The sequence below is a fragment of the Phyllopteryx taeniolatus genome, chromosome 11 (assembly GCF_024500385.1).
Source record: "Phyllopteryx taeniolatus isolate TA_2022b chromosome 11, UOR_Ptae_1.2, whole genome shotgun sequence".
In the NCBI taxonomy this organism is placed as follows: Eukaryota; Metazoa; Chordata; class Actinopteri; order Syngnathiformes; family Syngnathidae; genus Phyllopteryx; species Phyllopteryx taeniolatus.
The window spans coordinates 2,559,977-2,622,567 of NC_084512.1; the positions used below are offsets into that span (position 1 = coordinate 2,559,977).

General features: G+C 42.2%; 1 protein-coding gene and 5 non-coding genes across 6 annotated transcripts in view; all 6 read left to right on the plus strand.

Annotated features, from left to right (window-relative positions):
• kcnk18 (potassium channel, subfamily K, member 18) overlaps positions 1-2,917 on the plus strand; it is a 13,931-nt gene extending 11,014 nt beyond the window's left edge. The window contains exon 3 of the mRNA XM_061790293.1: positions 2,094-2,917. Within this exon, the coding sequence (XP_061646277.1) occupies positions 2,094-2,917 (824 nt within the window). The remainder of the gene's footprint in view (positions 1-2,093) is intronic.
• A 30,575-nt stretch (positions 2,918-33,492) lies between these two features.
• On the plus strand, positions 33,493-33,565 carry trnaa-ugc (transfer RNA alanine (anticodon UGC)). Its single transcript has one exon. It is a non-coding gene; the product is annotated as a tRNA-Ala (tRNA).
• A 400-nt stretch (positions 33,566-33,965) lies between these two features.
• On the plus strand, positions 33,966-34,038 carry trnaa-agc (transfer RNA alanine (anticodon AGC)). The gene has a single exon. It is a non-coding gene; the product is annotated as a tRNA-Ala (tRNA).
• A 1,716-nt stretch (positions 34,039-35,754) lies between these two features.
• trnaa-agc (transfer RNA alanine (anticodon AGC)) lies at positions 35,755-35,827 on the plus strand. The gene has a single exon. It is a non-coding gene; the product is annotated as a tRNA-Ala (tRNA).
• A 2,094-nt stretch (positions 35,828-37,921) lies between these two features.
• On the plus strand, positions 37,922-37,994 carry trnaa-agc (transfer RNA alanine (anticodon AGC)). Its single transcript has one exon. It is a non-coding gene; the product is annotated as a tRNA-Ala (tRNA).
• A 1,596-nt stretch (positions 37,995-39,590) lies between these two features.
• Positions 39,591-39,663, plus strand: trnaa-ugc (transfer RNA alanine (anticodon UGC)). Its single transcript has one exon. It is a non-coding gene; the product is annotated as a tRNA-Ala (tRNA).
• The last annotated feature ends 22,928 nt before the right edge of the window (positions 39,664-62,591 follow it).

The window sequence follows — 62,591 nt, forward strand, 5'->3', positions numbered from 1 at the left end:
AATAAGGAATGAGTACTCTGTGATATTACTTCACAACGAATTGCTAAATGATAGTTGTTTACACATCTGGTGTATGATAGAAAGAAGACAATGCTTTGCTATCAAGCTGTGATTAAAAAAAATGGAATACATTGTATACTTAGTATTGATTGTAAAAATTCACCTAAATTTGACAATACTTTTGTATTATTTGGATTGTACATTGCACTGGTATAGACCTACATAGCCTCATACAGAGAGCTGTTTCTAACATGTCTTATTTAGCAACGTGGGGGATATCATGTTAATAGTAAATTTAATAATAATAATAAGAAGAGAATGTTTTTTGATTCAAATCCCGGCCCCGCCTATGTGGAGTTTGCATGTTCTGCCCGAGCCTGCGTGGGTTTTCTCCGGGCACTCCGGTTTCCTCCCACATCCCAAAAACATGCATGCTAGGTTGATTGGAAACTCTAAATTGCCCATAGGTGTGAATGTGAGCGTGAATGATTGTTTGTTTCTATGTGCCCTGCGATTGGCTGGCGACCGGTTCGGGGTGTACACCGCCTCCCACCTGAAGATACCTGGGATAGGCTCCAGCAGCCCGCGATCCACGTGAGGAGAAGCGGTTAAGAAAATGGATGGATGGATGGATGTTTTGTGAAATAAAATAACTAAAACATTGTGAATAAAAATGTTTTAAAAAATCTTTGAAATGTTTTGGAACTACTGCTGAATTTTCGATGCAGCTCTTACATTGGGTCTTATTAGATTGAGCAGGTACACTTCCAGTTAGTTTATTTGTATAGCCCTTAATCACAACAGTCTCAAAGGGGTTCACAGGCCCAGAGTTGACAAAGATGGATGTCATCCTGTGATCTAAACCCCCCAATCGGTCAAGGAAAAACTCAAAACCCCATTTGGGGAGAAGTAAGAAACCCTGCGAAGGGACCACAGATGGAGTGATCCGCCTTTCAGAACGACCAGGCTGCAATGGATGTCGAGTGGGCAACTTTATTGCATAGTACCATGCTGTACGGTGTTGGCTAAAATGGCATAAGAGTCCATTTAAAGAGATGAAGTGTCGCATGTGGATGCCTCAGGAAAGTGGTTCTGCCTCAGGACCTGGCCCAGTCGGTTGGAGTATAACTCTCCAGTAGTCCTAGTACTTTGGATTTTTTGCGAAGTGGTATGTAGGGAACTTTAGTCTTCTCTTGTTTCAGTTTTACAATTCCTTCTTTTGGCATGAATGTATGGATTAAAAGTTGAAACGTTTCACAAGTCTGTTGGTAGTCAGTCGTAAAATGAGTGATTAAGTCAGCTAATGGCTAATGGCTGAAGCCTGCAATTCAAAGAGGGGAGCAGAATGCTTTTCCATCACCACAAAAAGCTTGTGGGGTTAAAAGCAAATTTTCCTCTGTGTGTTGTTCTGGATTTAGTCAGCAACATTATGTGGTCATAGCTACAACACACATTATTTGAGTATACTGTTTCAAGTAGATAATTGACTCCAGACGGGAAGTGGTTGCTTGAAATCAGTTTATTGGAATCTTTGAGAAGTCAGCATTTCTCAGTTGACAATTTACTTTGTCAGACTGCTCAAGCGGAATCATGTGGAAAGGAAGCTACTGGAGGCATTTTACACAGCATCCTCACGTACTGCATCTCAGTGTGGTATGCAGGCTGCACAACTGCATACCACACCCTACCCCCTCGCCCTTCTTGCATACCTCCCCATATCAGGCTAACTTCAGAGCATCGAACATAATTAAGGACCCCTTCCATCCAGGCGATCATCTTTTGAACTGTTATCCAAGGGGAGATACAGGGCTGCCAAATCACAAACTTCCAGAGACCAAAATAGTTTTATCCAACACCAATCGGCACATTAAACAAACAAGCAAACAAAAAAAATCAATCAGCATACGCTACCATATAAGGTGCACCAGTTACTCTTTAAATGCACATTAAAATGCCCAAGCTGTCTTATTATAGGAATATATTCTTTTTTTAAGATTGAAAGATTTTTTTTTACTACTGTACAGTATTTTTGTGTGTTCTTGTTGAGTGTTTCTAATGCTCAAAGTGTTAATTTTGTTTCATGTCCTTTGCAGGCTATGGGGCCATCTATCCAGTCACCCTGCCTGGTAAGGTGGCGTGTGTCTTGTATGCTATGGTGGGCATTCCGCTAATGCTTTTAATCATGCTTGATGTTGGTGACTTCCTGGCTACTATGATGACCAAAGCATATGTTCATATTCACGCCTTTTTCAAAGTCCTGCGCTCACACAGTTGGTCCCAATTAAGGACTCAGATGCAAGCGAGGGAGTCGAACCATCAGACCTTGGAAGATGGTACCATTGTTTTCAGCCATGACGTTGTGGTTCATGAAGTGCTGAACATCCGGGAAGTGTTGCAAAGTCAAGTGAATGTGAAATCCAATTCCATGCAGCTCCAAAAAAACAGAGAGATCTTTGACAAGATTATTGCCAAAGAGAATCTCCTACGAACCGGTCCCCTGCTCAGGAGCCTGTCCTGCCCAGAACTGAATCGTATGCTGCCATTGCCCAAAGGATTTGCCATATGGGACTTAACAGGAATAGGAGATACTATGGAAACCCTCAATGTACCATTTGTGCTTATTCTTTTCATAGTGTTTGCTTACATTTTTCTTGGAGGGTTGATTCTGCCAGTGTGGGAGACAGAAATGAAAGGATTTGACCCTTACTACTTCTGTTTTATCACAATCACAACAATTGGTTTTGGAGACATTGTGCCTCATCATCCCAAGTTTTTTATGCTCACCTCCCTCTTCATCATTTCGGGCATGGCCATCATGTCCATGGCATTTAAGCTGAGCCAGACACGGCTTGTAAACTGCTACCGCCACTGCATCAAGATCATAAGCAGGGAAAACAGAAATGAAGACAAGAAATAAGTCACCAGGGTTCTTTGATATTTGAAAAGCTCAACGTCTTTACCAACGTCTCCTTTGGGGTCCCATTTTACTTAGAAGCATGAGCAAAGTAAAAAAACAAATAAAAAATGTGTGCATTTGCCAAATGCTTATGCCCAAAGTGATATTCAACAATCTTCTGGGCATCTTGATACAGTATCTGTCGTGTTCTGTCTTTCTGCTATCTGGCGTTGTCATTCTCTGTTTTCACAGTCCTCTCGAGTTCGCTGGTGGGTGGGGCGTTCTTGCGTCACCTGGTAGCAATTGCCTCGCTTGGTATTTAGGTTCAGCTTAAGTGGAAGGAAGATGCCGGAGTATTACCTTAATTAGTGCTTTGCTTCTTGCCATAGCTTTTGGTTAGTCTCGCTTGTTACACGTTGGATCGCTGTCTAGTTGTTCCAGGAATTTGTTTTTTGTGTTAGTACTTCTGTGATTTTTCACAATCTGTATTCTTTCTTGTGTAGGTAATATTCAGTATTTCGTATCTAAACTTGTACCTTCCTTCTGCTGCAGCTCCGTCCACTTCCTTTTGTTTGGATTTGCAATCCACGTGCACTTGTTTTTCACAAAGATCTTATTGTTGTCTTTACTTAGATTGTTGTGCTTCACACTTGTGTGCTCTTTTGGTTAAATAAAACCTGTGTAATTGTTCATCCTCTGTGTGTCTGCATTGTGTTCCATCCATTCCTCAAATGCTCCACCATCATCCGAGTCTGCAAGAAACTTGCAATTTCAGGACTGAATGACTAGCGACCTATCGCTCTGACATCTGTGGACATCAAGTCCTTTGAACGCCTCGTGCTGGACCATCTCAAGAGCATCACAGGACTCCTACCAGACCCCCTGCAGTTTGCCTATTGAGCAAACAGGTCTATCTAGTGGATTTCAGCTCTGCGTTCAACACCATAATCCCCGAACCCCTCTCCTCCAAGCTTCTCCACCTCAATGTCACGCCTGCCATCTGTCAGTGGAGCTACAGCTTCCTGATGGGCAGGACACAGCAGGTGAGGTCACAGTCATCGACCTCATTAAAGACGGTGATGAGTCTGTGTATCGACAAAAAGTGGAGTGGCTGAAGCTTTGATGCAGCCAACACAAGCTGGAGCTGGACACGCTCAAGACAGTAGAGATGGTTGTGGACTTCAGGAAACCTCCTTCACCACAGTTGCCCCTGACACTGTCCAACTGCCCTGTGTCAACCGTCAAGACCTTCAAGTTCCCGGGAATGACAGTCTCTCAGGACCTTAAGTGGGGGACCAATATCAACTCCATCCTAAAAAAGGCCGAGCAGAGGATATACTTCCTGCGGGTCCTGAGGAAGCATGGCCTGTCGTAGGAGCTATTGAGGCATTTGGACTCTTGAGGACTTGGACGCTGCCTGGACTAAAATGCAAAATCTTCTTGGACCCTCCACATCCTGGTCACCAGCTATTCCAGCTCCTTCCCTCAGGCACTATCGAACAATGCAAACTAAAACCAGCAGACATTCCAACAGCTTCTTCCCTCTTGCCATTAACTTCTTAAACAGTTGACTTACAATTACAATTTCATTATAACATGCTGCCAATTTTGCAAATCTCTGTCGGGACACTTCTACATTGTTTGTACACTCACTGTTTTATCACACGGCACTGTTTGCATACTGTTGTTGATTACTACTACCCACTTACAGTATGTGTTTGAGAACTCTGCACAAATTTGTACAATCGTCACTGTACCAGATCATTGCATTATTAATCACATGCATCATTTGCACATGTGACATTATTATATCTGCATCACCACACTAGTGGTACACTTTCATTGCTCAATGATGCTCCATACTTGTGTTTTTTATGTCCTAAATCTATGGGTTGTCATAGTGGCTGTTTGTTGTCATACTCGACCAGCTCCAACTTGTAACATACTTGACCAATCAAGTTGATTCTGATTCCATTGTATCTGAGTGCTTCCAGTTACAGCGTGCCAATAACTGGTAGGGTTACGAACTTGTAAATGTGTCGACTGTTCCGACGTGGACAGCACCTTCACTGCCGGAAAGCACTCTTTGCACTGTGCTAATATGTCGGTCCTTATCTTTTTGTCTATATGTAGTATTTACTGTATTTCCAACCCATGAAAGTCTTGTGTATCAGTGGCACTGTTGCAAACTTGCTGACTGCCATAACAGCGTATCATTAAGACGCCGGTTAAGTAGCAGAGCAGAATGGTGCCTGACGAGCGAGCCAATCACAAAGCGGCAAAATGGCACATGACCAGAGAGAGCCAATCAAATGTCAGCTTTAGAAGGTGGAAGGAAACAACTATTTGATCAATCCGAGCTTTTGTGGCAATTTTTGAACTGTAACGAAAATTGTAATCATCAAAATTTCCAAAAGCAACTGTAATTTAATTACATACTTTTGCCCAGTAATATTAAAATTACTTAAATTTTGTAATTAAATTAAGTGATCCCGCTACATGTAATTTGTTACTCCCTAACACTGGCCGTCAGTAAATTGAATCAGTTTCCAGTGAGGGTTGGACTTCGCCCAAGGCTGCCCTTTGTCACCGATTACATAAGGTTCATAACCTTTATGGATGGATGTTCGAGGCACAACCGAGGCATTGAGGGGGACCGGTTTGACGATCTTAGTATCGTCTCTGCTTTTTGCAGATAATGTGGTTCTGTTGGCTTCATAAAGCCAGTTGGAAAAGGGTGTAGTGTCCTCTCTGGGTCGGGGATGAGATCCTCCCCCAAGTGGAGGAGTTCAAGTATCTCGAGGTCTTGTTGAGGACTGAGGGAAGAATGTAGTGGGAGATCGACAGGCAGATCAGTGCAAGGAGCTCCAGTAATACGGGCTCTGCATAAATCTGTCTTGGTGAAAAAAGAGCTGAGACGCAAGGCAAAGCTCTCAGTTGACCGGTCTATTTACGATCCCACCCTCACCTATGGTCAAAAGCTCTTGATCGTGACCGACAGAACAAGATCGCAAATACAAGTGGTCAAAATGGGTTTCTCCGTGTCCAGGCTCTCCCTTAGAGATTGGGTGAGAAGCTCGGTCATTCGGGAGTCGCTCAGAGTACAGCCGCTGCTCCTCCACATCGAGAGGAGTCAGTGAGGTGGCTCGGGCATCTAGTTAGGATGCCTCCCTGGTGAGGTGTTCTATACATGTCCAACCAGGAGGAAGCCCTGGGGAAGATCCAGGACACACTGGAAACACTACAGCAGGGGTGGCCAACTAGTCAGAGACTAAGAGCCACTTTTTTTTCTGTGTTACTGCAAAGAGCCACATACACGGGTACACATGAACATCATCTTTTAATCATGTATGCACGCATACACAGACCTCTGCTCAGCCAGATCCACACCAACATGATAATATCAGTAATTTTCAACAGTTAACATTGTGTGCACTGTCTCACACACACAAACTCTCAGTTCAAGCAAGTCCACAAACAATAATAGAATAATTTTCAATAAGCTCTTTCTCTTACTATGCTGCTTAGTGAGACTTCTGGCATTCCTTATCTTGAACAATCCTCTTCAAATCTGGCTTGTATTCTGTTGTTGCCACTCTAAGCAATTCTTTCAAATGAGTGTCAGTCAGAACAGATCGATGCTTTGATTTCACATGTTTCAGGGTAGAAAACACAGACTCGCAGACGTACGTTGACCCAAACATGGACAGTATCTTAAGCGCAGCTCGTTTGATGTTGGGGTATTTTTCAATTGGCACACTTTTCCAGAACTCAACGGTCCCTTCCCTTAAAACAGCTTTCAGTTGATCCTCCTCACAAAGGTCGATCATCTCCAACTCAGCCGCAGCCTCATCTGTGACGAGCGGGGCTTTCAAACAGTCTGGCTTCCAAGCCAGCTGATATGATGCAAGTGTTACGGTCTCCGAGTGTTTTGTAAATTTTTTGAAAAACTGCACCTGCTTTTCAAAGCGACCAACTTGTTCTTGCGAAGTTCAGTCCCTTTTGGAAATTCCTGTTCGATGTTAGGGTGGAGTGAGCTGAAGTGACGCTGAAGATTTGAAGCTTTGAAATGCGCTAATGCTGCGTGACATATAAGGCAGATCGGCTTGCCATTACGTTTAGCAAAAAAATATAAACTCTCCCACTCTGGCAAAAACGTCCTGTGTTCTTCTTCATATTTTCGTTTGGCTGTGCTTTTTCCCCCTGCCATTTCAAGAGGTAACTTGAAGGAAATTGTTTACAACACAAATGATGTCACACCAAAGAGTCTCTCGTCGCTCGTTTGACGTCACTCAAACAGGCTTACATGGTCAGTGTGCCATCTAGCTGTAGGGGGAGTGAATGACAGCGCCAGCCAAGCATTTTTGACGCATGTCATGTGACAGCTCCTGAAGAGCCGCATGAAACTAGTTAAAGAGCCGCATGAGGCTCGCGAGCCGCGGGTTGGCCAGGCCAGCACTACAGGATGGATGGATGGATGGATGGATATCTCTGTGTCATGGGTTTGAACCCCATAATGGATGCATTGCTATTTCTAATACTCAGAGGTATGGTTTTATAAACCTAGTCCGTAGCAGTCTTGTACTTACATCATTCCTCCTATTTATGCCAAATTGTCACTACCTACTGATAAAATAGCATTATTGCTGCTATAGCTTAGGGTGTTTTTGGTCTTGTCAATGTTGACTAACTATCTTGTTTCGTAAGTTTTAGCACCATAGTTATATTCAACTTCAATTCCTATACACACATTCCACACTTTATGTCCTTCTGTGTAGATTTTCAACTGCATTTTGTTGTCTCGGTGCTTGTAGTCTGTGGAATTACAATAAAATAGAATCTAATACAGGGACATCTCAATAAATGTTCAAAGCTCAATTTAATTGAATAGTTCAATTCAAAAAGTGAAACTCATATTATAGAGATGCACGACACACACTCAAAGCGAAATATTTCATTATTTTTTTTAAATATACTATATATGTATAATTTTGATGATCTCTGGAAACTAGAATATTTTATAACAAACAAGAAATAATGGAAATGATTTTTAATGTAGAAGTTAGGCATGAATTTGCCCTGTGAAAAGTATTGTCTCAAGTGTTCGATGAATCGATATAATTTGGTAGTACTGAAATGAATTGACTTTCTACCATATTTTAATATATTGAGATGCACCTGTATGGCATTGCCTGCGATATGTCCATTTGAACACCAGGTGGCAGTGTTCCGTGTTTCCATGAACGTTGAGTCTCTCCGGGACACAGCAGCCGGCATCCCTTTCCCCAGGCCCGTCACGATTACCTTCACAGGCCGTGAGAAAAAAGAAAAAGAAACAGTTTTAACTTTTTAAAATTATATATGCCGAACGGGGCGTCTGGCCTATAACTATTATAAAGGGGAGAGTTCTACCCTAGAATGCATGAGAATTTACTTGGAAAGCAGCCTGTGTGAAGTTATGCGTGAAAATCAAAAACGTGTATAGCAGGTGCTGGGAAGCATTTTTAAGCGATAAAAACTGCAAATGTATGTAAAAGTCCAACCAAAACTTTGGGATTCAAACCACTGCCTGTAACTAGTGTAAAGGAGATAGTTCTACTCTAGAATGCATGAGAATTTAATTGGAAAGCAGCCTGTGTGTAGTTATGAGTGAAAATAAAAAAAGTGTACGGCAGTCGCTGGGAAACATTTTTAAGCTATAAAAACTGCAAATGTGTGTAAATCCAACCAAAGCTTTGGGATTCAAACAATTGCCTGTAACTAGTGTAAGGGGGAGAGTTCTAGCCTAAAAAGCCTGAGAATTTACTTGGAAAGCAGCCTTTGTGAAATTCTGAGTGAAAAGAAAAAAGTGTACAGCAGGCGCTTGGGAAGCATTTTTAAGCGATAAATACTGCAAATGTGTGTAAAAGTAAAACCAAAGCTTTGGGATTCAAACCACTGCCTGTAATTAGTGTAAAGGGGAGAGTTTTAGCCTAGAAACTGAAGGAACCTGAATTTTATAATCACCTATTACTCTCCATGCAGGTTCCATGCGTGTTCGTTTTCGTGAAAGAACTACAATTATAATGACGTGTGAAAAGTCAACCAATTTATTCCTGAAAGAGGAGTCTATACATTTTACAGAGCTCAGGGTCAGCAACTACGCTTATCCTAGCCTCAGCAGAGACAGCGCAGACTGAACAAAGCTATCTGTTCCTGCCCCCGACTTATTCAATGTTTAATAGAGGAAGTATGGAATCGCTGCCATCCAATTGGTCCATGGTCCCATCATGACGTCATCATGGTCCCATCTGACGCCATCAATGATGGCCATTTGCCGCTGGCTGCAGGCGCGGTCTTCTCATGTTTACAGCATGTTTACTCCCACACCCTTATCTGAGTTCCATTTTATACTTTCTGCAATAAACACCCTTGTTTAACCACAGATCAGTTCACAATAAAAGCCTTTAATCCCCTTTTTGATCTCTGTTTTTCAGAGATCAACATCCTCTAAACATGCAGCCTAGTTCTCTACAATACTCAATAAAGCCCAAACTCATACCGCAAATATCCCCCAAAAACTTAAGAAGAGGATACAAAGGCGTCGTTCAACAGAGCGAGCACGCTCATGGTCTCCACGTCCTCTTTCAGTTGCAGCTGCAGATGTTGGCCGTGGGGGTCCTTCCCCTCAAAGGCCTTGAGAGCAATCCTGAGGACAAGACTCCTGAGAAAAGGAATAATACACGCCCCACACCAGTTACGCTCCCAGGTGAAATCCGCCATATGGTTGATTTCCTGCTCAGAGAGAGGCTTGATCACTGTCGGGGTTATCATAGAAACCAATGCACAAGTGCCTGTCCATCCACTGGGTAGCAAGACCCACAACAGACCATCACCACACATCCACCACAAATCGGACCTCATCTTACTCAATCGGGCCGCATCATAATAGTCAATAAAAAGTGTGAAATTACAAAACTGGGGGTCCGGGTGGCTAATTGATCAGGAAAGTTTGTTATTGGGGCTTATTTTGGAAGATGCAAAGTAGGGACGGGACCACTTCGACATCATAGAGGGGAGCGCCTTTTACCTTAGTTAGAGGATACACTTGGTCCCAGCGCTGGTATTCTCTTGTCAGTCACACTGTCCTTGGTAACTAAAGGTCTGTAGTCTCTTCCATGTGATCACATCCTTCATTACTTCTGTTAACCGGCTTCATTGGTGCTCCATTTGTGCTCCATTTCTGCTTTTAATTAATATGACACAAACATTAAACACAAAACAAACATTTAACACAAAACAAAAACAATTAACATGACATGACAAGCGAGACTTCTCAGACAATAACATTGACCTGGACCCAGGAGTGGATGTCCATTCCCACATACACCACACAGACAAAACTGACCACACAACACTTATTGGTTGAACCATAACTCCTAACCGTCCCATTTTGAAGCATGAGCATTCTTACCCAGTTTGCGGATCCACATCCATAATTTGAGAGTTATGAAACTTGTACAGCCATCTGAGGCTTCTGTAACGCAATTAATATCCAACTTCCCTCGTTCCTGTTTGGGCAAACAGTTAACTCATCCCCTGCAAACACGCAGCTTGATAGGTTTGAAACAAATATTACAATCCCTACACTAGGTCTTCCTCCTCAGTAAAGCGATATAACTGCTAGAGTGACGATTTAAAAATAGCTGAGGCTAATAATAATTCATTTTTATCACTATCCAGGTGTAAAAGAAGTGGCTTGGTTAGATGTCGCTCAACTAACCACACGTTACTGCGCATAATTTTCCCCAGGTACCTTTACAAGTCAACAGGTGTCCTTCATTGCTTTCGCTAATATGCCGTAACTAACTGTTTGCCTAAGTCCCCTAATTCCCAATATTACATCTGGCAAATTATCAAATCATGTCACCCTCTACTACTACAGCGCAGGCCTCTATTCATTGCATTAATTAAGCGACCCTATTGTAAATCTCTCCCTGGCCTTTGCAATACCACCCCCTTGTATAACAAAGTCAAGAAGGTGGACCCCAAAAAGGCACTAATACCACGCCTCTACATAAATCGACAACTTCTGTATTTTAGTTCTCCTAGTCAGCCAGCAACAGAGGTACAGTAGATGTTCTTGTTCCATCTATATTTACATGTGGGACTTCACACAGGCTGCTTTCCAAGTAAATTCTCATGGTTTTGTTAGGGACGCAATAAAATTGTCAATTGTTCAATGATAATGGAACCTTCAATCGTCCCTGTGCGTTAGTTTTCTTTTTCCAGCAAGAGAGGAATAAATAAAACACCAGAAGGCTGAGTCTCAGGGTTCATTCAATCAACTGTACAAGAGTGCAAGTCCACCGAGTGAGACATCTCGTTTATTGAGCTAACTCCACTTATACACATCAGAAGGTTTCGTTATGACTGTTTGGCAGAAGTTTTCTCTGGCCTTGGGTGTTATCACAACATGGGGAAGTCATATTGAAACCACCATTCCTCAGTAACCTAAACTCCTACATAATTTCATGGAGAGCAAAACTTAATCATGTATTACCCTAGTGTTTTGGAAAGTAAACTTATTTGTCAGATAATCAAACATCGCTTCATGAGTATGAAATATAACAATCCAACAATCCACCTGTTTACATAGTGAAACTATGTAACAGACCCTAAGCAGTACTATATGTTGATTCTGTCATGCTTTAAACAAGTGTAATTTCCTTCTGCATAATGGGCCATGACTGGTACTGTACTTTTAGGTAATTTTGGCCAAATATTCTCATACTTGGCACATCGAGAGCTAACATGGTTTATTTTGTATATTTCAGTAATGCAATTTCTTCTTTTCCTTTCGGCTTGTCCCGTTAGGGGTCGCGACAGCGCGTCACCCTTTTCCATGTAAGCCTATCTCCTGCATCCTCCTCTCGAACACCAACTGCCATCATGTCTTCCCTCACGACATCCATCAACCTTCTCTTTGGTCTTCCTCTAGCTCTCTTGCCTGGCAGCTCCATCCTCATCATCCTTCTACCAATATACTCACTATTTCTCCTCTGGACGTGTCCAAACCATCGAAGTCTGCTCTCTCTAACTTTGTCTCCAAAACATCGAACCAGAAATGAACCTCTGATGAGCTAATTTCTAATTTTATCCAACCTGGTCACTCCGAGAGCGAACCTCAACATCTTCATTTCCGCCACCTCCAACTCTGCTTCCTGTTGTCTCTTCAGTGCCACTGTCTCTAATTCGTACATCATGACTGGCCTCACCACTGTTTTATAAACTTTGCCCTTCAGCCTAGCAGCCTGTCACATAACACACCTGACACCTTCCTCCACCCGTTCCAACCTGCTTGGACCCGTTCCTTCACTTCCTGACCACACTCACCATTGCTCTGGACGGTTGGCCCCAAGTATTTAAAGTCCTCCACCCTTGCTATCTCTTCTCCCTGTAGCCTCACTCTTCCCCCACCACCCCTCTCATTCTTGCACATATATTCTGTTTTACTTCGGCTAATCTTCATTCCTCTGCTTTCCAGTGCATGCCTCCATCTTTCTAACTGTTCCTCTAGCTGCTCCCTGCTTTCACTGCAGATACAATGTCATCTGCAAACATCATGGTCCACGGGGATTCCAGTCTAACCTCATCTGTCAGCCAATCCATCACCACTGCAAAAAAGAAGGGGCTCAGGGCTGATACCTGATGCAGTCCCACCTCCACCTTAAATTTGTCTGTCACACCTACAGCACACCTCACCACTGTTCTGCTGCCCTCGTACATGTCCTGTATCATACTTCTCTGCCACTCCAGACTTCCGCATGCATTACCGCAGTTCCTCTCTGGGTACTCCGTCATAGGCTTTCTCTAGATCTACAAAGACACAATGTAGCTCCTTCTGACCTTCTCTGTACTTTTCCATCAACATCCTCAAGGCAAATAATGCATCTGTGGTATTTTTTCTAGGCATGAATCCATACTGTTGCTCGCAAATACTCACTTCTGTCCTGAGTCTAGCCTCCACTACTCTACTACTTAACAACATAATTTACTTCCTCATCCATTTGATAGCCTGCTACTTTTTTTTTTTTTTTTTTTTTTTTTTTATAGCCATGACATCAGCCGCACCATTAATAAATAGTAACACTCTGACCTTCAGATAACTCCAGTGCCCTGCACATGGTCAGCAGTTCTGCAGCTTGAGCGGAGGGTTTCACAAAATCATTTGTGGACCAAAGCACTACTCTACTCTCCCCATTTGTCCAACCTGCCATATATGTCATCATATGCCTCTTGTTTGGCCTTTGCCCCTGTGTCGCATCTCAATGTATTCCTTTCGCCTCTCCTCGGTCCTCTCAGTGTCCCACTTAGCTAACCTTTTTCCTTGTATGATTTCCCGTACTGTGAGGTTCCACCACCAAGTCTCCTTCTCTCCTTTCCTGCCAGAAGATACACCAAGTACTCTCCTTCCTGCCTCTGTGATCACCTTGGCTGCAGTGGTCCAGTCTTCTGGAAGCTCCTCCCGTCCACCGAGAGCCAGTCTCACCTCTTCCCGAAAAGCTGCACAACACTCGTCCTGTTTCAGCTTCCACCACATGGTTCTCTTCACTGCCTTTGTCTTCATAATCTTCCTCCCCACCACCAGAGTCATCTTACACACCAACATCCTATGCTGTCTAGCCACACTCTCCTCTAACACTACCTTACAGTTGGTAACCTCCTTCAGATGACATGGTCTGCACAAGATATAATCCACCTGCGTGCCTCTACCTCTGCTCTTGTAGGTCACCCTATGTTCCTGCCTCTTCTGTAAAAAAAAAAATCCTTTGCATCCTTGTTGCAAAGTCTACCACCATCTGTCCCACCAAGTTCCTTTCCTGGATGCCGCACTTACCCATAACTTCTTCATCACCCCTATTTCCTTCACCAACATGTCCATTACAATCTGCACCAATTACGACTCTCTTTCTGTCTGGGACGCTCAGAACTACTTCGTCGAGCTCCTTCCAGAATTTCTCTTTCACCTCTAGGTCATATCCTACCTGTGGAGCATAGCCACTAATCACATTACACATAACACCCTCAATTTCAAGTTTCAGCCTCATCACTCGATCTGATACTCTTTTCACCTCCAAGACATTCTTAGCCAACTCTTCTTCTTCTTCTTCTTTTCCTTTCGGCTTGTCCCGTTAGGGGTCGCCACAGCGCGTCATCCTTTTCCATGAGAGCCTATCTCCTGCATCCTCCTCTCGAACACCAACTGCCATCATGTCTTCCCTCACGACATCCATCAACCTTCTCTTTGGTCTTCCTCTAGCTCTCTTGCCTGGCAGCTCCATCCTCATCATCCTTCTACCAATATACTCACTCTCTCTCCTCTGGACGTGTCCAAACCATTGAAGTCTGCTCTCTCTAACTTTGTCTCCAAAACATCGAACCTTGGCTGTCCCTCTGATGAGCTCATTTCTAATTTTATCCAACCTGGTCACTCCGAGAGCGAACCTCAACATCTTCATTTCCGCCACCTCCAGCTCTGCTTCCTGTTGTCTCTTCAGTGCCACTGTCTCTAATCCGTACATCATGGCTGGCCTCACCACTGTTTTATAAACTTTGCCCTTCATCCTAGCAGAGACTCTTCTGTCACATAACACACCTGACACCTTCCTCCACCCGTTCCAACCTGCTTGGACCCGTTTCTTCACTTCCTGACCACACTCACCATTGCTCTGGACGGTTGACCCCAAGTATTTAAAGTCCTCTACCCTTGCCATCTCTTCTCCCTGTAGCCTCATTCTTCCCCCACCACCCCTCTCATTCATGCACATATATTCTGTTTTACTTCGGCTAATCTTCATTTCTCTTCTTTCCAGTGCATGCCTCCATCTTTCTAACTGTTCCTCCAGCTGCTCCCTGCTTTCACTGCAGATCACAATGTCATCTCCAAACATCATGGTCCACGGGGATTCCAGTCTAACCTCATCTGTCAGCCTATCCATCACCACTGCAAAAAGGAAGGGGCTCAGGGCTGATCCCTGATGCAGTCCCACGTCCACCTTAAATTCTTCTGTCACACCGACAGCACACCTCACCGCTGTTCTGCTGCCCTCGTACATGTCCTGTATTATTCTAACATACTTCTCTGCCACTCCAGACTTCTGCATGCAGTACCACAGTTCCTCTCTGGGTACTCTGTCATAGGCTTTCTCTAGATCTACAAAGACACAATGTAGCTCCTTCTGACCTTCTCTGTACTTTTCCATCAACATCCTCAAGGCAAATAATGCATCTGTGGTACTCTTTCTAGGCATGAAACCATACTGTTGCTCGCAAATACTCACTTCTGTCCTGAGTCTAGCCTCCACTACTCTTTCCATAACTTCATTGTGTGGCTCATCAACTTTATTCCTCTATAGTTGCCACAGCTCTGCACATCACCTTTGTTCTTAAAAATGGGCACTAGTACACCTTTCCTCCATTCCTCAGGCATCTTCTCACGCGCTAGAATTCTATTGAACAAGCTGGTCAAAAACTCCACAGCCACCTCTCCTACATGCTTCCATACCTCCACAGGAATGTCATCAGGACCAACTGCCTTTCCATTTTTCATTCTCTTTAATGCCTTTCTAACTTCCCCCTTACTAATCATTGCCACTTCCTGGTCCACCACACTTGCCTCTTCTACTCTCCCTTCTCTATCATTTTCCTCATTCATCAACTCCTCGAAGTATTCTTTCCATCTACCTAGCACACTGCTGGCACCAGTCAACATATTTCCATCTCTATCCTTAATCACCCTAACCTGCTGCACATCCTTCCCATCTCTATCCCTCTGTCTGGCCAGCCTGTATAGATCCTTTTCTCCTTCTTTAGTGTCCAACCTGCCATACATGTCATCATATGCCTCTTGTTTTGCCTTTGCCACCTCTACCTTTGCCCTGTGTCGCATCTCAATGTATTCCTTTCGCCTCTCCTCGGTCCTCTCAGTGTCCCACTTCTTCTTAGCTAACCGTTTTCCTTGTATGATTTCCTGTACTGTGAGGTTCCACCACCAAGTCTCCTTCTCTCCTTTCCTGCCAGAAGATACACCTAGTACTCTCCTGCCTGCTTCTCTGATCACCTTGGCTGCAGTGGTCCAGTCTTCTGGAAGCTCTTCCCGTCCACCGAGAGCCTGTCTCACCTCTTCCCGAAAAGCTGCACAACACTCGTCCTGTCTCAGCTTCCACCACATGGTTCTCTTCTCTGCCTTTGTCTTCCTAATTTTCCTCCCCACCACCAGAGTCATCTTACAAACCACCATCCTATGCTGTCTAGCCACACTCTCCCCTACCACTACCTTACAGTTGGTAACCTCCTTCAGATTACATCGTCTGCACAAGATGTAATCCACCTGTGTGCTTCTACCTCCGCTCTTGTAGGTCACCCTATGTTCGTGCCTCTTCTGGAAAAAAGTGTTCACTACAGCCATTTGCATCCTTGTTGCAAAGTCTACCACCATCTGTCCCTCCAAGTTCCTTTCCTGGATACCGTACTTACCCATCACTTCTTCATCACCCTTATTACCTTCACCAACATGTCCATTACAATCTGCACCAATTACGACTCTCTCTCTGTCTGGGATGCTCAGAACTACATCATCTAGCTCCTTCCAGAATTTCTCTTTCACCTCTAGGTCACATCCTACCTGTGGGGCATAGCCACTAATCACATTACACATAACACCCTCAATTTCAAATTTCAGCCTCATCACTCGATCTGATACTCTTTTCACCTCCAAGACATTCTTAGCCAACTCTTCTTTTAAAATAACCCCGACTCCATTTCTCTTCCCATCTACACCATGGTAAAATAATTTAAACCCTCCCCCTAAACTTCTAGCCTTACTGCCTTTCCACCTGGTCTCCTGGACACACAATATATCAACCTTTCTCCTAATCATCATGTCAACCAACTCCCGAGATTTTCCTGTCATAGTCCCAACATTCAAAGTCCCCACATTCAGTTCTAGGCTCTGTGTTTTCCTCTTCTCTTTCTTCCGAAGAACCCGCTTTCCACCTCTTCTTCTTCTTCTTCTTTGACTTCGACTTCGACCCACAGTAGCTGAATTTCCAACAGCGCCCTGCAGGTTGACGGCGCCGGTGGCGGACGTTGTTAACCCGGGCCACGACCGATCCGGTATGGAATTCTTTGGATGAACGCTCATATTTGTTTGGCAAGGTTTTAAGCCGGATGCCCTTCCTGACGCAACCCTCTGCATTTATCCGGGCTTGGGACCGGCCTACAGTTTGCACTGACTTGTGCCCCCCATAGGGCTGCATTACATTCTTAGCCAACTCTTCTATTAAAATAACCCTGAGTCCATTTCTCTTCCCATCTACACCATGGTAAAATAATTTAAACCCTGCCCCTGAACTTCTAGCCTTACTGTCTGTCCACCTGGTCTCCTGGACACGCAAAATATAAACCTTTCTCCTAATCATCATGTCAACCAACTCCCGAGATTTTCCTGTCATAGTCCCAACATTCAAAGTCCCCACATTCAGTTCTAGGCTCTGTGCTTTCCTCTTCTCTTTCTGCTGAAGAACCCGCTTTCCACCTCTTCTTCTTCTTTGACTTCGACCCACAGTAAGTGAATTTCCACCGGCGCCCTGCAGGTTGACGGCGCCGGTGGCGGACATTGTTAACCCGGGCCACGACCGATCCGGTATGGAATTCTTTGGATGAACGCTCATATTTGTTTGGCAAAGTTTTAAGCCGGACGCAACCCTCTGAATTTATCCGGGCTTGGGACCAGCCTACAGTTTGCACTGACTTGTGCCCCCATAGGGCTGCATTTCAGTCATGCAATTTAGTGAATCAATATCCACAATTGGTCCTGGAGCTGAATATACAGTGGGTCGTGCAGCTGCACACATTATACAATCCCCAAAATTGCCAAGTCGGGCCGTTTCTTGTAAGTAGGCTATCCACAGGTTTTGTTGTGTGTATCCTGTGGCTAAAATTTGACTTGATGTAATTTTGTCTGTGTTGAAAATGTCCACTATGGTAGGTGGGTTAAGTATTTGTACTACAGGAGGGTTTGCGACAGCATTGGAACTTGATTGGTTGTTAGTGGTTTGTTCTTCCTCAAATACATTGATGTGGATAAGACCACGTGGATCTCTTCAAGAAACATCAACATTTTTGCGTTATGGTTTTCTGTCCCTTAATGCCTTTGTCCACCATTTTTTGTGGGGTCCACCTGCCGGTAAAATGGGTGGTTTGTCCCCATGTCTGACACCATGTGTCAAATTCTGCGCGCATCGGGTCTGTACCGTCTGGTCGAAACATAAGTAGATGTCTGTTCCTCTATACGGGCTGTTATAGCGTCCATAGTTAATCACTTCGGATAAGTCTAAAACATAAGCAATGTTTGTTCCTTTCTTGTGATTAATTGTAATTTGGAATGGTATTCCACATTTGCTTGGTACCCTTTCTCCTGCTACATGAATTGTTGGTCTACTAAATTCTCCCTGTTTTCCGAATGCAACTTGAGGCAATAAATGCAACACTAATGAAACAATCAAAGTGGTTTGGCAACACGACATTGTGACCTGTGGAACCAGGTAGTCCCTTTTCCTTCAAGTTGGTAGGTGTGTGAAGTCCTCACAGTCACGGTGAATGGTCCCATCCACCTTGGTTCAGACCACTTCCTCTTTATCACTCGAAGCCAAACTGATGCAGGAAAGAAAGAAAGAAAGAAAGAAAGAAAGAAAGAACAGTTGCCGTCCGACTGGATGCCTGCATAGGTGGACAGAACACCTATTAATTGATCAAAGTAAGACAGTCGCGACAAGGAAGAAGGTGACTCAAAAGATGAGCCAGAAACTGGGCCAGGAAAGGAAAAAACATATTTCAAAAGGGCTGAGTTTGTGTGTACTATTTACAAACGCTCTGATGGACATGACCACAATTGGGAGAGCTCTCAACCATGACATATTTGACAGTGCACAGCATTTAGCCAATTTTTGTTTTAAAGTTGTCCTATCCTTCACAGGATTCAACCAGATAACTAGCAACCCTTCATTGCTCAGTGACTGTTTTTCTCAATGTCTTTATGTCTCAAAAGTGTTCTCTGTCAATTGACTCCAACTACCGGAGACAAATTCCTTGTGTGTTTTTTGGACATACTTGGCAAATAAAGATGATTCTGATTCTGATTCACCAGGCTTATCTGGAGGAGGGTAAGAAACTGATTAAATGATTAAATGACAGATTCTGCTTTGGCCGGATTAAATGTTTCATACAATGGGCAATCCCTCACGAACTCATCAATAGTGGATTTTCCACCGGGCAGATCTGCAATCTTATTTCCCTCAGCTTCGACAGTATCTGCCTTAGAATGTCCTGAACAATTCACCACTGCTACTTTTGTTGGTAACATCAAATTGTTGTACAATTCCTTCCATTCATCAGCATGACAGACTGGTTTTCCAGTGGAGGTTGTCCATGCAGATGAAATCCATCCCTTCAAATCTAGATGCAGTGATCCCACCACATAGGCTGAATTTGAATAGATAGTCACTTCCTGTCCATCCGTTTATTTCAGGGATCTACTTACAGCCAATAGTTTTTCCCTTTGAGCTGATTGCTTACCAACCAATGTGTTACTGGTCACCAGTATCCAATTGTTCCCTACTAGTTCAATTACAGCCCATCCAGCCACGAGTTCCCCATTGTTTTTCCTATAACAACAACCATGCGTAAACAACTCTCTCCCTTCCTTCAACGGTTCCGACAATTAATCTGAACGACATGCTTTGTCTTTTCTAGCCTTCTCCTCACACCAATGCATTCCTTCAGTTACACCGTCGGCCATGTTAGTACTGACAGGTGTAAACTGAATATGCGGTTGTTGTAACAATGATAATATTTTTTGCTTGTTTGAAAAGGTAAATAGTCGTGAGTTGATGAAAGTGGTTGTGGAGTGTGTGGTGTGTACGCAGAGTGGGTGCATAAGCACCACGTGTGCGCATTTTTTGATAAGAGCCGCAGCTGCTGCTGCGTACCTCTAGCAGTCAGATGCACGTGCTACTATTGGTTCTAACACTCGTATGTAGTAGTACCTTTCTTTCACCCCGTACTAGTTGGTACAATACTGCAGGGCAGTATGAGTTTTGTTAGTGATTGTCCAAATGAAACGGTAGTTTATAGTTAAGAAGTGCCAAAGCAATGGCTTGACTTAATTCTTGTTTAATTTGTATGAAGACAAATTTAGCCGACAGATTTCTTAATCCTTCTCGTTTCGCAATTTGTCGAAGATTAGCAGTTTTTTCAGCAAAAGCAGGAATGTAACTTCGACTGTATCCAATCAATCCGAGAAAGGACAACATTTGTGAGACTGCCTCCGGGCGTGGATGATGTAATATCGCACCTCTGTGTTTGGCTGAAGGAGAAAGTCCGGATTGAGCAATGATTTTTCCCAAAAAGGAGACAATTGGTATGGCACACTGCAATTTTGTTTTGGAAAGTTTGAGACCTAATTGGCTAATGTACAGAAGTAAACTCTCAGTTGCCTTCAAACATGTCGTGGTGTCAGGTGCAGCCAGTAGTAAGTCATCAACGTATTGAATCAACACGACACCCTCAGGTAGAGTCAGGTGGGTAGAATAGCCGTGAAGAGCAGTTAACTGTACAATATACATAAACCATCCCGCGTTTAAACTTGGCTGGTCATGATGCAGAGGCTCGGATAGCCGACCTCACTGCTGCAGCTGAGGCTGCACAGCTGATGTCTAAAGACGGTGGCGAATTAACCTGTGACAATAATAAATGACCACAGGCCCCTACCTCTAGTGAAGTAACTTCCGGAGATCAACAAAAACAGCTACACGACACTTATGGTTGTCTCCCCACCTAGGTTTGTGGTCCCTCGGAGCCAAAGGGGGGTGATGCTGACCTACGCCCACGACGCACCTTGTGCAGGACACCGCGGCGTTAAAGCAACAACCACGGCCCTGCGCCTAGTAGTATACTGGCAACACGTACAAAGATATTGCAGCCTATATTAAAGGCTGTCTGGCATGCTGTCAATTTCAGCCAACCAACTCCAACCACAGAGCACCTCCCCAATAAAGAGGAGTTGCATTCCCTTAGTCTGACCTCCAGATTGACTGGGTGGCACCAATGGTCAAGTCGACACAAGGAAATAAATACTTCCTCACAGTCACATGCGCATTCACCAAATGGATAGAGTGCTTGCCTGCACCAACACGGTACCGACACGGTACAAACTATCGCCTACTTGCTGGTGAACCACGTGTTCTCAAGATATGGGTTACCCTCTCGGATCAACTAAGACAGGGGAACCCACTTCACCAGTGAGGTGGTACAAGAACTGTGGCGGCACCTTGGGATGAAGTCCCAGTTGCACATCAGCCACCACCGATGTCGTCAGGACAGGTTGAGTGCGCTAACCGCACAGTGGTGAGACTCTTAAAAAATTTTGTGACCGCAAACCACAAAGACTAGGATATAAAACTCCCATTGAAACTGATGGCCATCGGAGCCACACCACACGAGTCCACAGGAGTGTCTCCTTTCAAAATGATGACCGGAAAACGCATGACACTCTCTGCACTTGTCAACCTTGTTGACCACCAACATCTGGGGAAAAGACGTATTATGACCAGGAAATCTCACATGACGAATTCCAAATAGGGGACAGGGTGTGGTAATACCTGTTTGCACAAACAGGCAACACGAACCAGAAAACCCTACGTCCCATATCTCGTAAATTCCTTCCCCGTTGGGTGGGAAATTGTGAAAAAACTTTCGCCCATCACTTACCAAACTGAAATGAACCAAGGCCTTAGGGGCATGTTTTAAAAGTGGGTTCATTGCGATCAAAAAAAGAGACACCACCGTCCGTCCCATGGTCCCCGGTGAGGAACCACCGAGTCCGTCATCGGAACCCCGACTGGAGGCCGGTACCAACAAAGAGAGACCAGTAGATCTGGTCCCACAGGGATGATAAATTGACACAACCTGTGTTTGCAACAGCAAATGTGATGAAGATCTTGACTCAGGATCGGACTTGAAACCGGTGGTCATCGGAGGTTCAACCTCAAGGTTTGGTACCTTAGATTCTCAACACCAGACCGACCCAAGTCAGTAAAGTCACCAATCTGTTCTCCTTTCGTTGCCAGGGAGAAATGATGCTGCTGCTAAGCCTCGCACTGTACCTGCTCCCCATTACTGCGCAACCTGAAATTATTTGGCCGAGACCCAGCTCCGGAATTGCCTTGAAAGACCAACCGGGTTGCTTATCATCAACTGTCGAACCCACACCCAAAAAGTGTTTGAGGCGTCCGGGAGGCATCTGAATCAGATTCCCCAGCCACCTCATCTGGCTCCTCTCAATGACACTACACACATGCTCCAACAATTAAAGAGTTTTGACGTCACTCAGGCCGACCTCAACGAAATCTCCAGACATTCAAAACGTTTTGTAGGGGGCCTACTCATGACTGCCGTGTCCCTTGGCACATTGTTTAGCATAGGAACCTCCACGGTTAACGCCATTAGCTTAAACACTGTTAAGAAACAAATTGGAACGCTCCAAAACTAAATTCCTACCATCCGACCCAGCATGGATAGACAAACCGCTGACCTCCAGTTCTTAGGTGAGACACTCAAGGCCACTATCCTGGTCTTCAACACTCAGTTTCATCCTAAACCAAACTAGACAAAGCATAAGTAAACTGCTGTCGGTGGTCCAAACAGATTACGCTCACACACAGATTGTTACCACATTGATGAATGACATGCGACACAAAGTCTCTTCATCCATAGACAACTTAGCAATGGGTAGAATTCCTCCAGCCTTATTAGTCCTGTCCAAGCCCACTTCACTTTTTCTCTCGGGAGTTCCACGTTTGTGTATGTCAACACTTTAACTGAGAACTCTACATCTAGTTAATCTTTACCCTTAGTGTTAGTTTCTCCCCTGCCGTGAATTACTGTTCTCACTGCCATCCCAACACACATATACATATATGTCTCTCCACAAACACCTATACCTACAATGACATCTATAGTCACATATAGGCACAGCTTGTGTAAGAAGTTGTCGTAGACAACCGTTATGGCCGAAAGGGGGGAATATTATGCACCAAGGTTGTACTTTGGTAACTGCATTGTGGTGTGTAACTGCCAAGCTGTGCCACCTTCCATGGAGACGCCAGCCAGACCACCATCTAGCTGGATCAAGCCAACGAAGGGGGGGTATGTAGCGGGGGACGCTATCAACAAGATGGCACCAGCAATCCCCAACCTCTGATAGTTCTGCATTCCTGCCTACTGCCCCGCTGAGGCAGACGGTCACAGGAAACCTGGTTCATGTCACCCGGACCTTAAACTAAAACAGCTCCCCTAGAAATCTTGGTTTCCATTCATCAACGACCCCTTGTGGTAAAGAACTGAGATGCCGACCAAAAGGATGGGAGAACCTCTTCCCAAAGGTGAGAAGGAACTCAAAAAAATAAAGTTCAATGGACCATTTGTTGTTTTCTCTTCAAAGGTGTCCAGGCCCTCTGGGACAATTGATGGAACACGAGCGACACCCGGTGGCGTTTGAGAGTTACTGCCCGTAACTGTGCCCAGTTTTCACCAAATTTAAATGTCTATTTTGATATTTTACGAACCCTGCACAAATGCCCAAGTGTATACCGTGATACCAACAAGTTGGCTGTCAAATCTGTTTGTCAACTGAATCAGATGAGATGTTTCACCTCACACAACACAAATGTTACACCACAAATATTAAGTGTTCTTAACAACCACATAAAACTGAAATACTCATTGCATAGATTAACCAGGGTGTGTGTGTGTGTGTGTCTGTGTGTGTGAGACAATGCATAAACTGGGAATTAATTAATTAATCTCTTATTTCCACTGGTTTTTAAAACCACAAATAATCCTAGGATTTAAATTAATACTAAGAGGCGGGGTCTGTCTACCTTTTGGTCCCTGGGCCAGCCCCTCTCTCCTATGCATAAAAGGCCGGAGCCCCCTTGTTCTGGGCCTCTTGTTTCTCCAACCTGCCGAAGACACTGCCACAGCCAGGGAGTCCTGCCTCTCACCACGAGGCGGTGGAGACGCACTCAACCTTCCTCGCCACGGCGACGAACACGGAGGGCAGAAGCACTCTGCCCACACCCCGAAACTACACTTTTGTGTGTGCTCACGGATAAAAGATCTGTCCGGAAGGAAAGTTTCCTCTAAGCCCATGACGAAGACCGTCACCAAGGCACTTCGGTAACCCTACCCCTGTCGTTTCTCTGTTTTTCCCCTCCTTTTTCTTCAAATACACCTGTTCAGCGACGCAGCCTACCCATCTGGAAGACAGACCAGGCTGTCTAAATTATTTTCCACACAACGTGAGTGCTGCATGTGGTTTTCAGAATACAAATTGGTGCATAATTGGATTATAATAAGGTCACAGAAGTTCGCAATTCTCGCATTGTCACCGTGCATGCCCATTTCCACCCTCACATCAGGAGTTGAGTCATTCACCCTACATTTTGTTCTTTAGGTACGTTTGCTCGTAATCTTTGTAGTCCAGTCCCTCTGCATTGTGTCCCTGTACGTTTCCCCATTAGATATTATTAAATTTTCTGTAAAATTCCACTTCCTGTGTCGTTTGTGTGTGTTTGAGTGCAACAATAAACCGCTGTAATCTAGAACTCTTATTTCATACATGTAGCAAGCCTTCCACAATAGAGCGATTGATCAGAGGTTTTCGTCACTTTTTCTAGTTTATGAATATAAAAAAAGATGTGGTTCCCCTTTACGAGACAAAAATTGTTTTGATTATAACGTTAAACGTAAAATCAAGCTAAAGCGGAAGTAAACGCAGGCGTCACTTCCGGTGAATTCTTTTCCTAAATTAATTAAGTTTTTATCCAAAACCAATATACGCTACATCTGACAAGTACAGTTAATCGAAATTTACTTGAGTAAATGTAATGGAGTAAAAGTAGCGCGTTACCACCCACCTCCGATAATTACTGATCCAGGATCGGCAAAAATATCATTTGTTTTTTTTCATCAGCAGTTTTGTATTTTTAATGAAGGTATGCCTTGTATCAGCTAAAAAAAAAAAACACATTGTCTACAAATCTTGTTTATTATAATCCTTTTTTTGTTTGTATTCCGTGTACAATGTGGAAAACCTTATGATATCATGTTGACCTCATGACAAATGTGCACAATTTCGACAAAATCTTTCCATATGTCAACCCAAATGAGTGAATGTTCCATAAAAGGTCCAAAATTATCCAAATGAAAACAGCCATCTTATTTTTCATTATGATAAAGATAATTTTGGTGCTGCATTTGCAGTGAATTTATGAATTCAGGTATTTGGTACTCAATTAGGGGATAATAATTCAACATGTGACGTGAATTGTGCTGGTAAGCACACAAACAAAACAAACCACTAGCTTTGTACCCCAGACCACAAATAACATTTTGTAGTGCAGAGTTGGGGAAATGTTATCCAGGGTGGGGCAGAAAGGACAGATATTTTTGAAAACCTCACAAAATAATAAATGATAGCTGCAAACAAATGTTATTGTTAAAATAGCATTTCACACAATCAAGTGTGGAAAACAACATTCATCATGTGGTGTCTGTTTTCATTGAAGGCGTTGATGGAAGTTGGCTTACACTCTCTGCTGCATTGACTTGACTTGGTCTGTAGTCTTTGGTCTTGTTTGATCTGTGTTAGTGTGACCTCCGAGCGTGACATTGAGATGATAACTTCTTTGTGCCTGAATTGCGTTGAAGACACATGCCTATTTGATGTGTGTGGTTTCAGCAGAATAGGGCGACGACACATACAGCCAGAGCATCACTGGCCATTTTTCGTCCTCTTTTCCAGGTTTTTTTCTTGGGCTAAACACACCCAGTACAGTAAAAGAAAGGTTGTAAAGTTTATCCAAACTTACCCCACAAGTGCATGAAAAGGGTGATTTTGAGTTACAACGGGACACTATTTTCTTTCTGTTAAATCAGGGTCCGTTAAATCGAAGTTCCACTGTATAGATGTGTGTGTGTGTGTGTGTGTGTGTATGTGTGTACTGATGTTAACAATAAAACTAGAAGAGAGATAACTTAGTTTCATATTATAACATGATTTTGCCCACTCCAATTTGAGGAAATAGTGAGTATAATACCTGGCACCTGTTCTCCAAACCTTGTGATCGGTGGGGATCGGTGTGATCTGTGCCCCAAACTGGATCGTGTTCTTTCAATTGGGCCTGTCTGCGACGACGGGAACGGGCTGTGGCAGAGATAATGAATGAGTGGTCTGTCAAAGCAATAGGGGGAGTGATGATGCATAACATCTGGGTTTCCAGCAGCATGCCGCATGAAAGAACAAACATAGCAGTTAGAGCGATTTGGAGAGCATGCCACAAGAAGGGCATACAGAAACCAAACATGCATGCTGTAGGAGGTGCAATTAGCAGAAGTAGTGGGACTGTTATGTAACCAAGGAAATTTGTCATAGTTGTCACGTCTCGTAATGTACAAAATTGCGTCAACTGTCCAAGTGGGAGCATCAATACACAATTCAACACACATTTTTATCACAACAATTATTAGAGTTGACGCTGAACCACCAAGGAAGGGTTTTAGTCATTGTCTTTCTTCTGTTCTTCGAGTTACGCAAGTGCGTGACCTTTACGGTCATCCGTCGTAGAATGTGAAGGAAGTGGAGGAGTCGGGACGATAGGAGGCGCTTGGACCTTCTTGCAATGTGACGCGTGAACCCACGTAGCTCTTTCGGCAATTTCCACTGCAGTGTGGGTCACAAGGAGGACTTGGAAAGGCCCCAGCCACATTAATGTACACACAGCACCCCATATTGACAGAAAAAAATGTAATTGTTGACATTTTTGCAGATTTATTAAAAAAGAAAAACTGAAATATCACAGAGTCATAAGTATTCAGACCCTTTGCTCAGTTTTTAGAAGAAGCACCCTTTTGAGCTCATAGAGCCATGAGTCTTTTTGGGAATGATGCAACAGGTTTTTCACACCTGGATTTGGTGATCATCTGCCATTCCTCCATGCAGATCTTCTCCAGTTCTGTCAGGTTGGATTGTGAATGTTGGTGGGCAGCCATTTTTAGGTCTTTCCAGAGATGCTCAATTGGGTTTAAATCAGGGCTCTGGCTGGACCATTCAAAAACAGTCACGGTGTTGTTCTGAAGCCACTCCTTCGTTATTTTAGCTGTGTGCTGAGGGTCATTGTCCGCAGTGATGGTTGACTTTCTAGAACGTTCTCCCATCTCCCGACTGCATCTCTGGAGCTCAGCCACAGTGATCTTTGAGTTCTTCTTTACCTCTCTCACCAAGGCTCTTCTCCCCCGATTGCTCAGTTTGGTCGGACGGCCAGCTCTTGGAAGGGTTCTGATCATCCCAAACGTCTTCCATTTCAGGATTATGGAGGCCATTGTGCTCTTAGAAACCTTAAGTGCAGCAGAATGTTTTTGTAACTGTTAAATATATTTTAGAAGTTATCATTTATTTGCTTAGCTTGCATTAGTATTATGGACGATTTTAGATGTCTCTCCTTCAGCATCATCCGATGGAAGGGCGCCTGGACCAAGGACGTGATCGGATGTGGTCGGGGACATGACAGGTGTTGGTCCAATGTTTTGTGTTGTGTCTTATTGTTTAGAACATTATGTCTGGGAAAAACCCTCCTATTTTCAAATAAATGCAGGAGCGACGGGAGAGATTGGTTAGAGCGTGTTGAGAGACTGTGATCTGAACAATCTCCCATACGCCCTCCTCATGAGAAAAAGAAACCAGTGTCTTCATTCCTTTTGTGTCTATTTTTTATAATGTTGGGTAAGATAAATCCAACATTAAATTGGTCCTTCGAGCCAGATGTCAACACACCCGAGGATTCCAGTTGTGGAGCAGACTTCCAGTTAAGAGACCGTGGCCACAGCAAGTAAGACCCTTTACGGGACTGGTCTTCGTTCTCCTCAACTGGGATCTGAAGGTTGACGACAATCCACAGGATTGAGGACGACTGGTGAGTTAAATTTTAAAAAATTTTTAGGAAAAAGGACGGCGGAGTCCACAAATTCCGCGAGGACGGCGGAGTCCTGTAAATACTTAAATTCCGTGTTTAATAAACCCTGTGAATACTAGTTAATGGCGGGTGAAATAAAGAAACTAGGAAAGTTTCGTGGCGTCGTAGTTAAATTCCGTATAGGACGGCGGAGTCCTCTAATGAGCTGTTGACAGACGTCGTTAAATTCCGTATGGAAGTGTGAATGAAAACTGTTTGAATGAGAGTGTAAATGGGAAAACACTAGGTTTTTCATTCCATACCAAAACAGTGGGAAAGTAAACGGTGGACTTTTGTGGATGCAAAGGCAAGAATTCTCCACTCGAAAGAGTTGAAGTGAGAATTACCACAGAAAGCAAATTTGAATCACCGTCCTACTGAAAAGAAACAGTGTTCTAGACTACCCTAGGTAGTATTACACTGAACCAAATTCTTTCAAATGGGGAAAGGAGGTAGTAAAATAAAAAACAGGAATACACTGCAGTGTAAAGGTTGGAGGTTCATTAAATTAAATTTAAAAGAAAAAAAAAACAGGATCCTGATAAAATTTAATATTTAGAGACAGGGATAACCGAACACGGCTTTAATGGTTGGTTAAATACACAAAAAATAGCCGCGTTGCAGGAATCAAATTATATAAAAAATAAAAGACAAACCACCGTTAAACGTGGGAAAGGCCCTGTTGTCTGCAGCCTTGCAGCTTATCACAAAAATAGAAGATAAAAAAAGAATGTGATGAGCTGCATAAAACAAACTGGAATACAGTGCATCAACTGGTCTAATTAGAAAGGCGATGTTTTGGACAATACAGGGTGATAAAGGGAAACACATGCAACCTGTTTGATTAGACCAAATGATTCTCACTGAAATTGATGAAGAAATATTGAAAAAAGTTGCAAAAAAAAAATAAAATTATGGTCCACGGGACAATTTGAGCGGCACGGTGGCCGACTGGTTAGAGCGTCAGCCTCACAGTTCTGAGGACCTGGGTTCAATCCCCGGCCCCGCCTGTGTGGAGTTTGCATGTTCTCCCCGTGCCTGCGTGGGTTTTCTCCGGGCACTCCGGTTTCCTCCCACATCCCTAAAACATGCATTAATTGGAGACTCTAAATTGCCCATAGGCATGACTGTGAGTGTGAATGGTTGTTTGTTTCGATGTGCCCTGCGATTGGCTGGCAACCAGTTCAGGGTGTACCCCGCCTCCTGCCCGATGACAGCTGGGATAGGCTCCAGCACGCCCGCGACCCGAGTGAGGAGAAGCGGCTCAGAAAATGGATGGATGGATGGGACAATTTGATGTAGGCCTTATTAAAGGGGCTTTACCGGTACAAATTAGACCCAAAACAGAATATAGACCAGGGATTCGTCAATATCCATTAAAACCAGATGCACATGAAGGAATCAAACCGGTAATTGAAGCACTAATTAAGGCAGGAGTTATAGTGGAGTGTCCAGAATCACCATGTAGCACACCCATTTTTCCCTGTAAAAAAGCCCCCACCTTCAGTGGGTTGGAGACTTACAGGCAGTAAATACTGCGGTAATACAGAGAGCAGCATGCGTACCAAACCCACGCACATTGTTAAATTCATTAAGACTACTGTGTTTACAGTAGTGGACATAAGTAATGCATTCTTTTCAGTACCAATAGAAAATAACAGTCAATTTTGGTTTGCATTCACATTTGAGAAAAAAAATATATATATACATTTACTAGATTACCGCAAGGTTACTGTGAAAGTCCAACTAATTATTCACAAGTTATGACAACACGCATGTCTTCTGGCATCTACAGATGGAGAGACATGCAAGGATTCATTGGCCTTGCTGCATCATCTAACAGAAGAGGGACATAAAGTTAACAAAAATAAATTGCAATGATGTAAAAGGCAAGTCAAATATCTAGGCCATAATTTCAGTGTAGGAGGAAGGACTATATTAGAAGACAGGAAAGCTATAGTCTTAAAAAATCTTAAACCACAGACGAAGAAACATAATAATCATTTTTAGGTCTGACAAATTATTGTAGAGCATGGATTCCAAACTATGCAGAAATTGTTGCACCATTGTCAAAATTAATACATGAAAACAACCTTAAAATTACATCATCTGTTTAATGGAGTACAGAGGCAGAAAAGGCCTTCTGTGACATTAAACAACATTTGGTGTCCAGTGCTGCGCTAGGCCTTCCAAATTTAATGATAAAACATTCATTCAAATGGTAGATTGTAAAAGCTATTGCATGACCTCCGTACTTACACAACAATACGGTGATAAGCTAAGACCAATAGCTTATTTTTCAACTAGAGAGCAGTTCACCCTAAAGGTCCCACATACAGTGTCTGCTCTCCTATTGCAAATCACCTGCAAGACATTTATCTTGCATTGCCATCTTGCTATCAGAACCACATTTGACTGTTGAGCGATGCACAACCTTAAATCCAGCCACACTAATACCCTTAATGATGAAGGCACGCAGCATGATTGACAGGAATTGGCTGAACAAGCTGCTGAATTAGTAGCATTAATCGAGGCATGCAAACTAATGATAAATAAAGATGGTACAATCTATACTGATAGCCAATATGAGTATTCCACAACAAGAACGCAATTATTGGGAAAAACAAAGTGCAAAACTACAAAATGAAATTTACATTAGCACAGGAAAAAAAAAAAAAAAAAAAAACTATTCAAATGGGCTGCTATATTGAGACATGCTGTGTCACGTCTCAACCGGAGGGATGGTGGCACAGATAGATTGACACTTTACAGCCCTAAAAAATAGCAGAAAGAAACACGTGGGTTCATTTAACACACTGTAAGAGTCATTTCAGCTGAGTACTCAAACAGGGAAGGTGAGCAAAAGTCTGATAACGAAGCGGGAGCAGATGTGTAGATTCTGAAAACGCTTGCTGGTCAGTGAAGAAAAAAGACACCAACCCTTTTAGTGAGAACTCAGCAGAAAGGCACACCCACGTTGGTTATGAGATTCGATAAGTTGTTACGTAGCAACTTTGGCTACTAAGATGTTGGTTTTGTTTTTGTGGTACATGGGACGTCCCACCCTCAATGATAAAACCCATTTTTTAGATAGAAAATCACCTACCAACTGGACCAATATGACGAACCCAATAATAATAATTAAAAAAAAATTTTGAATCATTAACTCGTATCAAAAGGAGTACAGCTGATGATCAAAATTGTGGGCATGGCCTCCAAATGCGGCAAAACGGTTTAATATTTTGTGCCCCCAAAATCAAGCTGCTTTAATCATAATTCCATATGCGGCTCTCACCAATGATGCTCAAGAGAATGGGCAGAATTGGGGATTTAGATATGACTGGTATGCAACTATAGGTTTTGAATGGAAACACCTTATTGGTGAAACAGGTTATGATTGGTCCAGTTGGTCAAAAAGAACAGCAAAAGAACAAAGAAAGAAGTTTAACATAAGCAAAACGGCCCATAGTTTAATATTGAAATACAAGTCACCCAATGTGTTTGATAGTGAGCTTGTGGGCCTATTCTGGTGGAAAAGATCCCCACTTCCAAGTAGTATTGTGTTATAGGAACCGTGTTAAACCAAAAATGCCATTGAAAACTTCAAAGAAAGGTAGACAAATTTTAATGGTTAACAACATAACTACTGATGATTGGTTCCTTGTTGTCACAGGAGTTTCAGGACAAAATAACAATTGGTTACTATTGATGGAACAAGCAGCAAATGTAGCGAGAAAAGATTGTGTTGTTTGCATGGGTCCCAGGCCTTTGTTGCGCATAGTTCCGGCATAATTATCACAAGATTGTATTATTCCATTTGCACACTGATTGAGCAGCATCAATTTGATTGATTGATTTTATGTAAAACGGGGGAGTTAGCTCAAGTGGTAGAGTATTCGCTTTGCATGTGAGAGGTAGCGGGATCGATGCCCGCATTCTCCATCTGACTTTAGATAGTCTGCTTTTTTTCCCTTGGTTGAGTAGTTGATTGGTTATTTTTGTTTTTGTTAGATTGCTCATAAAATGGGGGAATTAGCTCAAGTGGTAGAGCGCTCGCTTCGCATGTGAGAGGTAGCAGGATCGTTGCCCGCATTCTCCACCTGACTTTAGATAGTCTGCTTTTTGTTTTCCCGCTTGGTTGTGTAGTTGATTGGTTGTTTTTGTTTTTTTAGATAGGTCATAAAATGGGGGAATTAGCTCAAGTGGCAGAGCGCTCGCTTTGCATGTGAGAGGTAGCGGGATCGATACCCGCATTCTCCACCTGACTTCAGATAGTCTGCTTGGCATTTTCCCGCTTGGTTTAGTTGAGGAGTTGGTTGGCTGTTTTTGTTGTTGTTTGATTGGTCGGAAAATGGGGGAATTAGCTGAAGTGGTAGAGCGCTCGCTTTGCATGTGAGAGGTAGTGGGATCGATACCCGCATTCTCCACCTGACTTTAGATAGTCTGCTTTTTGTTTTCCCGCTTGGTTGTGTAGTTGATTGGTTGGTTTTGTTTTATTTAGACTGCTCATAAAATGGGGGAATTAGCTCAAGTGGTAGAGCACTCGCTTCGCATGTGAGAGGTAGCGGGATCGATGCCCGCGTTCTCCACTTGACTTTAGATAGTCTGCTTGGTTTAGATTGGATGTTTTTGTTGTTGTTTGTTTGATTGATTGATTCCTCGTAAAATGGGGGAATTAGCTCAAGTGGTAGAGCGCTTGCTGAGCATGTGAGAGGTAGTGGGATCGATATCCGCATTCTCCACCTGACTTCAGATAATCTGCTTGGCATTTTCCCGCTTGGGTTAGTTGAGTAGTTGATTGGCTGTTTTTGTTGTTTGATTGCTCAGAAAATGGGGGAATTAGTTCAAGTGGTCGAGCACTCGCTTAGCATGTTAGAGGTAGCAGGATCGTTGCCCGCATTCTCCACCTGACTTTAGATAGTCTGCTTGTCGTTTTCCCATTTGGTTGAGTAGATTGGTTATTTTTGTTGTTGTTGTTTGAATGATTATAAAATGGGGGAATTAGATCAAGTGGTACAGCACTCGCTTAGCATGTTAGAGGTAGCAGGATCGTTGCCCGCATTCTCCACCTGACTTTAGATAGTCTGCTTGTCGTTTTCCATTTGGTTGAGTAGATTGGTTATTTTTGTTGTTGTTGTTTGAATGATTATAAAATGGGGGAATTAGATCAAGTGGTACAGCACTCGCTTAGCATTTGAGAGGTAGCGGGATCGATGCCCGCATTCTCCACTTGACTTTAGATAGTCTGCTTGTCGTTTTCCTGCTTGGGTTAGATTGGATGTTTTTGTTGTTGTTTGTTTGATTGATTGATTCCTTGTAAAACGGGGGAGTTAGTTCAAGTGGTAGAGTATTCGCTTTGCATGTGAGAGGTAGCGGGATCGATGCCGGCATTCTCCATCTGACTTTAGATAGTCTGCTTTTTGTTTTCCCTTGGTTGAGTAGTTGATTGGTTGTTTTTGTTTTTGTTAGACTGCTCATAAAATGGGGGAATTAGCTCAAGTGGTAGAGTGCTCGCTTTGCATGTGAGAGGTAGCGGGATCGATACCCGCATTCTCCACCTGACTTTAGATAGTCTGCTTGTCGTTTTCACGATTGGTTGTTTTTGTTGTTGTTTGATTGATTGATTTTCTGTAAAACGGGGGAGTTAGCTCAAGTGGTAGAGTATTCGCTTTGCATGTGAGAGGTAGCGGGATCGATGCCCGCATTCTCCATCTGACTTTAGATAGTCTGCTTTTTTTCCCTTGGTTGAGTAGTTGATTGGTTATTTTTGTTTTTGTTAGATTGTTCATAAAATGGGGGAATTAGCTTAAGTGGTAGAGCGCTCGCTTCGCATGTGAGAGGTAGCGAGATCGATACCTGCATTCTCCACCTGACTTTAGATAGTCTGCTTTTTGTTTTCGCGCTTGGTTGTGTAGTTGATTGGTTATTTTTGTTTTTGTTAGATTGCTCATAAAATGGGGGAGTTAGCTCAAGTGGTAGAGCGCTCGCTTAGCATGTGAGAGGTAGCGGGATCGATGCCCGCATTCTCCACCTGACTTTAGATAGTCTGCTTGTCGTCTTCCCGCTTGAGTAGGTTTTTGGTTGGTTGTTGTTGTTGTTTGATTGATTGATTGATTGATTGACTGTAAAATGGGGGAGTTAGCTCAAGTGGTAAAGCGCTCGCTGAGCATGTGAGAGGTAGTGGGATCGATACCCGCATTCTCCACCTGACTTTAGATAGTCTGCTTTTTGTTTTCCCGCTTAGTTGATTGGTTGTTTTTTTTTTTTTTTTTTTAGATTGCTCATAAAATTTGGGAATTAGCTCAAGTGGTAGAGTGCTCGCTTTGCATGTGAGAGGTAGTGGGATCGATACCCGCATTCTCCACCTGACTTTAGATAGTCTGCTTGTCGTTTTCCCATTTGGTTGAGTAGATTGAATGTTTTTGTTGTTGTTTGATTGCTCAGAAAATGGGGGAATTAGATCAAGTGGTAGAGCGCTCGCTTAGCATGTGAGAGGTAGTGGGATCGATACCCGCATTCTCCACCTGACTTTAGATAGTCTGCTTTTTGTTTTCCCGCTTGGTTGTGTAGTTGATTGGTTGGTTTTGTTTTATTTAGATTGCTCATAAAATGGGGGAATTAGCTCAAGTGGTAGAGCGCTCGCTTAGCATGTGAGAGGTAGTGGGATCGTTGCCCGCATTCTCCACCTGACTTCAGATAGTCTGCTTGGCATTTTCCCGCTTGGTTTAGTTGAGTAGTTGATTGGCTGTTTTTGTTGTTGTTTGATTGCTCGGAAAATGGGGGAATTAGCTCAAGTGGTAGAGCGCTTGCTGAGCATGTGAGAGGTAGTGGGATCGATATCCGCATTCTCCACCTGACTTCAGATAATCTGCTTGGCATTTTCCCGCTTGGGTTAGTTGAGTAGTTGATTGGCTGTTTTTGTTGTTTGATTGCTCAGAAAATGGGGGAATTAGCTCAAGTGGTAGTGCGCTCGCTTTGCATGTGAGATGTAGCGGGATCGATGCCCGCATTCTCCATCTGACTTTAGATAGTCTGCTTGTCGTTTTCCCGCTTGGTTGAGTAGTTGATTGGTTGTTTTTGTTGTTGTTTGATTGATCAAAAAATGGGGGAATTAGATCAAGTGGTCGAGCACTCGCTTAGCATGTGAGCGGTAGCGGGATCGATGCCCGCATTCTCCACTTGACTTTAGATAGTCTGCTTGTCGTTTTCCTGCTTGGGTTAGATTGGATGTTTTTGTTGTTGTTTGTTTGATTGATTGATTCCTTGTAAAACGGGGGAGTTAGCTCAAGTGGTAGAGTATTCGCTTTGCATGTGAGAGGTAGCGGGATCGATGCCGGCATTCTCCATCTGACTTTAGATAGTCTGCTTTTTGTTTTCCCTTGGTTGAGTAGTTGATTGGTTGTTTTTGTTTTAGTTAGATTGCTCATAAAATGGGGGAATTAGCTCATGTGGTAGAGCGCTCGCTTCGCATGTGAGAGGTAGCGAGATCGATACCCGCATTCTCCACCTGACTTTAGATAGTCTGCTTGTTTTCACGATTGGTTGTTTTTGTTGTTGTTTGATTGATTGATTTTCTGTAAAACGGGGGAATTAGCTCATGTGGTAGAGCGCTCGCTTCGCATGAGAGAGGTAGCGAGATCGATACCCGCATTCTCCACCTGACTTTAGATAGTCTGCTTTTTGTTTTCGCGCTTGGTTGTGTAGTTGATTGGTTATTTTTGTTTTTGTTAGATTGCTCATAAAATGGGGGAGTTAGCTCAAGTGGTAGAGCGCTCGCTTAGCATGTGAGAGGTAGCGGGATCGATGCCCGCATTCTCCACCTGACTTCAGATAGTCTGCTTGGCATTTTCACGCTTGGTTTAGTTGAGTAGTTGATAGGCTGGTTTTGTTGTTGTTTGATTGCTCAGAAAATGAGGGAATTAGCTCAAGTGGTAAAGCGCTCGCTTCGCATGTGAGAGGTAGTGGGATCGATACCCGCATTCTCCACCTGACTTTAGATAGTCTGCTTTTTGTTTTCCCGCTTGGTTGTGTAGTTGATTGGTTGTTTTTGTTTTTGTTAGATAGGTCATAAAATGGGGGAATTAGCTCAAGTGGCAGAGCGCTCGCTTTGCATGTGAGATGTAGCGGGATCGATGCCCGCATTCTCCACCTGACTTTAGATAGTCTGCTTGTCGTCTTCCCGCTTGAGTAGGTTTTTGGTTGGTTGGTTGTTGTTGTTGTTTGATTGATTGATTGATTGATTGACTGTAAAATGGGGGAATTAGCTCAAGTGATAAAGCGCTCGCTGAGCATGTGAGAGGTAGTGGGATCGTTGCCCGCATTCTCCGCCTGACTTTAGATAGTCTGCTTTTTGTTTTCCCGCTTGGTTGTGTAGTTGATTGGTTGTTTTTTTTTTTTTTTTTTTTTTTTTTTTAGATTTCTCATAAAATTTGGGAATTAGCTCAAGTGGTAGAGTGCTCGCTTTGCATGTGAGAGGTAGCGGGATCGATGCCCGCATTCTCCACCTGACTTCAGATAGTCTGCTTGGCGTTTTCCCGCTTGGTTGTTTTTGTTGTTTTTCTTGTTATTTGATTAATTGATTGATTGTAAAATGGGGGAATTAGCTCAAGTGGTAGAGTCCTCGCTTAGCATGTGAGAGGTAGCGGAATCGATACCCGCATTCTCCACCTGCCTTTAGATAGTCTGCTTGTCGTTTTCCCGATTGGTTGTTTTTCTTGTTGTTTGATTGATTGATTTTCTGTAAAACGGGGGAGTTAGCTCAAGTGGTAGAGTATTCGCTTTGCATGTGAGAGGTAGCGGGGTCGATGCCCGCATTCTCCACCTGACTTTAGATAGTCTGCTTTTTTTCCCTTGGTTGAGTAGTTGATTGGTTATTTTGTTGTTGTTTGATTGCTCGGAAAATGGGGGAATTAGCTCAAGTGGTAGAGCACTCGCTTTGCATGTGAGATGTAGCGGGATCGATACCCGCATTCTCCACCTGACTTTAGATAGTCTGCTTTTTGTTTTCCCGCTTGGTTGTGTAGTTGATTGGTTGTTTTTGTTTTTGTTAGATAGGTCATAAAATGGGGGAATTAGCTCAAGTGGCAGAGCGCTCGCTTTGCATGTGAGATGTAGCGGGATCGATGCCCGCATTCTCCACCTGACTTTAGATAGTCTGCTTGTCGTCTTCCCGCTTGAGTAGGTTTTTGGTTGGTTGTTGTTGTTGTTTGATTGATTGATTGATTTATTGACTGTAAAATGGGGGAATTAGCTCAAGTGGTAGAGCGCTCGCTTAGCATGTGAGAGTTAGCGGGATCGATAACCGCATTCTCCACCTGATTTTAGATAGTCTGCTTGTTGTTTTCCCCGTTTGGTTGAGGAGATTGATTGTTTTTGTTGTTGTTTGATTGCTCATAAAATGGGGGAATTAGCTCAAGTGGTAGAGCGCTCGCTTAGCATGTGAGAGGTAGAGCGCTTGCTTAGCATGTGAGAGGTAGCGGGATCGATACCTGCATTCTCCACCTGATTTTATATAGTATGCTTGTCGTTTTCCCGGTTAGTAGCTTGGTTGTTTTTGTTGTTGTTTGTTTGATAGATTGATAGTAAAATGGGGGAATTAGCTCAAGTGGTAGAGCGCTCGCTTAGCATGTGAGAGGTAGCGGGATCGATGCCCACATTCTCCACCTGACTTCAGATAGTCTGCTTGGCATTTTCCCGCTTGGTTTAGTTGAGTAGTTGATTGGCTGTTTTTGTTGTTGTTTGATTGCTCGGAAAATGGGGGAATTAGCTGAAGTGGTAGAGCGCTTGCTTTGCATGTGACGTAGCGGGATCGATGCCCGCATTCTCCACCTGACTTTAGATAGTCTGCTTTTTGTTTTCCCGCTTGGTTGTGTAGATTGGTTGTTTTTGTTGTTGTTGGATTGATTGTAAAATGGGGGAATTAGCTCAAGTGGTAGAGCGCTCGCTTAGCATGTGAGAGGTAGTGGGATCGATACCCGCATTCTCCACCTGACTTTAGATAGTCTGCTTTTTGTTTTCCCGCTTGGTTGTGTAGTTGATTGGTTGGTTTTGTTTTAGAGCGCTTGCTTTGCATGTGAGAGGTAGCGGGATCCATGCCCGCGTTCTCCACCTGACTTCCGATAGTCTGCTTGGTGTTTTCCCGCTTGGTTGAGTAGTTGTTGTTTTTGTTGTTTTTCGTTGTTTGATTGATTGATTGATTGTAAAACCGGGGAATTAGCTCAAGTGGTAGAGCGCTCGCTTAGCATGTGACAGGGAGCATGATCGATGCCCGCATTCTCCACCTGACTTTAGATAGTCTGCTTTTTGTTTTCCCGCTTGGTTGAGTAGTTGATTGGTTGTTTTTGTTTTTGTTAGATTGCTCACAAAATGGGGGAATTAGCTCAAGTGGTAGAGCGCTCCCTTAGCATGTGAGAGGTAGGTGGATCGATATCCGCATTCTCCACCTGACTTCAGATAATCTGCTTGGCATTTTCCCGCTTGGGTTAGTTGAGTAGTTGATTGGCTGTTTTTGTTGTTTGATTGCTCAGAAAATGGGGGAATTAGCTCAAGTGGTAGAGCGCTCGCTTTGCATGTGAGATGTAGCGGGATCGATGCCTGCATTCTCCATCTGACTTTAGATAGTCTGCTTGTCGTTTTCCCGCTTGGTTGAGTAGTTGATTGGTTGTTTTTGTTGTTGTTTGATTGATCAAAAAATGGGGGAATTAGATCAAGTGGTCGAGCACTCGCTTAGCATGTTAGAGGTAGCAGAATCGTTGCCCGCATTCTCCACCTGACTTTAGATAGTCTGCTTGTCGTCTTCCCGGTTTTGTTGTTGTTGTTGTTTGATTGATTGATTGATTGATTGACTGTAAAATGAGGGAATTAGCTCAAGTGGTAAAGCGCTCGCTGAGAATGTGAGAGGTAGTGGGATCGATACCCGCATTCTCCACCTGATTTTAGATAGTCTGCTTGTTGTTTTCCCCGTTTGGTTGAGGAGATTGATTGTTTTTGTTGTTGTTTGATTGCTCATAAAATGGGGGAATTAGCTCAAGTGGTAGAGTGCTCGCTTAGCATGTGAGAGGTAGAGCGCTTGCTTAGCATGTGAGATGTAGCGGGATCGATACCCGCATTCTCCACCTGACTTCAGATAGTCTGCTTGGCGTTTTCCCGCTTGGTTGAGTAGTTGTTGTTTTTGTTGTTTTTCATTGTTTGATTGATTGATTGATTGTAAAACGGGGGAATTAGCTGAAGTGGTAGAGCGCTCGCTTAGCATGTGAGAGGGAGCTTGAGCGATGCCCGCATTCTCCACCTGCCTTTAGAAAGTCTTCTTGTCGTTTTGCCGTTGAGTAGATTGGTTGTTTTTGTTGTTTGATTGATTGATTGATGGTTGAGTAGTTGATTGGTTGTTTTTGTTTTTGTTAGATTGCTCACAAAATGGGGGAATTAACTCAAGTGGTAGAACGGTCGATTTGCATGTGAGAGGTAGTGGGATCGATGCCTGCATTCTCCACCTGACTTTAGATAGTCTGCTTGGCATTTTCCCGCCTGGTTTAGTTGAGTAGTTGATTGGCTGTTTTTGTTGTTGTTTGATTGATCGGAAAATGGGGGAATTAGCTCAAGTGGTAGAGTGCTCGCTTTGCATGTGAGAGGTAGCGGGATCGATACCCGCATTCTCCACCTGACTTTAGATAGTCTGCTTGTCGTTTTCCCGTTTGGTTGAGTAGATTGGTTGTTTTTACGGTTGTTTGATTGATTGTAAAACGGGGGAATTAGCTCAAGTGGTAGAGCGCTCGCTTAGCATGTGAGAGGTAGCGGGATCAATACCTGCATTCTCCACCTGACTTTAGATAGTCTGCTTTTTGTTTTCCTGCTTGGTTGAGTTGTCACCCTGGAACCCACCTTTTCCTATTGTTGCAAAATCACGACCAAGTTTTACATAGTATTTGTTGTTTAAAAAATAGCCTCTGAAAACACATGTAACAGTGTGTTATATTTTTAAATGCCATTTCAAATGAATTTGACATTCCACCAAAAACGTATTGCTAGCCATTACACCCGCTAGTCAGAGGGTGAGCTGCACTATATTTGTTTATGGAGTAAACTCGTGACAAGACAAGAACACAAGTAAGTAACATTTCCTGTCGCTTACCATATATTCCGTATGAGAACTTGATACACCTATGAACTGTACACTAATAAAAGAATTCTTTTTCTAGCTGTCCGGAACACACCTAAAATGGTTTCGCGACCCACCAGTTGAGAATCACTGTTCTTTAGAATGCAATGACAGTAGATGTCAAATTCTTACTTTATGAACATGTTGAAAAGTCTGAAATAAATGAATAGATCAACTGCAACAGTTTACATCTAAATTGCTCTGAGGATGTGTAGAAGAAGCAGGTGTCATATTGTTGACATTTTTGTCATTAAAATTGCTGAGAGTTTTGTGGGAAGGGGGAATTTTGATCACATGGTGCATTGCTTTCATGTGATAACAGACAATTAACACTTTTTGTTTTCATCTCTCACAGCAGCTCAAAGAAGAAGGAAGACGACAGGGGCAAAAGGGCAATTTTCCCTATCAAAGCTATTTATCTTTGTTTTTTCCATCTCATCTTTTTACGTGTGTCTTCTGTTGTCGCAGTTTCTGAACCTTTATGTAGATAGGTTCAGTCGGTCTCTCCATGCTGAAATATCTCACTTCCTATGATGCCAGTAGTGCCAGCGTTTGGTTTGTTTCCGACTTCTTTCCACCTCCCACTCAGTACAAAACTGCTTTCTTTCTACTAAGCCTTGTCTTGCTTCTCTACAGGGAGGATCATTTTAATGTTTTTTTTTTTTAAATAATTTGTTGGCTGTTTTCAGGTGTCCCTTCAATGAAGTGCAAAATATAAATTAGCTGTTCAAATTCAACAATGACTCAATCTATATGGTTATTTCAGCTGACATTATAGTTATTTTGAGAAGCAGAAATATCTATTTTAACTATTCAAAAGTTTCAAGTTTGTAGTGGTATTTCTGAAATGGAGAAATAATTACTTTAGAAAAGTGTCTTCTGTTTTCTTCATTTTAGGAGTGATGCAAAAATATCTAAACAGGTGGACACAACGACACCTCAAAGCATGGGACTCAGTGATGATGATGCATATTTAAAAAAAAAACTGTGTGCCCGTAGTCACATGCTCATGTAGTCAATCGTTCTCAAAACGGTGTTGTCATGACAACCAGACACCTGGGTATGTGGCCTTGTGAATAGAAAATTCAATTAATAGAAAAATGTTTATAATATAATTATAATACAAGGAATAGAGTAAGGGTGGCGTGGTGGTCGAGCAGTCAGCACATCCGTCTGCCTCCCAGTTCTGAGGTCACGGGTTCGAATCTGGACTCTGGCCTTCCTGTGTGTAGTTTGCATGTTCTCCCTTTGCTTGCATGAATTTTCTCTTGGTACTCTGGCTTCATCCACATTCCAAAAACATGCATTTTCTTCACATGTGGACTAAGGACTAAACTGAGCAAGTGCAGGGTAAATCAGGTGATTCCTAACTTGTTCCCGATTGGAACAATTGCAAGTGTTACAATTGACCCATGTTACAACTCCCTATACCACACCTCTCAACCAGTCAGCTGGGAGAGTCTCCAGCTCACCCGTGACCCGAATGAGGGTAAGCAGTATACAAAATAGATTGATGGATGAAATAAAATTCTAAAAAGAATTATACAGATCACATTGATGCTCTATAATGGCAGTACACCACTTGTGTTGTGTTAAAGCAAGTCTTTGCGCTTACATAACTGTTTATGTGTGTGTAGTGCTTGTACAAACCGTTCTGCACAGAATATCCAATTCACAACTGTAAACTTATTCTGACATAGTGGTGTCACGATACCAACCTGTTCTTAAGATTATCGGTATTCATTTTTTAAATAATTAGATCAATGCCTCCATTATCATATATATTATATGACGAAAATGTGTTTGTATGTATACACAATTGTACATCTTTACAGTATATGTATGATATGCACAGTCATGAAAAAAAATATTACAACACCCTTGTTTCTTCCCTTTCTTGTTCATTATAATGCCTGGTACCACTAAAGGCATTTTACCTGAAGGATACAAACGCTTAATTTTATTATTAGATAGAAATTTGGTTATTATCAAGAAAATCATGGAAAATGGCTTGCGCTAGATATCAGCTCTTGTAGTACATTTAACTCTTTTGAGCTTTTTTTTTTGTTGTCATCATTATATTTGTCCAAACAAAGTTACCTATAGTTACACCTGGCATTAAAACTGAAGAAACAACAAGCGGTCTAATATATTATCCATGACTGTATTATTTCTATTTCTATATTTATACAGTACATACTTTACTCAGACTTAACACTGTGTATTTCAAGTTTTCAAGCTTTTTATTCAAGGTTTTAGTGTGCAGTATTCTTGCATATGACTGCATTTGATTTCTCCCAAGCGACACGTTGGACGACTGGTTAGAACATCTGCCTCACAGTTCTGAGGACCAGAGTTCAAATCCGGCCTCGCCAGTGTGAAGTTTGTATGTTCTCCCCATGCCTGCGTGCATTTTCTCCTCGTCTGCCGATTTTCCTCCCACATCCCAAAAAACATGCATTGTAGGTTAATTGAATACTCTAAATTGCCCAGAATGGTTGTTAGTTTGTATGTGCCCTGCGATTGGGTGGCGACCAGTTCAGGGTGTATCCCGACTCTCACCCAAAGTCACCTGATGTAGGCACGCCTGTGACCCTAGTGAGGATTTGTCACTGCAACCGGAGCCATGACACTCAAAAAGTGGACCTTTTTGCTCCACTTGGATAATAAGTGGTTTTCCTTTTGCCTTCGGGTTGATTTTCATTCTTCTCGGAGTGGTCTCAGATGACGAATGTAGCTTGTATGTGGGTGGGAGCGCTCCAAGCTGGGCTTCCGTGTGGCGCACACCCGTGCTATGTCGTCTCATGCTCTTGATATAATCGATCTCCTACTGGTAACGCTGACTCTCGAGTGCATCAATGCTGAGTTTCCCCAACAGCACAGGAGAATCCATTGCATATAACAGTGACTTTGCTCACATAGCCTCATGAGCTGCAGACTCTGCGGTTACATACCGGTGGCTAACGCTAACGCATGATAACTTGTCTACAGGAGGCAGGAGCAAGTTGGCAGTTTGAAGTCATTTCATTCTTCTGGCTCCCACACAGTCACGTGCGCACACAACTTGCCCGGCAGACAGGAAGTTATTGACTGACTGTCGGCTTTTGGGGTACTGGCCTTTAAGACACCATATGAATTGAGCGCTGTTGCAAAAGTTTTTTTTTTTTAACTACAGTTACTAAAAAAAAAAAAAAAAAAAAAAAGAAAACTGAATTTTTTTATGTCAAAATAACTCGGTACGGTACTGGTATCGGTACTTGGTGCAACACTAGACTGACATTGATATTAATATAAACTGTACTTTTTTTGCTATAGCAATTCAATATCACATTCTCATGTAACATTTTGCCCTCATAATTGGCCAAGCATGTACACTTAAAAACACACAAGGATTTTTTTTTTTTTACCTGTAGGTGGTGTCAATCTTGGACTAAAACAAAACAGCACTAAAATAAAACACCATCCATCCATCCATCCATTTTCTGAGCCGCTTCTCCTCACTTGGGTCGCGGGCCTGCTGGAGCCTATCCCAGCTATCATCGGGCAGGAGGCGGGGTACACCCTGAACTGGTTGCCAGCCAATCGCAGGGCACATACAAACTAACAACCATTCGCACTCACATTCACACCTACGGGCAATTTAGAGTGGTCAATTAACCTACCGTGCATGTTTTTGGGATGTGGGAGGAAACCGGAGTGCCCGGAAAAAAACCCACACAGGCAAGGGGAGAACATGCAAACTCCACACAGGCGGGGCCTGGGATTGAACCCCGTTCGTCAGAACTGTGAGGCAGACGCTCTAACCAGTCGTCAACCGTGCCGCATAGTAAAACACATTTATGATATAAACACAAATGTAAAAAGTACAGATATTCAAATTTGGTATTTTAAATGTTTTTTTTTTCATTTATTCTGATGATATATATTTTGAGAACCTCTTACAACCACAAAATTTTATTGCAGACACTGTCTCAAAGTCAAGAATTAATTTCCTTTATACCGTCCTCTGTGCTCTGAGGACGAGCAATGCAGAAACCTTAGAAGAGCCTCCAGTCTGTGGTTAAATGGCCGTGTACACATTACCGGCTTCTTCTGGTAACAACATATTAATCTCCATACAAACATGTGCATTACAAACTAATTGACTGGCTAACTGGTGGGTTGACAAACTATATATTTTGTCTGTGTTGTATTCCTTACAGAGGCAGTCAAACTGCATCAAGTGGAGTACAGAGAAACACAGAGCCAGTAAAAGAAGTCCATCAGAGCTGAGTGGAAAGGAGACTCATCAGTTTTGAACATCAGAAGCACTTAAGCATCTTATTTGTAAGTCAGTGTGCAGAGATAGCAGCCTGTGTGTGTTCGTGTATGCAGACAGCAATGAGAAAAGCAGTTTTAATCACCAATAAAGTTCCTGCTCACCCTGCTGATGGCATCAGAGAGGGCCAGTTTCAGCTCCTTCTTATGATCAGCCACATCAGCTGACTACTTTGCTCGCCATTGATCTCTTTATTACTAATTTACCTCAAATTCCCGAGTATATACAAAATACTGCATTCCCCCAGTAGTACATGTTTGAGCTCTTAAGCAGGTCCCCCAGCTTAAGAACGTGAGCAAACCACTTTTCATCAGTGGTTGCGTTTTACATGAAAACCAAGTTTACCCCAAGTTTAAGTTCAATATAATAATCATCCATCCATCCATCCATTTTCTGAGCCGCTTCTCCTCACTAGGGTCGCGGGCGTGCTGGAGCCTATCCCAGCTGTCATCGGGCAGGAGGCGGGGTACACCCTGAACTGGTTGCCAGCCAATCGCAGGGCACATAGGAACAAACAACCATTCGCACTCACAGTCATGCCTACGGGCAATTTAGAGTCTCCAATTCATGCATGTTTTTGGGATGTGGGAGGAAACCGGAGTGCCCGGAGAAAACCCACGCAGGCACGGGGAGAACATGCAAACTCCACACAGGTGGGGCCAGGGATTGAACCCGGGTCCTCAGAACTGTGAGGCTGACGCTCTAACCAGTCGGCCACCGTGCCGCCTATAATAATCATAGACACTTTAAATAAGTGTTTGAATGACAGTTTGCCATTTGGAGCAATGATCCACAGATCCAGCAAAAATATCATGTTATACTGTATGACCATAAAGGGAGACATGGTTGGAGCATGAACATGAAAGAGCACCTAACATTAAAGCACTTCTAATAAACGTTAAGCAGGGTATATGTTTATCAACAATATCATGGACAATTGTTGCTTGCGTGATACAGATTATATATTTTGAAGCAATCAATGAGATATTCATTCTAGTTTTACGTTTCTTGTTTCTCATTGAAATGTGTTTTGCAATAATTTAACATGCTTCTTTTGTACAAAGATTATGATCATAGGATAAACAGCAGATGGGATGATGAAGAGCCTTGTGGAAGTGACATGCATCATGCAAGCTTACACTGAATATTCTTCTACACGCCTGACAAATAATTCCCCACTGTGCTGTTTACACCTAACAAGTGTTAAATTTGTAACTCTAATCACAGAAAAGCGTGAAACCACACCATTGTGTATGGCACTTTAATATATTATGGAATACTATCATTGTTATTCATTTCCAATCTCATTACTGCTATTCAGCATTTCAATACACAGCGAGGCTGGAGATGAGGTAATCAAAAAGACGACACATCACAGAAAGAAATAGCACTGCACTGCTTTCATTTCTGAGCTTCCCTGTCACACAATGGCATGTCTGTGGTGCATGAATAGTACAGCATAAATATTTAAAAAAAAAAAACAATACAAAACAAAACATATGATTCACATTCACACCAATGCAAACAGTGTGTAAGCACCTTTAGATTTCATGCATCTAAAATTACATTCGCCTAACATCTTTTTCTCTCTCCCGTAGGCAATGCAATTCGTTCAGTGAATGTTTCATCGTGTGTCTGCCGGAGATGCTATTGAGAAATTACAGTGGCGCCAATGAATCAGGAACCTCAGTGACAGTGGCCCAAGTGGAATCTAGAGATGTATTATTGTTATGTTTTCTTGGAGGAATCCTGAATTGAATTCTGATTCACTCGAATATGATTTTAAAACAAGGCTGTACTATGCCATGATAGATGACACGCAGGTGACAGTCATGCTACACAGAGCATCGTACAAGATACACTTAGGGAAAAGTTGACCGTGTGTGGCACTAGTGGGCTGCATACAGATGAGATGTGAAGGGATGGGATCACTTGGACATACAGTACACACAGCAACAAATATAGTAATGGAGGGGTTCACTGAGACTGGGGTGTCAAACTCATTTCCCTAAATGTATAATGAGTTATACTATAAACAAGAAATAGGAAATGAAAAGGGAAAATTGTGACATTCAAATACCATTGTTTAGTTTATGATAAGAAGGGATAATATCTGTAAAACATGAAGAAAGTTTGCAATTTAGGAACAGTTTTTCTGCCAAATGAAACAAACAAATTTAGCAAGAAACATGAAGTTGATACACTTGTTTTAGTTGGTGACAAAAACATTATTTGGCAGGTGCGGATCTGGCCCCAGGGCCTTGAGTTTGAAATCTGTGCTTTACACTGCTTGGAAAATATATACATTTGCATCTTGAATGTTACAACCTAACATAAAATCTCTAGAGGACTAAAGGACTAAATGGATTTTCTAGATTATTGAAAGGCTCTTATGTGAAAATGGAGCTGTGCAATTATTACAGGATTGATGGCTGGTGAAAAAAAGGGAAATTCTTTCCCACTGAAGTCATTTCCCTAAACCTCCCAGTGGGCTTTTGTGCGATTATGCAATAAAATTACATATTTTATTTAACCCTCCTGTTGTATTAATTTCATCTTTATTGGGTAAAATCTTCCTGATCCAAAATGACCATCATATTGTTGCTGATAACACAAAAAACATCAGACATGGAAATGTAACATTACTAATTCTGTGTGTGAGGTGCTGTGGGACTTGTTGAAATACAACCCCAATTCCAATGACATTGTATCCATCCATCCATCCATCCATTTTCTGAGCCGCTTCTCCTCACTAGGGTCGCGGGCGTGCTGGAGCCTATCCCAGCTGTCATCGGGCAGGAGGCGGGGTACACCCTGAACTGGTTGCCAGCCAATCGCAGGGCACATAGAAACTAACAACCATTCACACTCACAGTCATGCCTACGGGCAATTTAGAGTCTCCAATTAATGCATGTTTTTGGGATGTGGGAGGAAACCGGAGTGCCCGGAGAAAACCCACGCAGGCACGGGGAGAACATGCAAACTCCACACAGGCGGGGACGGGGATTGAACCCCGCACCTCAGAACTGTGAGGCTGACGCTCTAACCAGTCGGCCACCGTGCCGACATTGTATTAAACATAAATAAAAACAGAATACAATTATTTGCAAATGATGTTCAACCAATATTTAATTGCATACACTACAAAGACAAGATATTTAATGTTCAAACTGGTAAACTTTATTGTTTTTTGCAAACAATCATTAACTTAGAATTTTATGGCTTTTTTTATGGATTTTTTTCAATGCTCCTGAGGCATCCAACTTTGTACTAGCGCAACACGCTGTAACCTGTTCACGCTAATTTCGAGTCCAGCCACACACGGTCCTATTTTCCTTTACATATGGCAATTTCTTACTTTTACCATTATTATTATTATTATTATTATTATTATTATTATTTTCTTTTTTGGCGGTACGGTAGCCGACTGGTTAGAGCGTGTGCCTCACAGTTCTGTGGACCGGGGTTCAATCCCCGACCCCGCCTGTGTGGAGTTTGCATGTTCTCCCCGTGCCTGCGTGGGTTTTCTCCGGGCACTCCGGTTTCCTCCCACATCCCGAAAACATGCATTAATTGGAGACTCTAAATTGCCTGTAGGTGTGACTGTGAGTGCGAATGGTTGTTTGTTTGTATGTGGCCTGTGATTGGCTGGCAACCAGTTCAGGGTGTACCCCGCCTCCTGCCCGAAGATAGCTGGGATAGGCTCCAGCATGCCTGCGATCCTAGTGAGGATAAGTGATACAGAAAATTAATGGATGGATGGATGGATTATTTTCATATTAGTAAAATCCCTCTTCAATGTTTCCATGTAGGTTTCCCTTTTAGATTTAATTACATTTTATATAACTTCCTGCTGTGTTTTGTGTGTGTTTGAGTATAACCGAAAAACCGCTATAATCGAGAACTCGTATTTTATTAATGTAGCGAGCCTTTTTGTCACTTTTCCTAAAATTTACACATATAAAAAGAGACGTGGTTCCCCTTTACGAGACAAAGATAGTTTGATTGTAACGTTAAACATACGTCGAAGTTTTTCTTTTTTAATAAATCTGCAAAAATTTTAACAATTCCATTTTTTTCTGTCAATATGGGGTGCTACGTGTACATTAATAAGGGGGAAATATGAACTTAAATGATTTTAGCAAATGGCTGCAATATAACAAGGAGTGAGAATTTTAAGGGGGTCTGAATACTTTACTATATATATATATATATATATATATATATATATATATATATATATATAAAATATACTGTATATAATATAATAAAACATATGTATATAATATAATAAAACATATGTATATAATATAATAAAACATATGTATATATTAATATATATTAAGTTATTTCCAACACTCTTTTGCATTTGTTTCATAGCATGTGTGCATGTGCTTTGCTTAGCTTCCAGTCGTGTACAGTGCTGTATATGTAGAATTTTTTGTGTGTTGCGTTGTAAACGTAATCTGCCCAAAATAATTTTGGGGCCCTTTCAGAGAGCAGCATGTAGTGTATGAGCTGTCTTACACAGACAGGCAGGAGCAAAGAAAGGAGGTCTGCTGCGTCTCCATCAGCATCTCTGGTGAGTGTGATGTATTTTATTAAAAAGTTTGATGTTTTGTCATGTTATTAGATAAATATTGATTTTGAGCTGAGTAGTTAATACACTACAAAGCCTATAGAGTTTGACGAGTTAGAGCTGATGTATTGAAAGATAAAGGTTTTTTGCTTTAGTAATAATGGCATTGATCCTCAAATATGAGGAATGCTTTAATGCCACAGATAGCTATTACATGTGTAGTGTTTTTGTACATTATTTTTTGTGGTGTGATGGTGTTATTAAGAGGTGGATTAGGTCACAGAAGGCCCAGGTGCCAAACTCCCTAGCATGTCTTTTCCCCAATTATCTCTTTTTAATGCAAAGAATAAGAAAGATTTGTATTTCTTTTTAACTGCGGTGCATTTTTATTGTTGCTGTGTTGCGTGTTTCGGTTTGTCCCCATCAGCCTTCGCCACAATGCACACTTGCATGATTTGCCAGTTTATATGCCGTTGCCTTACCTGACACAACAACCCTCCCATTTTATATCAGAGCCTGGAACGGTACTACCTGGGTATTGGGGCACTGATTGGGAATGGAACCCACACCACCAGCATGAAAGGCAGCAGTATACAACTACACTGCCAGCACTGCATTATGAGCAATTTTGAAAGAAATACTGATGTTATTGTTGTAGTTTTCTTCAATAAAATCCTGATTATTATACAGTTGTAGAAGCTAGTATAATTATTGATCCAAAATGAATTGAACATTGTATTCAATGTGAATCACATTGACTATTAAGGAAAATAAACTAAAGGGCATATTCCTTATAATTTGAGACAGTGCATACTGTATGTGTGGGGGTGTACGTGTGTTGTAAATGTTGTCGCATGCAATAATAAGCGTATTCTGGTTCTACTTCAGATAAAGGAATTCTGCTGCCCACACTTGACCCACTGGATACAAGACTTTTTAGTCAGAGCTATTTGGGATGTACTACAATCAAAATATGGAATATTCATTCTGTTAAAAAGTGTATTAAGACATTTAAATATTCAAGAAGGTAATAACGCAACAGAGCTACTGCTAATGTTCATCGTTGTGTGCCGTGCTTGGATCTCACCTTTCTGCACAATTAAATATCAGCCAATGTTTATTTCAAGACATGACGATATAACAGGTAAATATTTTTGTTTAGCTTGTTGCACACATGCATTCATTAGTGTCTTTGTCTCTTCTAGGGATTAGTTTGCATTTCTTGTATTAATGAATGAAATAATAATGTCAAGGCTTTACAATTCATCATGAATTATGTTTGGCTAAATTAGTTATTTAAGCATAGTTAACCAAATACTAACCATTTTGTGTGATTGAATCCTAGTCTAGTTTTGGGAAATAGTCGAAGGGTCTTTCACAAAACAAAACATATCTCCGTTAAAATAATCCATCTAATAGAAACTATCCTTGTGAACCTATGCATGATGCCCCCCGTCTGTGTTACACTCACCTGTTGTTGCAATGTATTGTCTCTTCAGCACCAGGCCATCGTTTTCTGATGGAGAGATTCTTTTGCGCAACTTTACAGTGCACTTGTATTGATCAGTTTTTGCTACGCTTTCCCTGTCTGTGCAGGGTCACAGAAAGCTGTATCCTGTCCCAGCTGATACTGACCACCCCAAATTGCTCCAGCAGTAGGCTTTCAAAGGGAAAAGTAATTTTACTGGCTGTCATCAATATCAGCTTCAACAATGCCTTCTTTTATAAATTTCTAAATTAATACATGTTTTTGGAAATTTCAAAAACATCTGTAAACCCTCAAAATGCAGAAAAAAATGATGCGTTTAACTGTCTTAACTGTCCTCAAGTATGAGTCAGTCATCACAAACGAGTGTTGATTGTTGACTTTTTTCAGCGTGCACATTTACAAATGTATTTAAACATTGGCAGATCTATGTTTTGCATTTCCACAACTTTGTATACATTTGGAGGTATATTTATGCATGAATACTTAAACATAGTTGCTAACCTATTTATGCATTACAAATTTATAAACTCATTTGCAGATGTGTGTCTGCATTTGCACAGCTATGTATACTGTTGATGACATATTAATGTTTTTAAATACTGTGCATACATTTACATATTTGCCAACGTAATCGCAAGCGAATTTTTTTTTTTTCACATTTACAATTATGATTCCAGTTTTGGAGCTAAAATATCTGCTACACAAATTTGCATTGGTCTATTCAAATTGTAACATGAAAATGCTGGGTCGCAGCCCCATTATAGGGTTCATGGAGTGCATGTCTTTGTCTGCTCCAGGACACCTTTGAACGTCAGTAGGTGTCTGGAAGCTTTGCTTGCCTTAAGGGGCTCGCATAATGTATGAGCAGGAGTCTCAGTGCCTGATCACCAGAAAGATGACATTGATGCTCAGGCTTGCCATTCGTCCTACCCAGGCTCCCTCTATTTTATTACATGACCAGATAGCATCTTTAATTCTACTTCCTTAAAAGAAAAAAAAAGGTTGATATACAGGTCCTTAAAGTTCCATTCATTATGATAATTAGCTGATAAGGCTTGCTGAGAGAAGATGGACAGAAAGGCTTTTAACAGTGAATAATATGGTATTCAAAATTATGGAGCTTTACGTATTAATCATCCGCATAATCACTCACACCGATCTGAAAAATAACATGAGACATCCATTGGGTTGCTTTGTGATGGCCCAAAGAAGAACATCCATCCATTTTCTGAGCCGCTTCTCCTCACTAGGGTCGCGGGCGTGCTGGAGCCTATCCCAGCTATCTTCGGGGAGGAGGCGGGGTACACCCTGAACCGGTTGCCAGCCAATCGCAGGGCACAGACAAACAAACAACCATTCGCACTCACAGTCATGACTAACAGGCAATTTAGAGTCTCCAATTAATGCATGTATTTGGGATGTGGGAGGAAAACCCACGCAGGCACGGGGAGAACATACAAACTCCACACAGGCGGGGACGGGGATTGAAGCCTGCACCTCAGAACTGTGAGGCTGACGCTCTAACCAGTCGGCCACCGTGCCGCCCCAAAGCAGAACAATACATCACAATTGAGTAGCTAATATATTTAGGTTTCTGTTTCAAACATTTTATTGTCTGTGACCACTTTAGATGCATCCATTGGCACAGCACCAAGAACAACATACGTAAATGTTAATGTCCGCTTGATTACAGATGACATCTTTGCCAGCTTCTTGGCAAGAGTTGTGCTGTTTTCATCATCTCAGTCATAATGCACTGTAAATCGATTTGACTCGAACAACATTAAAAAGACAACCGTCATATAACCAGTGCCCTAATTGGATTGGATTTTCTTTTCTTTTTTACTTTTTTTCCCAAATCTCTTTTCTTTGGTCTAAAGTTGGTTACAATGTGAAACAACAGTGAAGATAACCATTCGATTTTATGTTGGAGCCATGAAAGTGTAATTTAATACATTTTTATTGTTTTTAGAATCCGGTGTTAATTATTGGTAAGGCCTCATCCAGTAGAATTTACCTTTCAGGTTTCAAAGTAAAAGAAAAAAATTATCTTATTCTCCTGTTTTGCTTGTGTGCTGAGTCCCCCCCCCCCCCCCCCCCCACCACAAAAAATAAAAGAAAAAGAAAAACACTCATGGAAAATAAAGATAATCCCATACATTTTCAACCTCTTATGTCGCAAGTAACATTAAATACGGTGGTGTATATTAGATAGCTTCCTTGCATGTCAATAGTAAGCCATCTGCTCTGGCTCCTGTAGCGAGCAGGGACCCAGCAGAGAATTACACCCACCGGAGATCTGATTTAGATGAACAAAGTACATCCAGGATAGTCCAGAGGCCCAGCAATGGTCAAATCATCATGTGGCCATCCAACTGTGTCGGAAAAAAAGTCAACTTTAGAAACTGAGAGTAAAGCATTGCTATTTTTCTGCTCTGACCTGACTTTAACCCTTGAGCTGACCTAGTTATGACTTCCTGGAGAAAGAGGTATCATAAGCAATCTGTGGAAAATCAGGAGATACTGCAGTATATGCTGTAGGTGTTTCAGCAGTAAATACAGACAAAAACAATTAGGCAATTATCCTGGGCTGTTCATGATAATTTCGAGAAAACAGTCAGATGCAAATCCATCACACAAACACTACACAAAATTCTGTCCACAATGCCAGTGCACAGAAACACTCCTTTTGACTTTGTTCCCATCATTTATGCAAAAAACACACACAAAAACATGCAAATGAGAACAGACACACGCACACAAATGGAGTCTAGTTGGGTAAAATAAAATATAGTTCAGGTTTAAAAGAGTCTCCAGTGCAATCAGTTGGAAATCCAAGGCAAGATTCAATTAAATGCATTCCTGCAGAGGAAATGTTATCCACACAATATAAGCTTCTGTTCACATTCCATTATACTGTCACTGACAATGATTCACACTGAATCCCACTTTGGCTTTGATTTACCCTAAATAGTGAGTATGAATTATTGTTACATACATACTATATTATGTTATATATTATGTCTTAATTATGTAAGCAGTTGGGTCTCTCTGAGGAATTCGCTTGTTTTCAAGTGAAAACAATAGAAATAATCATCAACATTAAAAAAAACAACAAAAAAAACAATTCCATCGCAAATGATTAAAAGGTTTCTTCTTGCAATGAATTTATGAAGATTCCCATCAGTGTGATGTTTGTGGACAATTTTTTTTATCCACTATTGGGAAACCAGGCCCGAATGCAGCCCTATGGGAGGCATAAGCCAGTGCAAAATGTAGGCGGGTCCCAAGTCGGGATAAATGCAGAGGGTTTCGTCAGGAAAGGCATCCGGTTTAAAACTTTGTGAAACAAATATGACCGTTCATCCAAAGAATTCCATACCAGATTGGTCATGACCCGGGTTAACAACATCCGCCACCGGCACCGTAAACCTACAGGATGCCGGTGGCGATTCAGCTACTGTGGGTCGAAGACGAAGGAGAGGTGTAAAGCGGTTTCTTCGGCAGAAATAGAAGAGGAAAGCACAGAGCCTAAAACTGAATGTGGGGACTTTGAATGTTGGGACTATGTCTGGAAAAGCTCTCGAGTTGGTTGACATGATGATTAGGAAAAAGGTGGACACTTTCTTCCAGAAGAGGCAGGAATATGGGGTGACCTACAAGAGCGGAAGTAGAAGCACGCAGGTGGATTGCATCTTGTGCAGACGATGTCATCTGAAGGTTACTCACTGTAAGGTAGTACTAGGGGAGAGTGTGGCCAGACAGCATAGGATGGTGGTGTGTAAGATAACTCTGGTGGTGGGGAGGAAGATTACGAAGACAAAGGCAGAGTAGAGAACCATGGGGTGGAAGCTGAGAAAGGAAGAGTCTATATGTGCATGAATGAGAGGGGTGGAGAAGGAAGAGTGAGGCTCCAGGGAGAAGAGATAGCGAGGGTGGAGGACTTTAAATACTTGGGGTGAACCGTCCAGAGCAACGGTGAGTGTGGTAAGAAAGTGAAGAAACGGGTCCAAGCAGGTTGGAACGGGTGGAGGATGGTGTCAGGTGTGTTATGTGACAGAGGAGTCTCTGCTAGGATGAGGGGAAAAAGTTTATAAAAAGTGGTGAGGCCAGCAATGATGTACGGATTAGAGACAGTGGCACTGAAGAGACAACAGGAAGCAGAGCTGGAGGTGGCAGAAATGAAGATGTTGAAGTTCGCTCTAGGAGTTACCAGGTTGGATAAAATTAGAAAGAACCTCTTCAGAGGGACAGCCAAGGTTCGATGTTTTGGAGACGAAGTTAGAGAGAGCAGACTTCGATGGTTTGGACACGTCCAGAGGAGAAGTAGTGAGTATATTGGTAGAAGGATGATGAGGATGGAGCTGCCAGGCAAGAGAGCTAGAGGAAGACCAAAGAGAAGGTTGATGGATGTCGTGAGGGAAGACATGAGGGCATGGTAGGCATGTTCGAGAGGGGGATGCAGGAGATAGGCTTCCATGGAAAAGGATGACACGCTGTGCCGACCCCTAACGGGACAAGCCGAAAGGAAAAAAAGAAGAAGATCAGGCCCCATGCTGTGACATGCACTAGTGTTTTGCTCTAGGCCACACCCCGAGACCAAGACTTACTCGAGATCAGTCACAACACCGCAAAGGTTGCAATTATTTCAGGGACGGCGGGGGGGTTGTTAACAAATGAATTGAAGGTAGTTGTTGTTTTGCCAAGTGTTTTTGCTTGTTCTTATAAAGTTGAAGAATAGCAGATCTGTGTTGTGTCTTGACCAGTCTTGACAGAAAAGCCAGAGTCCAGCCAGTCTAAGACCAAGACAAGACTGAGAATTGAGGAAGTCGAGTCAGAGACAAGACCAAGACCTTCAAAATGTGGTCTTGAGTGTCACTTATGAATCTCTGACAAAAAGGTGTTTAAAACCTGAAGAAGAATCTTAGAGAAGGTGGATGTAAAAAAAACAAAAAACGAATGCAGTGCTTGACAAATTTATTAGACCACCACCCAATATAACATTTTAGGTTTATGGTTCTTTGTTGGTCCTGCGATTGGCTGGCAACCAGTTCAGGGTGTACCCCGCCTCCTGCCCGATGATAGCTGGGATAGGCTCCAGCACGCTCGAAACCCTAGTGAGGAGAAGCGGCTCAGAAAATGGATGGATGGTTCTTAGTTGCCCTAAATTAACAGCATTATTACCGAAAACATTTTAATGTTTCTGTAATGGTTAATAAAACACTATGTAGAAGCTTTTTAAACAAAACATGTTAATGCTTTAATATAATTAGTAGTTATCCATGAATGTTCAAATTTAAAAAATGTTTCAATAAAAACTGTAAATAAAATATGATAATTTCTTCATCGTGATGTCGAATTATAGCTACTGCATTCTTCAAAAGAAAAAAAATGTTTTTGTCATGGTCCATGTTTTAGTTTAGATTTCAATATATTTAGTTTTGTTTCATGTTGTCTTGTGGTTCACTCAACATGTTCACTGATGGATGATGTGCTTTTGTTGTCACGTATTGTAACCTAGGAAAGGTGGGGAGATTTAAAAATAAAATAAAATAAAAATAATTAATCTCAGTTATCACCGATCTCTCTCTCTCTCTCTCTCTCTCTCTCTCTCACTCTCTCTCTCTCTCTCTCTCTCTCTCTCTCTCTCGCTCTCAGAGAGCTGTCAAACACCGGCTTCGGTCATGACTCATGCACATCCGTGCTGTGCCTCGAGCTCATCAACAGCACGTGTGCATCCCCACTACATCTACTCAGGCTCCCGCCGGAGATTTGTCTGCATTACACCGCCATGGACAGCGTCGCTGGCACCAGAACCCGCAATTTGTGCTCAGCCACCTCTTATTGATACTGTCCTCTGATTAGTGTAAAGTGTCTTTGATTGTCTTGAAAAGGGCTATTCAAAAACATTGCAGCTGTAATAATTGCATTCGAGACAAAGAGGGGCTATTATGTTAGGTACATATTAGGGATGTAAAAATATTTATGATTTCATGAAATTGCAAACTTAAAAGTGACTCGAGATTATTGTGGGCTTGTTTTGGTATAAAATAATGAGCCGTTGTGCTTAATATTTTGTTTTGAGCTGGCTATACAAAGCCACAGTGCTTAGCCAGGTTGCTACAGAAAACAAACAAAATTAAACAAATAAGTTAATGCTCTGTATTAAATATAATATTATGTAAATAAGGAAAAACGGGGCCATCTATTGGGGCAATTGCTCCACGTTAATTCAACAAATGAATCACTGCTCTGTGTAAAAAGTAGAAAGAAAGAAACACTGTCCACTGGTTTCCAATACTATCCATGTTGAAAAGTTGTTGTTGTTGTGACAATCATATATTTAACTCGGGTGCTGTCCATTTCTTCTGATCATCCTTGAGATGGTTCTACACCTTCATTGGAGTCCCGCTGTGTTTGATTATACTGATTGGACTTGATTAAGAAAGCCACACACCTGTCTATACGAGACCTTACAGCTCACAGTGCATGTCAGAGTAAAAGAATCATGAGGTCAAAGGAACTGCCTGAAGAGCTCAGAGACAGAATTGTGGCAAGGCACAGATCTGGCCATGGTTACAAAAACAATTCTGCTGCACTTAAGGTTCCTAAGAGCAGAGTGGCCTCCATAATCTTTATAATCTTTGGAAGACGTTTGGGACAACCAGAACCCTTCCTAGAGCTGGTCATCCAGTCAAACTGAGCAATCGGTGGAGAAGAGCCTTGGTGAGAGAAGTAAAGAAGAACCCAAAGATCACTGTGGCTGAGCTCCAGAAATGCAGTTGGGAGATGGGAGAAAGTTCTAGAAATTCAACCATCACTGCAGGCCTCCACCAGTCGGGCTTTTATGGCAAAGTGGCCTGACCGAAGCCTCTCCTCAGTGCAAGACACATGAAAGCTTGCATGGAGTTTGCTAAAAAAAAAACACCTGAAGGACTCCAAGATGGTGATAAATAAGATTATTTGGTCTGAGGAGACCAAGATATAACTTTTTGGCCTTAATTCTAAGCGGTATGTGTGGAGAAAACCAGGCACTGCTCATCACGTGTTCAATACAGTCCCAACAGTGAAGCACGAGTGGTGGCAGCATCATGCTGTGGGGGTGTTTTTCAGTTGCAGGGACAGGATGATTGGTTTGCAATCGAAGGAAAGATGAATGCGGCCAAGTACAGGGATATCCTGGACAAAAACCTCCAGAGTGCTCAGGACCTCAGAATGGGCCGAAGGTTCACCTTCCAACAAGACAATGACCCTAAGCACACAGCTAAAATAACGAAGGAGTGGCTTCAGAACAACTCCGTGACTGTTCTTGAAGGGCCCAGCTAGTGCCCTGACTTAAACCCAATTGAGCATCTCTGGAGAGACCTGAAAATGGCTGTCCACCAACGTTCACCATCCAACCTGACAGAGGATCCCCAAATCCAGGTGTGAAAAACCTATTGCGTCATTCCCAAAAAGACTCATGTCTGTATTAGCTCAAAAGGGTGCTTCTACTAAATACTGAGCAAAGGGTCTGAATACTTATGGCTGTATGATATTTCAGTTTTTCTTTTTTATTAAATCTGCAAAAATTTCAAAAATTCTGTTTTTTTTCTGTCAATATGGGGTGCTGTGTCTACATTAACGAGTAAAAAAATTAACTTAAATGATTTTAACAAATGGCTGCAATATAACAATGAGTGAACATTTTAAGGGCGTCTGAATACTTTCCGTACCCACTGTAAATATCCAAAAATAGGAAAACCAACATTTTTCCCTATTAATCTTTCATCCAAATCACTACTCTTTCGCAATGGGTGAAAATTAATTAATTCAGACATGAAAGTTTCAAAGGTGGTGGTTGTCAGAATACTGCTCAGGAACCATAGAGCCGTAGAACCAAGGAGTGTCATTCTTAATAAAATTCCTCGTGTTTGTGCAAGCTAGCTTGTTATATATTCACAATGAAGTATGTAATTTAAATAAAGTCAGCTGTCGTCATGTTGTGAACAATGAATAACCAATGTTTAAAAAATAGGTAATTCAGGGCTAATATCAAAGTTCTGTGTAAATCATAATTTTTTTTTAAAATAAAACACTCGTGACTGTTTAATCCATCCATCCATTTTCTGAGCCGCTTATCCTCACAAGGGTCACGAGAGTGCTGGAGCCAATCCCAGCTATCATCGGGCAGGAGGCGGGGTACACCCTAAACTGGTTGCCAGCCAATCGCAGGGCACACACAAACAAACAACCATTCGCACTCACATTCACACCTACGGGCAATTTAAAGACTTCAATTAACCTACCATGCATGATTTTGGGATGTGGGAGGAAACCGGAATGCCCGGAGAAAACCCACGCAAGCACGGGGAGAACATGCAAACTCCACACAAGCAGAACCGGGGATTGAACCCCGGTCCTCAGAACTGTGAGGCAGATGTTCTAATCAGTCGTCCACCGTGCCGCCTGACTGTTTAATATGGAATTAATTTTTTTGCGCTTTATTTACATATTGTAAAAGCAGTGATAGTCATCAAATGTGTCCTATTATGACTAAAAGCAATTAAAAGGTACCATCTGGCTGTTGTGGATGCTCAATGGACACTTCATTAGGTACACCTGCACTCCTAAAGGATTGGTGGACAACATCAGGTGCATCGGCCCACCATGTAATTCTAAAAACCAATTAAAAAAACACTTGAACAAGAAACTATACATTCATCCATCCACTGTACCGCTTATCCTCACCAGGGTCATGAGTATATGGTGGAGCCTATCCCCGCTGATTTAGGTGAGAGGCGGAGTACACCCTGAACTGGTCATCGGCCAATCGCAGGGGACATATTGCCCAACGACCATTCACAATCACATTCACATCTAAGGACAATTTTCAGAACATGCAAACTCCACACAACAGTGAACTAATAGGCACGTTTGGAACCATAATGGGTGCAAGTGGGAAGAATTCTTCTTTGCTGCGTCCAACAGCTTAGGCCTGATGTTTAAATTGAGTTTGGGAAGGAGACTCATGAGTATGTCAGCGTGATAACCGGGAATCTGCAGAGCTTCACTGTTTGTTGAATGCGAATGCATGTTTAGGAAGATGTGCATGAATACTTAACTTCCTAAGATTTCTTTGTTGTCTTAAACTTAAGATTGCACTGCATTTTTCATTGGCAGCCCAAATCAGTGTTTGTCCTAAACAAATAGATTTGGTCAGAAAAAACATCTGTCCATAAAAATCTATGCCAAAACATTAATCCTGATTATGGACGAGAAGGAGCTAGGAAGATAAACCATTTTAAAATGACCATTCAGAAAGTAAAAATGTAAAAAAAAAAAAATAAAAAAAAATACAAAAAATAAGAAAACCTATTTATAAAGTGAGGGTGACAATTTGAACCTGGAATAAATAATTTCTTTTTTCATAACTATTTTGAATTGAATTTATTTAATTTTTTTCCAAAATCTGTCGAAAAAACAGGTTGCCCAATAAACCAGAATTGATTGTCTTCACCTTGAAAGCTTCCTCCATATGTGAACATGTAACACATGACCTCAAGAACTCGGATGCACATGTTGCACAGATAAGTGTTTCCCAACGTTCATTGAACTAAAGCGGATCCTGTATTTTACATTTTACATTGCACGGCACACCACCAAACAAATATACCACAAAAAAAAATTATCTCATCTCAATTGACTCACAGATTTACTTCATTTGAACTCTGGGTCTATTTAGTTGAACACAAACAAAGCTGATGCGACATATTTGCAGCAATGGAAAGCAGATCTTCAAAAGCTCCAAGACCCTCTCTTTTTTTTAGTTTTTATGGCAGTCATCATGCTTGAAGAGCACAGCTCACATAAATAGGTTGTGGAAAATGTCGGATACTTGGGGGATTTCTTTATGAGTGCCAGGGCCAAGCATCTCATTTACGATGATTTCACAGACGGGTGGTATTATTGTCTTGCAACGATGAGTGACTGTTTGGATTTGGCGATGCGTTTAGCAACCTGATAGCTAACTTTGAGACCTCTCTCATTTCCCTTGGTGGTTTTCCTCAATAGATGCTTGTTTCCCAGTCTGCTCACACAGTTGAACAAAATATTCTCTGTGGTTTTGAAATGAGCGGTGTTTTGTTTGGAGATGGCGTTTAAGTCTGCTTGAAACAAGGCACTGTTAGACAACTTTTGTATTTCATACCAAGCATTACGAAGTCAGCTTACTTGGGTCACTAGTAAAGTAAGGCCAACCAAAATAATGTCAATCATAAGTATAAGATGATATTCATTGTATTGAGCTCACCATTTTGGCTTTCTTCTAACCAGAATTTATATGAAGACCTTCACCTGGGTCAGAATTTTCTCCAGGACCTAGTTGAGCTTGAGTTATTTTAAAGTACTTTTCCATCTCAATCACTGCTGTCTCACTCAAATCATGTCATTGTCTTATTCTGTTGTGTAAATGGCAACATGTGGATACAGAGGTTAAATGCACCTTCTGATATTAGTGGAAGAGCATTTTATTGTTTTGTCTGTCCTTATTCATTGCCGGGACAGAGGAACAAAGATACACTATTTGTAGTAAATAATAATTTTCGGACCGATCAAGTGAATCACATCTGATCATCTTCCACAGTGGTAGGGAATCACTAAATGGCATAGAAAAAGAACAGAAGACAGATGAAAATGTGGAAAAAGTGTTATCTTGGTATCAGCGAACTACTCCCATGTATCTTTCTAATTGCCAATTAGAAACGGAAAAGAACAAGAACAGAACCCATCAAGCATAAATGCTGCTTAGATCTGATCGTCATTAAGGATGTTAATACTATAAATAGAATATTGTGACGGTTATCCAGACTTACGTCTTCTGAGCTGTTGATTGCTTGTCTCTGTTTGACGTCAGATTAATAGAATGAACTTGATTTAAAAAACAAAATTGGCATACTATTATGTCAAATCATGTAACACATCAAACCAAATTGTGCAATGTCAAGCTAACCGGAGCTTCGAAACATTCAAAAGGACAAAGATATTTAAACTTGTGCAAAACAAATGCGAGTATATCAGGGCAATAGGTGTAATTTGTCACGGAGAACGTATTGCACAAACCAGACAAGATGATTTCCTTCTTGTCATTTGAAAGAAATGACGCAATTTAGCAACCATTGCATAATGAGGGACTTTATCCCCAAAATAACTCACCACCAGCCACATAAGCTACACCAGCTCATGGAATTTAATATACAAGCTCTCTGTTTCTGGTGTGGAGTATAAGATTGTAAATTATTAATATTATGCTGTCTCTTCTTATGCTTAATCATCTTTTAACTCCAAATACTGAACATGCAGGCCTCTACACAAGCTATAATTGAGAAGTCAGTCTACTGTGTCTTGCTGACGTGGTGACGTGTGGAAATTCTAGAATGACCAAAACAACTGTAAGCAGAAAGTAGAGGACTAGACGCCAGTTAGTCTCACTTAAGTTGCTTACAGGTGTAGTGAAGGCCTAATTTGGTACAAGCTTGATTACACCTATATGTTTTATGATTGTCTGCTGGTAACCTCCAGCATGGCCTGAGTTAGAAAAGCCAATGGCGCTACCAGGAGGGGAAAAGATGAAAGTCATAACGACCTCATAAACCTGACTGAAACAGAGGCACCATTAAAACCTAAACACTTAGTACAACTAACTGCGAAACACTTCGTACATAGTTATATTGCATGACCTAACGAACAATACTATCCATCCATCCATCCATCCATCCATCCATTTTCTTTACCGCTTATCCTCACAGGGGTCGCGGGCTGCTGGAGCCTATCCCAGCTAACTTCGGACGGGAGGCGGGCGGTACACCATGAACCGGTCGCCAGTCAATCGCAGGGCACATAGACACAAACAACCATTCCCACTCACATTCACACTTACTGGGAATTTAGAGTCTTCAATCAACCTACCACGCATGTTTTTGGGATGTGGGAGGAAACCAGAGTGTCCGGAGAAAACCCACACAGGCAAGGGGAGAACATGCAAACTCCACACAGACGGGACCA